This window comes from Chenopodium quinoa, unplaced genomic scaffold, assembly GCF_001683475.1.
Source record: "Chenopodium quinoa cultivar QQ74 unplaced genomic scaffold, ASM168347v1, whole genome shotgun sequence".
NCBI lineage: Eukaryota > Viridiplantae > Streptophyta > Magnoliopsida > Caryophyllales > Amaranthaceae > Chenopodium > Chenopodium quinoa.
The window spans coordinates 4,161,239-4,226,906 of NW_018745617.1; the positions used below are offsets into that span (position 1 = coordinate 4,161,239).

The 65,668-nt window shown below is 38.7% G+C and overlaps 1 protein-coding gene and 1 pseudogene across 2 annotated transcripts; one reads left to right on the plus strand and one right to left on the minus strand.

The window, feature by feature from the left end:
* Window positions 1-2,733: 2,733 nt before the first annotated feature.
* On the minus strand, window positions 2,734-6,435 carry LOC110716633 (mitochondrial proton/calcium exchanger protein-like). 2 transcript variants are annotated; one of them, XM_021895279.1, is made up of 6 exons: window positions 6,131-6,435; window positions 5,797-5,867; window positions 4,075-4,193; window positions 3,734-3,798; window positions 3,422-3,596; window positions 2,734-2,955 (listed from the first exon to the last, which is right to left on the minus strand). In XM_021895279.1, the coding sequence occupies exons 3-6, from the start codon at window positions 4,180-4,182 to the stop codon at window positions 2,920-2,922; spliced, it is 384 nt and encodes a 127-aa protein (XP_021750971.1). In that variant the 5' UTR covers window positions 4,183-4,193; window positions 5,797-5,867; window positions 6,131-6,435; the 3' UTR covers window positions 2,734-2,919. The 2 variants fall into 2 exon arrangements, with proteins under 2 accessions (XP_021750971.1, XP_021750970.1); XM_021895278.1 differs by having other exon boundaries at window positions 4,075-4,201.
* Window positions 6,436-46,846: 40,411 nt separating this feature from the next.
* LOC110716755 lies at window positions 46,847-48,473 on the plus strand (annotated as a pseudogene).
* Window positions 48,474-65,668: the final 17,195 nt, after the last annotated feature.

Consider the following 65,668-nt stretch of genomic DNA (forward strand, 5'->3'; position numbering starts at 1 on the left):
ACCTACTCTAGTAACAGTGTTGGTACTTTCTACCTTAATGAGATCTTAGCCATGGATAATCGAGGATTTAGAAAGCAACAAAAAAAGGATTTTACCCCTATTGAAATTAGCTACGATGATGCTTTCGATCGACTCCATGCCAAGGGACTCATTACTCCTATTGAACCTCTTCAAGATCCCCCGCTTGAGAAGAGATTGCCTAGTTGGAATCCAAACGTGCGCTGCAAGTATCATCAAGGTAGGGGTCACGCTACTGAGAGTTGTTGGAAGCTAAAGGAGGCTATCCAACATTTGATTGATAATAACAAGCTTCCCATACCTCCAGCTAACAAGAAGAGCGAGTGATGATAAAGCAAACAACACAGGACAAGAGGCGAGCTTCAACGATGAGATTTCATAACATCTTTTTTTTCTTTTTCTTTATTTACCCTTTCCCCAATAAGTCTAGCATAGGCACCTTTCTTTTCCCTTAGATTAATTTTGTAGATTCTTTCTTTTCCCCTTTTTAATAAAATGAGCACTTATTTTCTTGCATATGATCATTTCATCACACAAAAAAAAAAAAAAAAAAAAAAAAAAAAAAAAAAAAATCCATGTCAAACTAAACACAAGGTATACCAATGATTCAAGGCACCCCTTGTAGCCACATCATATTGCCTTTTACCTTTCTAATTTACAATCCTTTCTTCATAAACCACTTTGAGCCTCGTCTAACGATAGACCTTTCTTTCTTCAACCTACATCTACCTAACCTTGGGATGGGATGGTGTGCAACTTATGCAATTTTCGATTTCATAAAAAGTTTGAGTGACTTCAAAAGATAAAATAGCAAAAAAAAATAAGCAAAAAAAATAAAATAATAAAAGTGTACAAAAGGGCAAGTGTTCCAATGTCTTTGACATGAACGTGTCTTTGATATAAATACGTCTCAGATTGCGTCTCTTATCGAGTGCTCGGTACCGTGCCTGAGAAACATGAATGCCAAGTGAGTGATAGACCGTATGATCGGGATTGCCCACACTTATAATAAATGCTAAAGAAAAAAAAAAAAAAAGAGAAAAGAGAGCTAAAAAAAAAAGAGTAGAAAGCCTCAAGCATAAAAATACAAAGATTCAAAAGCAAGGTTTCACACCTTGGGGGCTTATCTAGGGTCTTGAGCCTTTTATCCCCATCTTCTTCAACCTTTAGCCTAACAACGTTACAACCCTTAAAAAGACCTTTTTGAGGTATACACAAACTTGTGCGAGGTTCGGCTAGAGCTACTACGTTCGGCCTGATTCCTAACGGATACGTAGGCAACCTCAGATCGGAGGGCGTCCGTAATATAAATGCATTCATATTTACACTCATAATTGATCATATATAGGGATCTACTATGCTCATCCCTATCTACTTAGATCTAGACTTGGGGGCTTGATCCCTATATCACTAGCTTACCTAGCCTAAGAGTCACCATCATTTAACTCCTCTTAAAATAATATTTTCCCACACACTTTGCCCTTGCAGCCTAACTTTAGTGTCACTATCACACACATCATAGATACATGACCAATACTTCCCTTAGGAACCCTTTGTCATGGAATCTTAACACAACGTTGAAGCATGCCTTGTCATATCAACATCAGTCATCAATCATAATTGTCATTGCATCACGAAGTATGAAATGCTTAGCCTCCGTGCCTAAGTTACCCAAATACTTTCATCATTGAGTCAACCATTGAGATAGCCTAGGATGGATTTATCCTTGCACCTTGAGAGATAGTATAAAACAACATTTGACTAAGCTCATTCAACATGCATTCGAAAACTTCGATTCTTTTTTTGCGTCTTTCTTTTTCGGGAGAAAGTCGGTACCCTCCACAAAATGACGGAAAATTTTTATATATGAGAAAGTCGGTACCCTCCACAAAAAATTGTCATATCACCTTGATTTGAGTCTAACACACGTGTCATTTCACTTCGAGTCGAGTCAACCTTGAGTCAATCACAGCGAGTCAAGTTTATACCTTGAGTCGTGTCAATGTAAATGAGTCAAGCGACATTAAATCTTAGCACTAGTGGAAAAATCCTCATCCGTAACGGGCAAAAAGAGGCCATTCGTAACGGGCAGCGTCTGTTACGTATGCGGCCGTTACGGATGGCCATTGTTATTCGTAACGGGCACTGTCCGTTACGAATAATGAGTTATTCGTAACGGACATTTGAAATGTCCGTTACGAATAACTCATTATTCGTAACTGACATTTAAGATGTCCGTTACGAATAACCCATTATTCGTAACTGGCATTTTAGATGTCCGTTACGAATAACCCATTATTCGTAACGGACATTTTAAATGTTGGTTACGAATAAGGGGTTATTCGTAACGGACATCTGAAATGTCAGTTACGAATAAATTTTTTTTGTATTAAAATAAGTCCTTATTCGTAACGGGCACATAAAACGCCCGTTACGAATAAGTGATTATTCGTAACTGACATCTTAAATGTCCGTTACGAATAGAGTTTTATGGTATATAATTTAACACTTATTTGTAACGGGCAACAAAAGTGCCCGTTACGAATAACTGGTTATTTGTAACTGACAATTTTGCTGCCCGTTAGAAATAATTATTAAATTAAATTTTCATTTTATTTAATTTCGACAGCATGTATTTATATATAATTAATATATATTAATTAAAACCTGTAATAATATACCTGTTCCTGTAAAAAGCAATTATACCGAACAATCTTTCGTAAAAATTAATACGACGTAATATAAAAACTGAAGTAGTAACATATACAACAACACTAAAAATATTATGTTGTTCTACCTAAGCTAATAGTTAAGCATTCAATAAATATTTACTTCTAAAGTGGATAAATCTTGAATCTATTCATCTTTCAGATTCAGCTTCCTCACCATGCTTCTGACTGCCTAGCCTAACAATGTCTTCAACAAGTATCTTCCCCTCTGATAAAAACAATCACACAAAATCAGTAATGCAAAAGAACTGGGTCAGACCAACTTAAAGATGTCTTCTAGTACAATAAATGTTAGTGCCAAATTAATAGAGATCTAAGAGCACTCATACATGACAACTAATAACACTTTCATGCTAGGAAAGAAAATCGATCCCTACTCCTAGCTTATACGAAGTATATGTTAAAAATATCACACTTCATTCTAAATAATAGGGGCTGCAATTGATTTTAGGCTATTTAAAAACTTAGAAGTAAATATACTACAGCTAGCCTTCATTATAAAAAATTTCAAAATATACAACATAATAATATAGAAGAACGGTATAGGATAATTTAGGTAGGTTTAAAAATTACACTCTCATTTTAGAAAGTGATATACTACGTACTATTCAGATAGTTTGAAACAGATATGTAGTTTTAAAACCTAATACGTTCGGAGTAAAAGGGACTAAAACCTTGATCATTTCTTCCTGCATTTCAAGGAACTCTAACTTTCTCCTCCTTTCTGAAACTGCATCCTCAGAAGGCAAAGATGTTGCTCCAATGGTATCAACAACCTCATCTGGCAAAGAGGAAATAGCAAACTCCACGGCTTCCTCAGGCTTGATTGTTCCAGACACATTGAAGGCTCTGCCAAAAGAAGTGTAGATCAGCGCACAAAGTTGGGAACTAGCGCTAATAAGCTTTATTTTAATATATAATAAACAAACATCAAGTGATGAAATTCCTTATAAACCAGAAGAATTTCCAAGAAAAACACTGCCTACCTGGAAAGAATAAGAAGAGATGACGGAACAGAGTGATTGAGAGATAAGTCCAACCAATCACGCAGCTGCACATACATGAAAACTTGAATGAATGAACATTGACCAGAATCAGGTACTATAGATAGCCGAGAACCACCATGGTAATATTAGTTGACAAGCACAAATTATTCTAAATCATAAGATTAGCATTTTGTAAGGGTTCAAAATTACATCATTTCACTCAGGAAGGCACAAATCTACTGCAACCATAAATAATGGTTAGATTAAAACAAAGATCAACACAAGTAGTGCATCATCCACTTAAAATCAAAAATAAATTTGGTAGAGCACTGTGAGCAAACCTGTTGACGCATCTCTTCAACAGAAAGCAAACCAAGTAAACCTCTATCTCTACATGCTTGACGAAGCTCTGCCTCTGAAAGTGACTCAACACCCTCGGCTTGTATCATCTTATCATCCTCTTTAATCCTTCCAAAAGAAAATAGTTAGTGTCCACTATCATAGTGCAAAACTCAATAATGAAACACCAACATTATTTAATCATTTAAAATGGACAATGAATTTAAACATACACAACCAACTAAAAAATTCATGGAAGCATTTAGCCCAAGTTAGTCAAGTCCATGAATTCACTTAAATGAGACAAATTCAGAAAACAAAAATCTAAGAGCCAAATGAGTACATGTTATGAACTGGAAATTTCTGCAGAAATTCTGAAGAATTTTGATAGAAATTTGCATTAAAAGCTAAAAATAAAGAGTAATACAAGCTTTCGAGATGCTTCTTCTCTCCCAAACTGTATAAAAAGAACAAAAAAAAACTTTAAATAGTATTCTTTATAACAATCTCTCCCTATTATTCTCTTATTCATAGCATTAATCCTCTAATTCACTCACTAACATATATATATATATATTGCATTATCTAATACGCTTTTCCAAAAATGCTAATTCATAGCAGTACAAATCAGAAAATAGATTCGGAATGTGACACTAAGCAAGACATAAGCTAATGACAGCAGGGCACAAAAGGTTCAACCAACCAAAATATTAAAAAATAATAATAATAATTATTGTTGGAATTTATAGGGAATTTCATGTTTTTTAAACAAAAGCACTTGAGGGCATCCCTCAATCTCTTATGTCCTCTATTTGTTCATTTCAATGTGGAAGTGAAAAGACTGAAAACATGGATAACCATAGGTTGACTACTTGAGCTACAAGCAAACTTAAATCTATACTAATTTTGCCAGTTGTATTGTACTAGTCAAATAAGCCAACCTTCCATATAAAACAATAAACATGAAATCTAGTGAATCTACATTACATTCCTAATCTAAAATCAGTTGAATAAACAAAATAATTAGCAATTTTATAAAGAAAATCCCTCCTTAGATGCCAAATCTTTTGCAAGACATATTCAAAAAAATACCAGTACATTTCAACCTCACTTTAGACAATCCACCAAACAGTCAAAAATAATGCACGTAGAAGTTCCTAGTGCAGGGAGAAGTATTGCATTATTTTAACTAATGGTATTCCATTCAACTGATAAGTGGTATTAAAAATGACTTAGTCAGCAATAAACTTGGAGCAGCTTCTATGAGGACTTTGTTAGAATGTACAATAAACATTAGGTTCAGAAAACTATAATTTAGAGCTAAATAAAACAACTGAACACTTAACCTAGAAAACAAGCTAAATATACAATAGTTTTCAGCACACAGCTTATAAAAGGCCGACATGCCGAATGCACAAAAACATACGTAGTATCCAATATACTACATGCAAGTATCACTTAAAGTTGAAGCGGAAAATAAAATCTGAGAAAGAAAATAAGATCACTAATCTGTGAAAGGCAATCATAGCGTATCCACACTAAAGTGAATCCACAAGTTGTGCTCATCTGCTCACAAATTCTTGCAGCCATTACAAGCAAGGGATAACAGTGAGGAAAATGTAATGAACTAACAATGAGAAATAGGAACAGCAAGCAATCACGCTATACAATTGCAGAGAGAGACCAAGGCCGCAATTTAATTAGACCACAAAATATACAACTACCTCTTGATCAAAGCGAGAATCTTTTTGGGCCCAGTGGTAATCACATCCAAAGCTTATCATGCGCAGGGCAACTGCAAATAAACGGATTCACGATGTAAGGGGGGATCCAGAAAGATAGTAATAATTTGGGGAAAAAAATCAATCAATTAATTCATACTTAGCTCAAAATTCAAAGGCTTTTAAACTAAAACATAATAAAACCTAAAACAAATGGAAAATAATAAAATCAATCAATTAATTTGGGGAAAAAAAAATAAAACCTATAATTAAGTAATTGCAATTAAGCAAACTGAAACAAGGGTTACGAAATTGGGGGAGGATAGAGAAAGAGTACGCTTTAATGGAGAGCTATGAGCGCTTCAATGGAGAACTCAGACAGCGCTTCAATGGAGAACTCATACAGCGCTTCTATGGAGAACTCAGAGTGCGCTTCACTAATGGAGAACTCGGAGTGCGCTTCAATGGAGAACTCGGAGTGCGCTTCAATGGAGAACTCGGAGTGCGCTTCAATAATGGAGAACTCAAAGTGCGCTTCAATGGAGGAGAAGAGTGAGAATGAGAGGAGCAAAACGCGCGGGAGCTGCTTCAATATTGGAGAGAGAAGAATTTTTTTGACAAGAGGGAGTGAGAAAGGGGAAAGTAAAAATTTAGGGCTTACTTTAAAACTTTATTCATAATGGACACCCTATGTTAGTTACAAATAACAAGGTCAAAATTCTGTTGACTTTTCTATTTGTAACGGGCAATATTTGTTGGTTACGATTAGTTACTTAATCGTAACGGGCAGAATAATGCATGTTACAAATAACAACTTATTCGTAACGGGTACCAATATGTCCGTTACGAATAATAACTTTTTCGTAACGGGCACCAATTTGTCCGTTACGAATAACCCTTTTCCTGCCCATTTCACAACTTTTTTGTAACGGACATTGAATTTGCCCGTTACGAATGACTTAATTGTAACGGAAAATCATATGTCCGTTACGAATAGCTTGTTACAAATAAGATTTTTTCCACTAGTGTAGGTCAACCCTAAAATAATTAAAGAGATAAGCAAAGTCCTATAGTAAAAAATAAATACAGGTGCAGCAGAATAGTGAAGACCCTACTCCAGCGCCAGACGAAAACATCTAGCGTCTAGCAATAGTTTTTAGCGCCTGGCGCTAGATCCCAGCGTCTGGTGACAGAGTCAATTCTTGGCGCCAAAGATATTTCAGCGGCGACAGAGCTCAAAGCTCATACAACAATTTCGGGTTCCTTGGTACGCCAGTTAGCCCCTATAAGCAATTTGACATGATCAAGTAGTCAGTTTTATTACAATCGCAATAGGTGATCGACCTGATGAAAGATCGTTTCACTTGGCTTAAAGCGCCTAAGCGTTGGCTCATCACGGAGACAGCGACATAATGGTTCTCAAGCAGCAAACCGCCGACGTACTGGCATAACGGAAGCAAAGTTCAAGCGAGCTTTAGAGATCGGCAAGCGTTGGTCTTCGAAAATTTTTCTTCAGAATATTATCATCGAAGCTCTTTTGTTCAGAAACGCGTGGACATTTCTTTCAAGCTCTTTTGCTCAGAGACGCGTGGTCATCCTATTTTCAAGCTCTTTTGTTCAGAGACGCGTGGACATTTCTTTCAAGCTCTTTTTCTCTAGAGACGCGTGGGCATATCATCAAAGCTCTTTTGTTCAGAGACGCGAGGACATTTCTTTCAAACTCTTTTGCTCAGAGACGCGTGGGCATCCTATTATCAAGCTCTTTGTTCATAGACGCGTGGACACATCATTCAGAAGTTCATATTAAAAAAATAAGCTCTATTGTTCATAGACACGTGGACATATTAAAAAAAAGAAGCTCTTTCTTCAGAGGCGCGTGAACATATCCAAAAGAAGCTCTTTGTTCAGAGACGAGTGAACATCGAAACAACAAGATGGCGTTCCCTAGATTGTGGAGAGTTGTCACAAACAACTGAAGGTAATTTCAAGTGAAGTTGTCTTCGATCGTGTTCCCTAAGATGTGGAGGATGGTCATAAAGCGGAAGAGGATCGTTTCAAGCGAAGCAATCTTCGATAGTGTTCCCTGGCTTGCGGAAGATTATCAAGGTGGAAATTAGAGGCAGTTGCAAGCGTAGCAGTCTTCAATCGGGATGGCATTCTCTGACTTGCAGGAAGTCATCAAAACAGAAAAAGCAGCAACAAATCGGTTACTTTCAGAGACGTGTGCTCGACTGTGCAAGATACGCGTTTCTTAACTCTCTTATCTGTTTAACTAACGATAGTTTGCAGGTATCGGCGTTACAGGAATGATTTAGGATCGCAGAACGCTCTGAATCATTCTCCGTCCCTATCGCTACTTTGACTCTTGTTTTTGAAACTTGCGTTTCTCCAAACTCAGTCAAAGTGGGGGCTTCTGTAGACACCCATTTGTGTCTCCCCAAAACCAAACCCAGTGATGAGTACCTTTCACGTCGAATCATAATCGAATGAAGTGAAAGTGTGGAAAGTTTAGTGTTGTGGAAAGTTTTAATTTCTTTTCTCTTCTCTCTGTTTTTGAAAACCTATTTTAAGAAAACAACCAATTCAGTTTGGTTGGTCCATGATATGGGTCCAATAGTAGTGTAGTTGGATAGGCTTGAAAAGAGATTTTCAACGATCTATTATAAGCCCAATTCCGATGAATATTGAGGAAGTTATGGCCAATTTACTGAACTAGGCCCGGTTTGAGCCTTATATGCGGCCTAATGATCTAGAGGAGGGCCTAATATGGGTTTATCATTCCTAATGCAATTAGGAATGGTTTTAGTCTTATAAACATTAAAATTGGACAAAATTAATCAAGTTAGTTTGTCTTTTAGTCTTCCGTGCTATTTGGTCATTAGGTCCTTTGTTTTTCACAACGTCCTCATATCTAGCCATGCGATCATACCATGAGTCTTAATAAACTTACCTAATACACATGTTGAGTCATTGCACACACTTTGTCTTCGAGTAATGTACTATATTTTTTATGATTGTATACTAGGACCATGCATGCATCGCTTTCCGTCGTAATAAGAATGAGTGGAGTATTTCCCATAAGTTTTCAAAATTGTTTCATACACTCTTCCTTTCCAACCCGAGTATTGAGTTAATGAATAATATGAGTTCGTCATTACACAGTACTTGTGTCTAAAATCACTAGGCAATAGTTAGAAGAATAAGGGGAACGTCACTCCTTCCTTCTTTCCTTCCAATCAAAGCATCAACAACAACAAACTTTTTTCCTCACCAGCGGCAAGAAGTAACTCATAAAAAGCCATGAAGACAAAGCACGATGCAAGCTTCTCATCAAGATTTTATGCTTTTTTCTTCTTTCGTTTCAACCCTTTTTCCCTAATAAGTCTAGCATAGGTTCTCCTTATCCTTATATTTCTTAGCTTTTCCATCAATGAACATTTCTTTCCTTTGTATTCGATCATGTCATTCGCCAAAAAAAAAGAAAAAAAAAATCAATTGCCAAACTAAACACAAGGTACACCAATTACTTGAGGCACCTTTGCAACCCTGTCATTCCCTGTTAACCGTTCAATCACATTCCATTTCTTCATCAACCACTTTGAGCCTCGTCTAACGTTTGGCCTTCATTTCTTCAACCCACGTTCACTCAACCCTGGGATTGGAAGACGTGTAATTGTATAACTTTCAAAAAGCAAGTAAAAAAAAAGGGCAGCAAAGCAACAATAAAACAATGTCTAAAGGCAAGTGTTCCAATGTCTTTGATATGAACACGTCTCAAATTGCGTCTTTCATCGAGTGCTTGGTACCGTGCCTGAGAAACATGAATGCTAAGTGAGTGATGGACTGCATGATCTGAGATTGCCTACATTGATTCAAAAGAATAAAAAAAAAAAGAATGAAAATAAACTTGCAAAATTCAAAATTTTCAAATTCACAATTATACATCTTAGGGATTCTCTCAGGTCTTGAGCCTTTTACCCATTTCTTCCTTAAACCTTCAACTTAACCACATTACAACCCTTGAAAGACCTCTTTGAGCTGTACCCACACTTGTGCAAAGTTCGACTAGAGCTACGTTGGTCTGATTCCTAATGGATACGTAGGCAACCTCACATTGAGGTGCGGCCACATTCATATGCATGATCGAGTCAAAGAATATCCAATGCTTATTCCTATGACCCTATCCATCTAGAGATAGACTTGGGGGCTTGAACCCACATCATTTATCCCACCTAGCCTAAAGAGTCACCATCTCGACTCTTCTCACATCTATTTCCCTCACCATAGCCTTTGCAGCCTCACCTTAGTATCACTTACACACATACATAGCCATATCATCTTTCCCTTTAAGAACCCTTTTTCATGAAATCTTGTTTCAACACTATGCATGCTTCATCATATTTCAAGACAACAATCATTAAAAGAAACATTATACTTGCTTAGCTTCCTGACCTAAGCAATATTCATTGTTTCACGCATCGAATAATGTGTTGAACAACATTTAACATCAATGATTTTTTATCATACAAAGCATATCGTGCTTAGCTCCTTAACCTAAGCAACATTTATTATGCAATAATCACTTCATCTATATACGTGCTTAGCTTCTAAACCTAAGTGATGTTCAAGATCACTTCTTTACACATATATGATGCTTAGACACATGTCCTAAGTTCATTCATCTATCGTGTCACATGATGTAATTGTCCTTAGCCTTTTGGCCTAAGAACATGCATCATGCATAAATTATTTTCAAGACAAGCAATTTAATCCATGCGATTTATTTCGTCTTGCTCAACGAAGAAGTTCAAAACTTTTTCCCTTTCTCATAACTTTTCTTTTAGGGAAATTAAAAAAACGTTTTTAAAATTTTCTCATCGAGGGAAGTTCGAAAATAAAACTTTTATTTCACGTCTTTCTCAGGAGAGAGTCGATACCCTCCACTCATCTCGTGACAAAAATGACGGAATTTTTTTGCTTTTGCATTTTCGATTGCTTGTGTTTGTGCACACACACTCAAACTATGCACACACAATCACAAGTCATACTCATGTTATGTCATGTTGTGTCAAGTCAAACTTGGTCAAGTCAGTTGGTCAAGTCAATCATAGTTTATGCGAGTCCCTTGGAAAATTTTATTTTGCAGGTCTCAATTACAGCCCACGTCCGGGGAGAAGCGGACCATCTATAGCCCACGTCGGGGGACAAACGGACCATTTACAGCCCACGTTCGGGGACAAACAGACCATCTACAGCCCACGTCCGGGGACAAGCGGACCATCTACATCCCACATCCGGGGACAAGCGGACCATCTACAGCCCACGTTCGGGGACAAGCGAACCAATTACATCCCACGTTCGGGGATAAGCGAACCATTTATAGCCCACGTTCGGGGACAAGCGAACCATCTACAACCCACGTCCAGGGACAAGCAGACCATCTACAGCCCACGTTTGGGCACATGCGAACCATTTACAGCCCACGTTAAGGGACAATCGAACCACCATCGTTTCATGGCGCAAGGTTCTCGATACACAGAGACTTGAAATCTCATCATCAGACAAGTCTTTCCTCAAGCATGGAAAGTATTATCGATGGGTTTCTTTAAGCATAGAAAAACACCAAATTCATATGTCGACTTTCCTCAAGCATGGAAAGTATCATCCGGTAGATTTCTTCAGGCTTAGAAAGCTACCACAGTCGACTTTCCTTAGGCATGGAAAGTATTTCAACAAAATGTCATTCGGTGGATTCCTTCAAGCATAGGAAGCTACCAAGCTCATTTTCCACCGATACACTGGTGTTAGATAAGCATTCTATCCCTTTACTCTTTTATCTGTAGAACTTACATTTTTCTGCAGGTATCGGCGTATGATTAAAACAAAAACCGCAAAAACTGCTGTCTATCGCAAGAGTTTTATCCGATTCGAATTCTTATCTTTTCTTGATTCTTCGACCCTCTTTTTTCCTTATACATAGAGGTCATATCTCCCCTTTTTCAATCATCAACAAGCTTGATCATCAAATTCATTCTCTTCTCTCTCTTTAGCCTAAACACTAGCCGCCCTATTCTCTCAAAATACTTCCCCTAAGCACTCCAATGAGTTCATACAATACCCAAAGTTTTATACTTTAACCAAGGCGTGACAGGTATAATTAACTGAGGGTTTGGACCAAATAAAATCTACATTTATTTAATTTAATTTCCGTTTGATTTATTTTTGTTGAAGTTACTAACGGTTTATTCATGATGTAGCAATTCAAGGAAACGCGGAAAGTGAGAAATTGATTCACTTAATTACTCTTATTTTTATTCTTGTTGCTAGTATCATGATTAGGGTTATTTTATATTTGATTTGACTAACGCTATTATTGTTAAATTGCTTCCAATTTAATGTTAATTCTATTGTTATTATTCATCACCATATTGCATGTTTAAAGGGAATATGTAATTGAAAATCACGCCTAATAAGATAATTTAGACAACCGGTTTATGATCCTTTTTAATCTTGTTGTTTAATCAAGTGATCACAAATATTTTAGAATTATATGTTGCATTAATATTAAACCAATTTAGCATAATAATAGCTTGGAGGAAATTAAATCTTTGTTTGCATGCTTTTGAGATCGCAGGAATCACTTTTCACTATAAGAATCGAGTAGAGGCCAATACAGGCGAATGTGACTCCATGACTCACTTCGTACCATCATCCCCGATCCTCCTTTCGTGGTTCCGAACCATATGGAGTTAGTAATCTCATGGATTATGAATGGGGTGTAACCTTCACGGGTCAATCGTTGTTGCCTTTGTTGTCCCTTTATTCGTGGTTACCTTTTATGGTCCGTGAACGGTTTACAAGTTCCATAAAATCTTGTTGGCGGCTCCCTACTTTCCTTGTCCCTAATTGTATTATGTCAATTCCCACTTCCTATGAGTGCCAAGCATATTCACCACATGTTTTAACGTAGGCGCACTTCGAACGACGCCTACATGTTGCGGTGCATTTTTTTGGGTTTTTATCTTTTTAGGGTTCCGTGTGTTCCCTCAGCACATTTTATTCTATAAATACCCCCTCATTTCTGATGTACGGGGCATCAATTAATTTTCTATTTTTATCTCCTCTATGCTATAGCCTAAACACTAGCCTTACACTTCTTCTTTCAAAATTCCTTCTTCAAGCACTCCAAGAAGTCCGTACTTTACTCGTGGTTCTGTCCTTAATCCAAGGCGCGAAAGGTAGAACTGTTTGAGGGTTTGGCCCCAAATTAACTCTATTTAATTTAATTTGATTATTGTTTTATTATTATTTCCTTGAAGTTACTAACTCGCTTATTATTTTATAGTTGCAAGCAAACAGAATCAAAGTAAGAATTATATTCCTTTTATTTCTATTATTTTTCTAACGATTTTATATTGTTGGATTTATTGTTAAATTGCTTCCAATATTAATGTTTAATCTATTATATTTTATTGATCACCATATTGCATGTTTAAAGGGAATATTTAATTGAAAATCACGCCTAATAAGATAATTTGGACGACCGGTTTAGGTTCCTTTTTAATCTTATTGTTTAATCAAGTGATCACAAATTTTATAGAATTATATGTTGCATTAATATTAAACCAATTTAGCATAATAATAGTCTGGAGCGAATTGAATATTCTGTTTGTATGCCTTTAAGATCGCAGGAAACATTTTTCACTATAAGAATCGAGTAGAGGCCAATACGGGCGAATGTGATTCCATGACTCACTTCGTACCATCATCCCCGATCCTCCTTTCGTGGTTTCAAACCATATGGAGTTAGTAATCTCATGGTTTATGAATGGGGTGTAACCTTCACGGGTCAATCATTGTTGCCTATCGTTGTCCCTTAATCGTGATTGCCTTTTTATGATCCGTGAACGGTTTAGAAGTTCCTTAAAAACTTGTTGGCAACTCTCTACTTTTCTTTGTATCTAATCATTGTCCCTAATAGTAATGTCAATTCCCACTTCCTATGAGTGCCAAGCATATTCACCACATGCTTTAACGTAGGCGCACTTTGAACGACGCCTACAGTAAGGTGTCTCAATAATTAGGAGAATCTCCCTATTTATAGGGTCCCAGAAAGGTGTGCCCCTGCCCTAGGGTTTGATGACCTAGGGATTTGGGCTGCGCCATTTTGCGACTATCTAGGAATTTGGGCCTTGAAGGAATCCATTTCCCCTCCAAATATCCGCCTGCCACGTGTCGTTCCCAGTTGATCCACTTTGGGCTCTCCTTAGGGTGACACGTGTTGGTCTCTCATAGGTACACGTGGACCAGTAGAAATCATTTGCCCTTCACAGGGAGGACATGGCATGCCACGTGGGACATGTGAAATTTGTCACACATGCATTGGAGCATGTTTTTACCGTTTATCTGGGGTTAAAATTAGGATTTTACCCTAGGTTTTCACCCTTCTATAAATAGTGGTTGACCCCTCATTCATTTTCACACGTTGGTGAAAAATCTTTGAGAGAGTCTTTGACTTTAAGTGTTTGTCATTTTTTGTGAAAGCATCCGCCGCTCGTCACCTAGTCCGCCTGTCAGTAGACGTCCAATACCTTTCAAGCGGCTCTCATACCTTCACTCGTAAGGTAACCGTCTATTTTCCTTTCTTTTACTTTATTTTTGTCTTATTTTCTTTTTAAAAATGGTTTCCCAAACACGCACGGCACGACTTAGGTTAACAATTTGCCGATCACCGTACCGGGGACGACTGAATCTAGAACTAGGAGTGCCGACTGCTCATTCTTGGACTCCCATTTGCGAGTTTCTCCGAATCTGACTGTATCTGTGTTTGTGCTGGACACCATGGCAAGAACAAGGCAGAAAAGTAGGAAGTATAATCCGGATGGTTCCTGGTACCATTCGAAAAGCTCTACAGTTTATTCAGACGGCTCCATTAGGGTGACTGTTGATGAAATTTTTAACCATCTATCTAAGTCTCCTAGTACCCCGAGCTCTTCGATTTTAGAGGAGTCTTAGGATGAGATTCAACGAACTGTCTCCAAGTTGATTGATCTAACATTGGATGAGGAGATGGGGGAGGACATTACTGGCCGTAGCCATCAGGACATTGACTCAGACTCGGAGTCTGAGAGTTTCGACGACGACTCTGAGTCGTCTAATTTTGATAGCGCCTCCAAAGATTCCGAGGAGGCACACTCTAAGCTAGATGCAGTAAGAGAGTCCTTGTCAGTTGACAGGGGCAAAGGCTGGGCCAAGCTATCTGCCTCACGCCAAATGGAGTTCGCCGCTTACTATCAGCATGTTCTCGAGGCAAACAGACGGTGATGAAAGATAACATTGGGAAATTTATCTTTGATCATGTCATGGGACATGGCTTTGTTCTCAGCATCTCGGACGCTATTGATACGGTGTTGTGGCCAGAAGGGTCTAGCTACCAAGACGAATGTTTTGGCTGCTCTGAGGCATCTATCCAAGTAGTTCTCAGATTCCCTCTCCATCGGTTGTGGAGAGGATCTTAGATGGATACCAACTAGGTGTGTGGCAACTTGCCCCAAACTCCTAGGTTAATATCCTGGGGTATGTTGCTGCCTGTGAAATTCTTGAGGTAAAGCCGAGCTTTGAGGCGTTTGCCTATACGCACTACCTCAGCCGAACCCCAAAATCAAGTGGGATAGGATGGTTCACCCTTACCAGCCATAAGGGTATATGATGACTATCGGGAAAGAGTCAAAATGGAAGGACTGAATGATGAATTTTTACATATGTACTTCCCCCGACCGACTGAAAAATAAAAATTACAATCGGTAAAACCGGAACCCTCCCCCTCTTAGCTGGTAAGGAGGCTTTATCGCTTGTCCCGAGGAAGGCGAGAGAGCAAATATTGGATCGAGTCCTATTCACGGTGGTTGTATGATCCATCAAAAGAATGGGGAGAAGAAGATTACCCTATAAAACTATATTCACTTCCATGAGTGGCTATCAGACGGGATGTATTTGGCCGCTTGCGGTCTAGCACTGATAGGTCGAGAGGTAACTGGTCGATTGTTCTTTTAATCTTGCTGGAATTTAATCTTTACTTATTTGTTTCTAACACTTATTTCCTTGTGTAGACAATGCCGTGGAAAAGCTCTCGACCTCTAAGAACTCAATTGCCCTCTCAACAGCGCACTACCGTTTGTCTGTTCTTTGAAAACGGAAGAATGAGGAGTCTAAGAAGGCAAAACTCCTAAGGTGAAAGGTTTTTCAACTTGAATAGAAGTTATATTGCCGCTTGCTTTCTAAATTTTCCTGTTTTGTGCAGGGCAGTTCGTCCAAATCTTCCCCCTCTACACAGCCAGACCCAAAGCTTCAAAAGAAGATGAGGGGTGATGTGTCTAGAAAGTCTAGAAAACACATCGCCCACAAGCCTAGGAAGAAGGCAGGAGACGACTCTCACCCTAAAACTGGTAGGACCCCAACAAAGCCGGACGCCCATGGAGTATCGAAGAGTGGCAAGCCACTCAACATTGTTGTTGGCCCAATAAGGAGTGGGAGCAAGGCTCCCCTTGAGAAGGTTGCAGAAGGTATAACCGTTTTTTACCCTTTACCCTATCCATGTAGAGTAAAGTTCAATAAATAGTCGTCTAGCACCTCAGAAGACACCCGATCATTTTGCCGGATTTATAACATCTACTTACAAAATGTTGAATGTGCAGATGCCTCTAAGAGGCCGGATGTCCATCACATGGCCAAGGCAATGCTGAGGGCGATTGCCCCGGAGGATAAAGCATCCGTCAAGGGGTCAGCTCCCTCAATCTTGACGCCATCTTGGCGCTTCTTTGCTTGGTACAATACTTGTAAAATATTTCTATCTTGCATAATGTGTGTGGTCGCTTGATACTAACGGTTCCCACTTTTTGCCGAATGTAGGCTATGTTGCGCATTAACGAGAATTCCAAAGAGGTAAAGGCTGCGAAAGCTTGGGCCACCTCCCCATTAGATACTTCCAGTTTTGAGATAGCTCAAAACGAGCTTCTGACACTTGGATGGGGCGAGGAGGCAGATAACCGAGCTTTAAGAGGAGGTCAAAGGCATCAAGGCCAAACTCGAGACCCTCGAGGAGGTGGATAAGAAGGTTGATAGGCTAAAGGAGCATGTGGACAAACTCAAGGGTCGGCTACAAAACTAAGAGACCTAGCTCAAGGCAAAATATAAGTCCTAGGCTGAGGAAGAGAAGGAATCCCTAGTTAAACAAATGATGAAGGATTACAACGCCATCATGCGGATGAATTAGGAGGCTATTCATCCGGGCTCTGACTACAAAACTTGCCAGGCCAAGTTTGATGAGGCCAACGATGAGTTCAACGCCCAACTCCGGAAGCAAGCTGAGGAAGAGGCAGCCAATGACGCTGAGGCGCCCGCCTCTACAGAGGACTCAAACTCCGGGGATGATGATCTGGAAGAAGAGGAGGAAAAGGAAAATGATGAGCAGCCGCCTAAGGGCAACAAGGAGGATGCGAATGCCAACATTGAAAACCCTACTCCTAATACTTAAGCTTTCTTCTATTTATCTGCGGCCAAATGGCCATTTTCAATCAATTCCGGCCTGTGTGCCATATAATTATGTATCTTTAACGACCAAGGGGTCGGGTTAATCAATAATTATCGTCGGTTATACTGGTTAACATTTGCAATCGTCCGCAGAAACGACTAGTTTAATTAATGAATCACCTGGTCATATAACCGGTTTTTATTATATTAATTTTTTTTTTTTTGCATTAAAATTTTAAAGCTTTCGAATTTTCTTGGTATGCATAGATTTAAGCTAAGTATTTAACTTGCCTGTATGCTATGCGATTGTTTGCAATACCAGATGTTTTTGCCCCTGGCCGGATGTTCGCTTGGTTTTAAGGGTGGATTGATTGACTTGGAAATTATTGACACTTAAAAGAGTATTACTGGTTTCTAAGTCAATTGATCACTATGGTGCTTGCCCCAAACCAAGCGGACAGTCGGTCATCTTGAGTAGACGGGTAAGTGTTAGGAATATCTGGCCATAGGCCTTAATGAGTTGTTTATAATGAAACTTTAAGCTGCCAAGTCTTCGGACTTGACTTATAATTATTTAAGAACAATCTGTCCGCCTACATTGCCCCAGAGAAATAAAAGGCGGTGACGTATATATGTTAGAGCCTCTAAAATTAAATAGTGGTCGTTTCCCGCCTGAATTAGATTAGTTGAGAAGCTAAGCTTTTGTAGGTGTCAAATTATATTAAGTCAAATAGTTGTGAGCGTTATTGTAGACATCCATTTGTGTCTCCCTAAAACCAAACCCGATGATGATTACCTTTCGCGTCGAATCATAGTCGAATGAAGTGAAAGTGTGGAAAGCCTAGTGTTGCGGATGTTTTTATTAAAAATCCTTCTTTCTGTTTTCGAAAACCCACCCTATTTCATGAAAATAGTCAATCCAGTTTAGTTTATTCCATAACAAGGGTCCAATAATGGTGTAGTTGGATTGGGCTCGAAAAAACCTTCCAACGATATATTATAAGCCCAATTCCGATGAATAATGAGGAAGTTATGGTCAAATTACTAAACTGGATTCCAAATGCAATCAGGATTGATTATAGTTTTCTAGAATCTTCAAGAAGGTTCTTTTGAATCCTAATGAGATTAGGATTTATAATTAAGGTTTATGAGTTTTATTTGGAATAAACGAAGTGTTTTTTATGAAATTACGATTTTACCCCTCGTACGGACTTTTACGATTTAATTTTATTAAAAAATAGAAAACGTGAGGAAAATTCTCCTGCAACGCCGAACGCCGGGTAGTCACCTAGCGACAGACTCTTTCGCCTCGTGACAAACCCTGTCGCACGGCGACAACGCCGTGTTTTTTTTTTCTTTTCGAACTCTGATTCGTTTTTATCATATCCGGACTATTTTCACTATAAATAGCGTCCTTAGACCTCCATTTTTTATCATCAATTATCATCAACTCTCAACCAGAATTCTCTAATTCTTCTATCTCTCTAAGCTAAAGCTTATTCTCTCTCTCTCTCTCTTTCTAAACCAACTTTTCACAAACAAAATTCCGCATTCACAAGATCTAGACACATCTAGCCCAATTCAAAGTTGCCTTCGCCCTAGACGTGAAAGGTTTGGTATTTCTGAGGGTTTGGTCCCAAATCTCTATTTCAATTATTTAATTTAATTATTTGTATTATATTTTCCTTAAAGTTACTAACGTATGTATTTTGTTATTAGAAAGAGGTACGAGGCATCCAAGTAAGTGCTTTAATTGCTTTATTGATATTAAGATATAGAAATCATGCTTAGATTATTATTTTGATTCCTAGTATCATGTTAGGATGTTTTATTGCTTCCTAGTATCATGTTTAGGGTAATAACTAAAAATTCCTAATATCAAGTATGATTAAAAGAATGATTCCTATTTTCTTTCTTAATTTCATGTTAGGGCTAAATCTTTAATGTTTAGTGACATGCTAGGGTTCGTTATTAATCTTGTTAGTATCATGCCTATGATCTTGCTATTAATATTATGCTTTAACATGATTGTTTTAATAATTATTGTTATAATTATTATTATGATGACGATTATAATTATTTGGATTATGATTATTGTTTCGGGGTTTTCTGATGTCCTGCGGGAGAGTTACAATTCCGAGACTGGAACCGGACGCCTGTACCTGCAAAATAACGGAGACTCCTGGGAGCTCCGCCTCCAACGGTCAAGTTAGTACTTGATTAAGGAGTAATTAATGCGGAAATTAAAGTGATTAGGTCTCTCTAGGTGAGAGTGATTAACGTAGGTAATCTGCTTTGTTAGCGAGATCAGCCGGTTATTACTGTGTGTAATTAATGTGTTTTTTCCGTAATGTTTCTGTGTTTTTTTTTTGTAATCCCCCTTAATGAGGATTAAGGGAAGTATTCATAACCTTGGGAAACGTGCCCATCCTAGGTTTAGGTAAACCTAGGGCCGATTGGGCTTCCCTCGGAAGTTGGGCCTGGGTGGCCGGTTTCTCCATTAGGCATGGAGTATGCCACATGTCTTGACATAACAGGTCCAAGGTGGACGAATAAGCGCGTGCCACGTGGGAAGCCCTGGCTGTTCCAACTGGGGGGCACTTGGCAGGACCTGATTGGTCCACGTGGCGCATTCCGATTGGTGGGAGCAAAATCCCCTAATCATTTGCCCCTCACAGGTGGCACGTGATTGGTCACGTGTTACCTGTGACAGGTGTCGCACTGTAACAGGCGACGGCCTGCTACAGGTGTCAGTCGGCGAAAGGACGAGAGATTTTCCCGCCCAAATTTTGAATTCTGAAAGTGACCCTTCGCCTTCTCACTTCGCCTATATAAGGGAGAGTTGTCTTGAGTCATTTTCACACTTTGAGAAATTTTTGAGAACATTCGGACCCCTGAACTTGCTCTGACATTTTGGACCTTTTCTGCCTACCGCCTGTTTTGACAAGCCGACTGCACCGGATTTCCAGAACTTCATCAACCGTCACTCGTTCAGGTAACTCAGTTCTCTTACTCTTAATTTTCTTTTTATTTTCTGAAATGGCACCACGGAAGCACACGACACGACCTAGGTTAGTGATCAGCCGGTCACCGGGGACGGCTGAATCTAGGACTAGGAGTGCCGCCTGCCCTTTTCCGGACCCATCTTTGCCCTTTATACAAAGTCCGACTGTATCTGTGTCTATGCAGAGCAGGATGGCCAGAACGAAAAAGACAGCTAGGATCTCAAATTCAGACGGCTCCTCCCACAGGGTGCCGCTTAGTGAAACATCTGACTAGGCGCCAGATGTGGAAGTGAAACAAGGCGGCCTGGATGCCGGCAATTCTGTGGGGGGGAGTCATAGTGACCCCTTCCCATTTAACAGTTAACAAATCTGCTCCTTTTCAAAGAGAGGAGGCGGGCCCCTCCGGGAGAGGGGAGGAGTCGTCCTCTTCAGACTCGTCGGAGGACGATTCCGAGTCAAGCTCTTCTGGCCATGCTTCTTTGGGTACAGAAGAGAAAAACAGCCGCCTGCAGGAGGCGAGACTTTCTCACGCAGTTGAGAAGGGGGACAATTGGGCGGAACCATCCGCCTCTTACCGAGAGCTAAATACCCCCTACTACTGCACGGTACCTCGGGGCCGAATCACAGCCATGCAAGAGAAAGTGGAGAGCTTTATTGCAAACCACACCATGGGCCCCGACTTTCTAGTGTTTGTGCCGGATCCAGAAGACACAGTCGTCTGGCCGGCTGGTTCCAGTTATGAAAGCGCCTGCTTTGGCTGCTACGAGGCGGCCATCAAGGCAGGGCTTCGCTTTCCATTACATCCGGCTGTTCAGCGGATTTTGGATGGGTATGAGTTGGGGTTATGGCAGTTAGCCCCAAACTCCTGGGTCAACGTACTCGGCTATGTGGCCGGGTGCGAACTGCACGGGGTGGAGCCGAGCTTCGAGGCTTTCGCCCATATGAACTATCTCAGCCGGACCCCTAAGACAGGCGGTACCGGCTGGTATCAATTAACAAGCCACAGGGGCTACCTCATGACAAGAGGTAAAGCAAACAAGTGGAAGGACTGGCGGAGCACCTTCCTCATCATTGAGAGTTCAGACATTGAGCAGAACAAGCGCTTCAATAGGTGGAACAAGAATCCGCCCCTTCTTGCAGGCAGCCGTAGCATGCCGCCTGTTCCCCCCAAGGCTAAGAAAGAGATCCTTGATAAAGGACTCTTTAAAGTAGAGTCGAGGGTCGACTCTACTTCAGGGGTACGAGAGTAAGTACCCCTGCACTGCGTCCCGAGCTTCAAGTGGCTCTACGACGAGTACTTTTTGGCCGCCTGTGGCCTCAGCAGTCGGTGCTCAAGAGGTAGTCGGCCTGTCGAATACTCTGTTGTTCCATACATTTCTTGTTATGACTTTTATTAACTTTGCTGTTTCTTTTTGCAGCTGACGCCATGAGCAAAATCACCGCCTCCAAGACTGCGGCGGCCATGTTGCGGGCCTCCATCATGCAACAAGCTTCAACCGACTCCCCCAAGAAGGGGGCACCCTTGGTGAGCTCCGAACCTTTCACCCTCTTTTTGAAGTGTTTATGCATATACTGACTTTTTTCTTCTTTTTTAGACGGGTGCTCCAAGAGCTTCATCTTCTTAACAGCCGGACCCCATGGCCCGGAAGACGACTGTTGGGAGCTCTCCTGGTTCTGCCAGGAAACAGGTGGCGGCTGAGAAACAGCCGGCCACTTCCTCTAAAACTCCAACTGGGCCGCCTAGAGGTATGAAGTTGTCCTTGTAAATTTTAGACTTGCTCCCTTTTTTACTAGGTCTAATCCGTTTGTTTATGCATGATGCAGCCGGCCCCCAGGAGCCTGACTTGGTAGAGATGGCCAAGTCTATGATCAGGGCAGTTCCTCCAGCTGAAAGGGAGGCGGTCAGGGGTGTCGGCACCCTTGACCTTGACGGGATTGCAGGGGTCCTTGCTGAGGTATACTTAGCATATTTTTGAGTATTTGAATTTCTGGACGCCTGTTTTCTTTTTTGTTTGGAAACTGACGCCTGTTTTTTTGTACTTAGGCCCTGCTCCGAGTTAACGGCCTTCGCAAGCCGCTTGATCGGAAGAACAAAGAGGTAAAGGCTGCAAAAGCTATGGTCGCCTCTGACTGTGATAAGGCAATGTTTCAAATTGCCCAAAATGAAGTACTGACCATTGATATTCTTTATTATCAGGCGCAGGCTACCGCCGCTGTTCGGGCTCAGTTAGAGGCGGCCCAGAAGAAGAATGACGAGCTGGAGGCGACCATCACAAATCTCAAGGCCGAGCTGAAACCTCTTCGCCTGAAAATGTACTCTTACGAAGCCATGTAGAAATCCTTGGCCAGCGTAAAGGAACGCCTGGTGACCCAGGAGAAGAGTCTTACCCAAGAGCTCTCGGAAAAGGACGAGCAAGAGAAGAAAGAGCTGGTCCGGAAGATGATGGAAGACTCCGCTCAAATCCAGCGCATGACCTGGGGCCGCCTCTTCCCCAGTGCCGACTTTGCCTCTTGGGAAAGAACGTACCGCCAGTGTTCGGATACATATAATCAAGAGATCCTGGCGGCTGCTGAAGAAGAGGCGTTGGGGGAAGCATTGGAGGAGGAGGAGCCGGTAGTGGCGCTTGTGCCGCTTGGGGGTAAGGCATCAAAAAAGGATGCAGCTGAAGCCGAGTCCAGCAAGAAGAGTGCTGACCAGGCGGCAGCTGCTAATTCTGAACTGCCCCCTTCTTAAGCTTTATGTATTCTTTCCACGGCCTGCGTGCCGTTTGCTTTGTATTTACCCGGCCAGGGGGCCGGGGCTTTGAATATTTTGCTGGTCTTTAATGACCGGCTTATTTTTAATGAATTTTTGTTTTGCTTCAAATTTGTCTAAGTATTCCATATCTAATATCCAATTGTTCACTAGACCGACTGTTTTACATGGCCGAACGTTGCAGACAGGTACGGATAGTTAGTACGCCGCCTATGCCCCTGGACGACTGGTTGTCTGTTTCCAGGATAGACGATCAGTCGACCATTTATCCAATCAGTATTCGAACTATTTTGTCTGGATCCTTTTTAGGCAGGCGGTCCTGTCATTTGTAAATTTAACCAAGTAGGAAAGTGGTCTGACCAAGTAAATAGAGTATTACCTAGTCGCCAAGGAACTAAGTAGTAGAGATAACAAGCGGCGGGTACCGGTTGTTTCCCTTTATTCGCCAATGTTGGCTTTTAACTCATAATTTGTTAACCTAGCAGGAGTAGTGGTTGAGAGCCCCTGTTTGTTAAAAACAGGCGGACGACTCATACCTTTTAGGCTCCATACTAAGTTTGAGGGAGTGACTATAAGTTAACATAGGAGTTACTTAGTCTCCGTCACACTCTAGATTGAGTAGTAGAGGTACCAGGCGGCGGAGGCCGGATGATCCCCTTGATTCGCCAATGTTTGTTGGCTATTAACTCAATAGGTTACCTAGTAGGAATAGTGGTTTGAGTGCCCCTGTTTGCCAAAAAACAGGCGGTCTACTCAAACCTTTTAGGTTCCATACCAAATTTGAGGGAGTGACTATGAGTTAACGTTGGAGTTACTCAGTCGCCGTCACTCTTGATTGAGTAGTAGAGGTACCAGGCGGCGGAGGCCGGCTAGACCCCTTGATTCGCCAATGTTTGTTGGCTATTAACTCAAGAGGTACCCCCTGCATTTATCCCAAGTAATACAGGCGGTCATCTGACTCAGATGTCAACTGCTACCACTGGTTTGGTTAGTGATAGAGTTATCATTGTCTCAAAAATGGCTACGTGGTTGCCCTTGCGGACAGTCGTATAGGTGCCGTGTAATTAGTTTATAGAGCAATGTTCCACCCAAAAGGGAGCTGCTCTCTGCGACGAATTTCATCCGGAGGGATGCCGCCGGACGCCTGCTATGATGTTGGGACAAGTCGTATTAGTTTTGTAGATTTGATCAGTTGGCTTGGCGCCTGGTCTGATCATTCGGCCTGTGGCCTTGGTAAGTTCTTGGTGAACGTAGGTGCTAAGTAAAAGGAGGATAGCCGCCTGTTAGGCACAGGGTCGACCAGGCCCTAATCTTTTTAGCTAAGTATTAGGGGGTGGCTATGTGTTTGGAACCAGTCGGCCATCTTCTTATGGAGAGTAGCCGACTATATGTCCAGACGACATGCCCCTATTTGCGAGTAAAATACTCAATGGAGAGTAGCCGACTGTAAAGGTACAGACGACATGCCCCTCTGAAGATAGAGTGAAAAACTCAATGGAGAGTAGCCGACTGTAAAGGTACAGATGGCATGCCCCTCTGAAAATAGAGTAAAATACTCAATGGAGAGTAGCCAACTGTAAAGGTACAGACGGCATGCCCCTCTTATGTAATAAAAATTAAACATGGAGAGTAGCCGACTATTTGTTAGTAGGCGTGCCCCTCTTAGTACAAAATTGAATAGTTAGTGCACTTTTATTAAGTAGCTCTTGACTATTTACATCATTCAAAAGAAATATTTCTTAAGATTATCTACATTCCAAGTTCGGGGCAACGGTTGTCCGTCTGGTGTTTCCAGACGGTAGGTACCGTCCCTCACTTCCTCATAGATTCGGTAGGGTCCTTCCCAGTTGGGAGTTAGTTTGCCAGACTCATTAGCCCTACCAACTGCTTCCATTTTTCTAAGTACAAAGTCCCCTACTTTGAGTGGACGCCTGTGTACTTTTTTGTTGTATGATCTAGTCATTCTCAGGCGATATGCGCAAGACAGCATTGCCCCTCTTTTCAGGAAGTGAGTCTAATGCCAGGCGCATGGCTTCCCAGTTTGCCTCTTCGTCATATAGCATTACTCGAAGAGTTGGCTCGTAGTGTTCTATTGGAAGAACAGCTTCCGCACCATAAGTTAGGAGGAATGAAGTTTCTCCAGTCGCCCCTTTTTCAGTCGTCCTAATGGCCCAGAGAACATGTGGTAGTTCATCCGCCCATAGGCCGCCTGCTCGTTCAATCTTTTTCTTGAGACCGTCTGAGATGATTTTATTAAAGGCTTCTACCTGGCCGTTTGCTTGTGGACGGCCGACAGATGCAAAGTAGTGCGCAATTCCTTGGTCACCCAACCAGCTTTTGAGAACAGGCGTCTCAAATTGGGGACCATTATCAAAAACCATAGACATGGGAACCCCGAACCGAGTGATGACATTTTTCCAAATGAATGAAATTACATCTTTTGTCTTGATTCCCTTTACCGCCTCCGCCTCTACCCATTTAGTGAAGTAGTCAACGGCAACAAGTATGTACCTCCTGCCGCCTGTAGCAGGCGTATATGGACCCAGAATGTCCATGCCCCACTTAGCAAACGGTAGTGGGCTGTGAATGGTAGTGAGGTCAGTAGCCGGACGGTGAATTAGTTTGCCAAACCTTTGGCACTTGTCACATTTTTTCACCATCTCCATTGCATCTGCTTCCAAAGTAGGCCAAAAGTAGCCCTGCCGCCTTGCCCTTTGAGCAAGCATCCTACCACCTATATGAGAAGCACAATAACCAGAGTGAAGATCGTCTAGTATCTCTCGTCCCTTTTCTGGAGTAACACACTTTAAGAAGGGTTGAAGGTACCCCTTTTGTGAAGTTCTCCCTTTATCATTTCAAAACAGGTGGCTCGTTTTTTCAGTGTTGCCGCCTGTTGAGTATCATCCGGCAGTGTACCGTTTGTCAGATATGCCCTGATTGAATCCATCCAGGTTGAGCTTCTGTCTAGGATTCCAATAGGGTTTTCCTCGATGCTTCTCTTCTCCATTACTTCCCAAAAAACAGTTCGAGGAGTATCAGAGGAGGCGGATGATGCTAATTTTGACAGTGCATCCGCCTGGTTGTTTTCTGATCTCGGCACTTGGATCAGATGGAAATCCTCAAGGGAGCCGACTGCTTGTCGGACCGCCTGTAAATACTTGATCATGGCCGGATGGGTTGCTTCGTATTCGCCATTGTACTGACTCACTATCAATTGTGAATCGGAACAGGCGTCTATTTTTCTTGCCCCTGTCGCCTTGCACATGCGGATCCCAGCTAGTAAAGCTTCATATTCTGCCTCATTGTTTGAAGCCTGAAAACTGAAGCGTAGAGCATACTCGTACCTGTCGCCCTCTGGCGACTGACATATGACGCCTGCTCCACAACCATTTGAAGTAGAGCTTCCGTCCACATATACCTTCCATACTTGGTCTGGAACTTGAGAGTCAGGAGGACGAGTCATCTCTACTATAAAATCAGCAAAGGCTTGCCCCTTCACTGCTTTTCTAGGCTCGAATGTAACTTCGAGGCTCTGTATTTCTATGGCCCATTTGATCATTCGGCCTGACGACTCCATGATGGTCAGTGGCCGCTTGATAGGTTGGTCTGTATACACGACGACTGCATGTGCCAAAAAGTAGGGCTTCAATTTTTTAACAGCCATGAAGAGTGCAAGACCAAATTTCTCCACTAGGGGATACCTCAACTCGGCATTTTTCAGTACGTGACTGACAAAGTAGACCGGGAGCTGACAGCCGTCCCTTTCAGCAAGGAGAACAGCGCTTAACGCATGATCAGAGACGGCCAGGTACATGTAGAGAACCTCTTTGGGCAAAGGGCTGACCAGCCTCGGCAAGGAATGCAAGTGAACTTTTAATTTCTGGAAGGCGGCCTCAGCATCCGGCCCCCATTCAAACCTTGCCTTTTTCTTAATTGCCTGGAAAAAGTATAGGCATTTGTCGCCTGATCGGCTTAGAAATCTTCCCAAGGCCGCCAGACAACCTGTTAACTTCTGAACCTCTCGGATGGTACGACGCGACTGCATGTCAATGACCGCCTGCACCTTCTCAGGGTTCGCCTCTATTCCTCTCTGATTGATAAGGAATCCGAGAAATTTCCCAGACTCAACTCCAAATACACATTTCTTGGGATTGAGCATGACATGGTGCCGCCTGAGTGTGGCGAAAGTTTCTCGGAGGTCCGACAGATGATCTTTCTGAAGTTTAGTCTTGACAATCATATCATCAATGTATGCCTCGACGTTTCTCCCAATCTGATCAAAGAACACAGTGTTTATCATTCGTTGGAAGGTAGCCGGGGCATTCTTAAGACCAAACGGCATGACCGTGTAACAGTATAACCCCTGATCAGTGACGAAGGTCGTCTTCTCCTGATCTTTCTTCCATAAAGGAATTTGATGGAAACCAGAATAGGCGTCCATAAAACTCATCAAGAGTCGACCAGGTTATCAATTTTAGGCAGAGGGTAACTGTCTTTGGGGCACGCCTTGTTTAAGTCTGTGTAGTCTACACACATTCGCCAGGTGCCATTCGGCTTTTTAACAAGCACCACATTTCCAACCCAGTCTGGGAAGTAACATTGCCGAATGAACCCTGCATCAAGTAATTTTTTCACTTCGGCGGCTGCCGCCTGACTTTCTTTCTTCGCCATGGTTCCGTTTCTTCTGCCGTACCGGCTTCTTTTTTGGATCCACAGCCAGTTTATGTACCGCCAGATCAGGACTAATGCCTGGCATTTCATGGACTTCGAATGCAAAGATGTCCTTGTATTCTTTCAAGAGTTTGTGAAACTCGTCACCAAGGTTTCTCAGAGCAGTCGTCCCATTTTTGACTGTTCGGTCAGGACGTGAGTCGTCTAAGATAAGGTCCGCATGCTCACCAGCCGGCTGAGGGCGGAACTCATCCGACCGCTCCTCTGCCAATGATTGCTATTTTCTTTCTTTTCTTGCGGCCCCTGTCTGGGATGCCTTTCTCTTTTTGCCGCCTGCTTCTTGAATAGGCGCACTCTCCTTGACATTGTCAAGGTCTGTTTTTTCACCGCTTGACCCAGTGGCCATAACAGTGGGCTTGACATCCGAGAGATAGCACTCTCGGGCCATCCTCTGATCTCCCCTTAGGGAGCCGACTGTTCCATTATCCCTCTCAAACTTGAGCAACATAAGAGATGGGATTATAACAGCCTTGGAATTATTCAGGGTTGGTCGACCCAGAATCATGTTGTAGGCCGAGAGTTCCTCTACTACTAGGAACCGGACTACCATGTGTCGTCCTTCCCCTTTTTCGCCCAGGCGGATGGGTAAATCTACTCGTCCCAGTGGGTGGACGACTCCTCCTCCAAACCCTACTAAAGGGTGGGAGGCCGGATGTATGCAATCAGTCTGATATTTCAGTTTCGACAGACATTTGCTACTGATGAGATCTGAGGAGCTTCCGGTATCTATGAGGATTCGGCCAACTCTCTGGTTTGCAACTTTACATTCAATGACGATAGGGTCGTCATGCGACCCTCTTACCCCTCCTAGATCTTCTTCAGTGATGACAATCTCAGGAAATGAATATTTGGACGGCCGTTCTTGGTGAACGGAATTTACATCTAACCGCCTGATATTGTCTTTGTTGCCCCTAATAGTGGGGCCGCCTCCTGAGAAGCCGCCTGCAATGGTGTAGACGACTGCATCATCTGTATCGGAGCTGTCGGCCTGTTGATTCTTTTTGGCCGACTGCTTTTTTGAGGAAGTGTTCCCCGTAGATTTCTTGACATAAGTGGCAAGATCACCTTGCTCAGCCAGGCGGTCCAGATACCGCATGAGACTGATGCAGTCATTGGTGTGATGACCAACATCATCATGATAAGCACAGAATTTATCTTGGTTCCGGTTGTTTGCAGAACCCTTCATGGGGACCGGCTTCTCAATTGAGATCCGTCCCTTGATTTCTTTTAGGATAAACTGGTTATCCTTGTTAAACGCATACTTTGGGGAGTATGGTTTGAATTCTTTTTTCTTTTTCTGGGCCGGCTGTTTAGAGGAATCAGCCGCCCAGACCTCTTTTCTTTTCTTATCTTTGTTAGACGACTGTTTCTGTCGTCCTTCTCTTTTGTCGAACCTTTTCCCGTCCGACTGTTTTATCGTACAAAGATCAGTCGCCTGTATATAGGCTTCTGCTTCAATCAAGGCCTCTTGAAGAGTCGCCACCCTTTTTCGAACCAAATCAAATTTGAAGGTAGACCCGTCTTTGAGACCTCTGAAAAAGTCAGTATAAGCTACCTCATCCGGTAACCCTTGAATCTGTATTCTCATCAGGTTAAACCGCCTGATGTAAGAACGAAGCCCCTCCTTCTCGCCCTGCTGAATTGTTCCCAAATCAAGGGTCGTTTTCTTCGCAGGGATGTTCATGGCGAAGTTGGAGGCAAATAAGTAAGCAAGCGTCCTGAAGCTATTTACACAACCAGTCGGCAGGTTGCCGAACCATTGCTGTGCGATTCCTTTGAGAGTCGCTGGGAAACACTTGCACCAAGTGGGATCATCCAACCCTTGAAGGTACATCAGGTTGGTGAATGCCATCAGATGGTCTTCTGGGTTAGTAGTGCCGTCATAGGCGCATACTAGTACATTTTTCACTTTGGCCGGCTGAGCGGCTTCAGTAATTTCCTTGGAGAAGGCCGACGGTTGTTCACCAAGTCTAAGCAACCGTAGCTGCCAGTCCATAGGTTGGACGTTTTTTGCTGCAGGTCCACCAAACGGAGGTGGCTGCAAAAAATACTGTTGTTGCGGCACAAATGGTAAGTTTGGTACCGCCTGGTCGCTATGAAAGCCGGACTGACGGGAGGTGCCGCCTGACTGACTCTCATGATACGACTGAGTATGCCTCATCGAGGCATTTCGCAAACTGTCTTGAAAGTTTGAAGTAGAGTCCGACTCTGACAATCGGTCACTCTTCTTCTGCTCTAGCAGTAGCCAAGCATCTGTGAATGTTTGCTTCGACCCGTCCGCCTGAATATGACGAACAAGTTTCCTATTTCCTGTAGGATAACGGAATTTTGTGAAATCAAGGGCAGGTGGCTCCTGCTTCCTAGATTTAGGATGAGGAGTCGCCTCTCGCCCTTGAACTGGCTTCCTCTTCAGTGAAGTGGAGGGTTTCTTGGCCGACTGCTCCTTGACTGGAGCAGGCGGCTTCTTGTTGATCAACTCTTGAATCTCTCCCTTGAAGTCCCTCATGAAGGTCATGAGTTCGTTCCTTGTGATGGGAGCAGACCCATCAGTCGGCTGTTGCCGAACAGGCGGTGCGCCTGCTGGCTCGCTTCCTGTTTGAAGATGCTCCCGTTCCCTCCTTTCGGTATGACGGGTACGTCGGGCCCTTAGGGTCCCGTTTGAAGCTGTATGAGCTTCAACTTCAAATTCACTTTCGGTATCATGGTCCGACTAAACTTGAGGGTCGTCTAGGGGACGCCTCTCTTCAGGAGTCGGTACAGACTTGGATGCCATCTCAGAAGTACTCTCCCCACAGACGGCGCCAAATGTTTCGGGGTTTTCTGATGTCCTGCGGGAGAGTTACAATTCCGAGACTGGAACCGGACGCCTGTACCTGCAAAATAACGGAGACTCCTGGGAGCTCCGCCTCCAACGGTCAAGTTAGTACTTGATTAAGGAGTAATTATTGCGGAAATTAAAGTGATTAGGTCTCTCTAGGTGAGAGTGATTAACGTAGGTAATCTGCTTTGTTAGCGAGATCAGCCGGTTATTACTGTGTGTAATTAATGTGTTTTTTCCGTAATGTTTCTGTGTTTTTTTTGTAATCCCCCTTAATGAGGATTAAGGGAGGTATTTATAACCTTGGGAAATGTGCCCATCCTAGGTTTAGGTAAACCTAGGGCCGATTGGGCTTCCCTCGGAAGTTGGGCCTGGGTGGCCGGTTTCTCCATTAGGCATGGAGTATGCCACATGTCTTGACATAACAGGTCCAAGGTGGACAAATAAGCGCGTGCCACGTGGGAAGCCCTGGCTGTTCCAACTGGGGGACACTTGGCAGGACCTGATTGGTCCACGTGGCGCATTCCGATTGGTGGGAGCAAAATCCCCTAATCAATTATTATTAGGTTGCTTGATATTATTACATTTATTGCTTGACCACGCCTTTTATGCATGTTTAAAGGGAATTTGTACTTGTAGTCACGCTTAATAAGATAATTAATAATCTTATTTAGGGTTAATATGATTATGATTCAAGTGATTGTCAATAATAGATTTATTTGTGCATTAATATTCAACCAACATGGATAAACAGGTTTAGGGTAAACCTATTGATTACATGTTATTCAAAAAGTGCACATGAATACGCGAAGAATAAAGTAAGGACCTATTATTAGGGGGGAAGGTTCTTTCTTTTTTAGATTGGATTTGTACCTTCATCCACGAACACCAGTCATGTTCCAGACCTATTGGAGTTAACGATCTCCTGGATCGTTAAGGGGTGTAACCTTCACCCTGTGAACGGTTTACAAGTTCTTAAAACTTGTTGGCGACTCTTTTGCTCTAGCTTATTTCCCTTTGGACGCCACCATGTTTAAATGTATGATCATAGTGGGGTTCAAGTTTGGGGTAGTGCTTGAAATATTCCCTATAGTTTTTGGCGACTCCACTGGGGAGGATTTCTATTTTAATTCCTGAAATTTATTTCGGCAATGATTTAGAATGAGTGGATGAGACTCAAAAAGTTCTAAGTATTTCACATGAGTAATTTTGATTAACATTGTTGTCATATGCATAAAAAAGGTTCTCATTGGAAAGACCATCCGTAATGAGTCAAAAACATAGGATTTTTACACGTAGGAAATTTGGGGAATATCTTTCACAACTAAAATCGAAATAATACTGCGAAAACTGGAAAATTCAAAGAACACAGAAAGCTGCTAAGGCATGTAGGAACCAGCGTCTAGAAAACAGAGCTTGTCGCTGATGATATGGCTCTGTCGCCTGGAGAAAATTTTGTCGTCTGGCGATAGGGCTTATATCCTGGCGACAGACTCTGTTGTCTGGCGCTTCGTTCGTCCAATACCGAGACTGAAATCTTCCTTCTTGTTTCGACCAGATCTAGCACTGTTGGCTCGTTTATACTTCCTGATTGAGTTTTTCTCACTTTTCTAAAGCCCATATGTGCTCTACATATGGAGATAACCCTCTAGGAATTCATGCTCCATCTACCTGATTGAACGCTCTGAGAAACAAAGGGTACATCCGAGAATGTTGAATTCACCAAACCATTGAAGCGAGTTTAACTCGTGGGGTCCCATCCAGACGCGCCAACTCTTCCAAAGGTAAGGCTTCCGCACGGTACATCCGGACTCATAACCATGGACCCTCTTTGACTAACTCATATCCTGAACTTTAGAGAACTAGAGCCATTTTTAGGTTGCAAACTCAAGGCATCATATTGTGCCTACTTGACTATTTGTGCATTATTTGTTGTGCATACTCTATGTGTTTTTCCTAACTGTTTGTTTTACTTGTGTTTAAGCCTAAATAAACTGATTTATGACTAAAAGGACTTTGCCTAATTAATTAATTAATTAATTAATTTGAGTAGTTAAAGTTAATAAATTAATCAAAACTTATTTAGTACAACTTTAGGCCTGTCCTCGTAGAGTAAAAATACTAAAAGCAGTCCTAGATTAATGTTCCAGTAATGGCTCAAAAACCTGGGCTGCAGCGCCAAACGCTATTGTGCAACGCCGTGTGACAACTCTTTCGGCTAACGCTGCACTACAGTGTGCGGCAACAGTTCAGATTTTTGCTCGAGTCATCACGACGAGTCTAATTAAACAGTTTATTAATCAGTTTGGTTATTTTGTTGATGGCAGTAATAATATTTGGTCCTTAATTGAGTCTAGTCACATAGTCTAGCCACATGATCCTGACACAAGTCTTAACATGTCACCTACACTCACTAGTATTAGCACACACTTTGTATATGTCACCATGACCATGTCTTAGGTTCATGCATGAGTCGTTTTTTCCGTCATTTGAGTTGAGGGTCCACTCCATTTCTATTCTCTTACATATCCGCTTTCAATCTATTGCATGTTCAATTAAGCTTGAGCCAAAAATAATAAAAAAAAAACTTATCCCTAATTTCCCATTCCACAGTACTTGGTCAAGAAGAGAAGGGCAATTAATCAAGGACAACACCTTCGTTCAAGTTCAACTTTTTGATAAACCAGTCGGTCAAAAAAGAGAAGCTAAGAAGATAATGGCAAGTCAAGAAGAAGTCAATGAGCTTAAGAAGCAAATGGCTGACGTGACTAAGGTATTGAAGGATTTAACCCTTCAAATCAATGACCCTATGAAACAACAACAAATGAAGCTCATACAAGAAATCTTGAGCAAAACATCCAATGACTATAGGTTCCAGGGCATTAGCTCACAAGGGGTCTCGGTGGACAAGGAGCTTCTTCCGCAGAAGTTCAATGCCAATGACATCCCTAAATTCAAGGCAACATATAATCCTTTCTTCCACTCAAGGGCCTTTGAAACTATAATGAACATTAAGGGGATTGATAAGAATATTTTTCACTCTTTATTCTTAATATCTTTAGAAACCGTTTGTCAACATTGGTTCTTTTCTCTTGATAAAGAAAAAAACTCTACTTGGGATGGAATAAAAAAAACGCTTTCATTGAAAGATACAAGTGTAATATTCAAGTCAAAACTAACTATACACAACTTGAGATGCTAAGACAAAAAGAGAATGAAGGCTTTACTTCTTTCTTTAATAAGTGGAGGGAAACTTCCGCTAAGATGATTGAGGTGCCCTCCGAAAAAGAATATGTAAGGATGTTTATCAAGAATCTCCAAGAGAAGTATTTGAAGCATCTAAAATATTAACATAATTTGAATACTTTCAAGGCCGTCTATGACATTGGTATTGAAATCGAAGATGACCTCGCAAAGCAAAAAGCTACTAACAATAGTAATAACAGTGGCTAGAAATTAAAGGAAAGAAGAACGACAATCCTTCTTCTTCCGAAAACGCCCACTCTAGTAATAACGTTAGTACCTTTGACCATAACGGTTTCTTAGCTATGGATAATCAAGGATCTAAAAATAAACCCAAAAGAGAGTTCACACCCATTGGAAGGACCTATGATGTTGCTTTCTATCGTCTCTATGATCGAGGATTAATCAAACCTATTGGCCCTACTAAAGATCCAACACCAGAAAATTGATCTTCGAGATGGAATCCCAACTCTTATTGCAAGTACCATCAAGGAAATGGTCATACCACTAATGAATGCTATAAGTTTCAAATTCTCATTCAAGATCTCATAGAGGCAAACAAGATCCTATTGCCTCTAGCTAGCAAGAAGACTGGTTGATGATAAAGCAAACAACACAAGAAAAGAGGCGGGCTTCAATGACAAGATTTCGTGACTTCTTTTCTTATTTTTTCTTTTTCCTTTCCCCAATAAGTCTAGCATAGGCACCTTTTATTTTCCTTATATCTTATTTTGTAGGTTTTTCCTTTTTACCTTTTAATAAAATGAGCATTTATTTCCTTACATATGATCATTGCATTGCATAAAAAAAAAACGTCGAATTAAGCACCAAGTATACCAATGATTTGAGGCACCCCTTGTAGCCACATCATATCATCCTTTCAACTTTCAAATATACAATCCTTTTTTGATAAAACACTTTTAGCCTCGTCTAACGATATACCTTTAATTTTTTGATCCACATCTACCTAACCTTGGGATGGGATGGTGTGTAACTTATGCAATTTTCAAATAACAAAATCTTGAGTGATTTAAAAAAAATAAAAAAGCAATAAAAAATAAATAAAAGCGTACAAAAGGGCAAGTGTTCCAATGTCTTTGACATGAACATGTCTTTGATATGAACACGTCTCAGAGTGCGTCTCTTATCGAGTGCTCGGTACCGTGCCTGAGAAACATGAATGTCAAGTGAGTGATAGACCGCATGATCGGGATCGCCCACACTTATAGAAAATACTCAAATATGAAAAAATGCAAAAGTAAAAAAAGAGAGAGAGAGAGCAAAATGCAAAAGAAAGAGTTCAAAAGTGAGAAAACTCAAGCATAAAAAGATTCAAAAGCAAGGTTGCACACCTTGGGGGCTTATTGAGGTTCTTGAGCCTTTATCCCTTTCTTATTTAAACTTTAGCCTAACCACTTTACGACCCTCAAAAGACCTCTTTGAGATATACACACACTTGTGCGAGGTTCGGCTAGAGTTATGTTCGGCCTGATTCCTAACGAATACGTAGGCAACCTCACTTCAAGGTTCGGCCGTAATAAACATGCATTCATATTCACATTAACACACTCACACCATGATCATATCAAAGGATCTCCAATGCTCATCCCTATTCACTTAGAGCTAGACTTGGGGGCTTGATCCTTACATTATTAGCCTACCCAGCTTAAGAGTCACCATCATTTGACTCTTTTCAATATACTTTCCCACACACTTACCCTTACGGCCTAACTTTAGTGTCACTTTCACACACATCACAAATACATGACCAAATATACTTCCCTTAGGAACCCTTTGTCATGAAATCTTAACATAACGCTGAAGCATGCCTTGTCATATCAAGATCAATCATCATTGCATCACAAAGTATGAAGTACTTAGCCTCCGCGCCTAAGTTAACTAAATACTTTCATTATCGAGTTAACTAGGATAGTTAAGATGTTATAATCCTTGTACTGTGAGAGACAACGGTAATGGATAAAGTTCATTCAACATGCAACTTTAAAAACTTTGCTACTTTCTTTTTTTTTGCGTCTTTCTTTTTCGGGAGAAAGTCGGTACCCTCCACAAAAATGACGGAAATTTTTGTTTTTCTGCATTTCGAGTCATGTACACATTGAGTCATGTTGTGTTATCACATCGAGTTAAGTCTACGCACACACGAGTCACATGAAGTGAGTCGTCATACCTTGAGTCATGTCAAGTCAATGAGTCAAGCAACACTAAGTCTTAGGTCAACAATAAAGAAAGATAAGAAAAGTCCTATAGTCCAACATATAAATGCAGGTACATTCCAGCGAGCAAGAACATTCCCAGATTTTTTGAAAAATCGCAAATTAAAACCTGACTCCAGCGTCAGACGGCAAGGCTGTCGTCTGGCGACAGAATCTGTCGCTTGGTGACAGATCGAGGACGCGGCGACAGAGTCTTCCAGCAAGCGTTGGTGAAACGATGAGATACATGGCCCCATATGGGATTATGCGGACCTCATACAACAATTTCGGGTTCCTTGGTACGCCAATTAGCCCCTATAAGCAAATTGACATGATTAGTAGTTGGCTCGATTACAATCGCAGTAAGTGATTGACCTGACGACGATTGTCTCACTTAGCTTAAGCGCCTAAGCATTGGCTCATTACAAGCACCAACGCATCGGTTCAAAAGCAAGCACTTATACGAAAATTTTTCCAAGATTGGATTGTCATCCCCAACTGACAATATTTCCAAATGTGGATTGTTGCGCATCTTCTTCGAAGACAATTTTTCCGAGATTGGATTGTCACTTCTGGCAAAGTTTCCAAGTGTGGATTGTTGTGCTCCTTCTCTGTTTGGAAAAATTTTTCCATGTTTGGATTGTCATACATTCATCGATTCATTGGCAAGTTTTCTGAGATTGGATTGTCATACACTCAGTTCCCTATGGAAAAATTTCTCAAAGGATTGTCGTAGGTCTCTTCTCATCATAAATTTCGGCAAAAGTTCCTCACCATGGATCGTCATTCATTTCAGTAAGTGGCAAATTTTCCCAAAGATGATTGTCGGTCAACTCTGTTTTACAAATGTTCCAAGACGCGGATTGTCAATTGTGGCAATATTTTCCTAAAAGGATTGTCACATAGCATTAGAAAAATTCTAAGGTGGATTGCTTTCAAGAGTTATGCTCCAAGATGTGGATTATCAATAGTAGAAAAGTTCTTATGAAAGATTGTTACGAAGCATTGGCAACTTTTCCCAAAATTAGATTTTGGCAAATTTGTTTAGATACGGATTGTCGCTTCATCGTGGTAACATTTCTAAGGATGGATTGTTACGAAGCATTGACAACTTTCCCTAAATTGGATTGTCATACATCATACAAGAGTTGTGTTGACAACTGTTCCTGAAGAAAAGAGCATTGTCATCACCCAAAGCATCAACAACAAAATTCAAGTAGCATTAACGATCGACGAGCGTTGATCTTCAGTAATTTTCTTTAGAAAATTATCGCAAAAACTGAGGATGGCTTCAGGCGGAGCAATCTTCAATCATGTTCCCTGGATTGCGGAAGATGGTCATAAGGCGGTAGAAGATCGTTTCAAGCGAAGCAATCTTCGATAGTGTTCTCTAGCTTGCAGAAGACTATCACATCGGAAATTGGAGGCAGTTACAACCGTAACAGTCTTCAGGCGGTATCGCCTAGCTTGAGGAAGATCGTCAAAGCTCTTTGTTTAGAGACGCGTGGACATATAAAAAAAGCTCCATTGTTCAGAGATGAGTGAACATCAAAACAACAAGATGGTGTTCCCTAGCTTGTGGAGGGTTGTCACAACAACAAATGCAACACAATCGATTACCTCAAGAAACGTGTGCTCGAAGGTTGAAGATACGCGTTTCTTAACTCTTTTATCTGTTTTAACTAATGCTAGTTTGCAGGTATCGGTGTTACAAGAATGATTTGGGATCGCAGAACGTTCTGAATCATTCTCCGTCTCTATCGATACTTTGACTTTTGTTTTCGAAACTTGCGTTTCTCCAAACTCAGTCAAAGTGGGGGCTTCTGTAGACACCCATTTGTGTCTCCCCAAAACCAAGCCCGGTGATGAATACCTTTCGCGTCGAATCATAATCGAATGAAGTGAAAGTGTGGAAAGTCTAGTGTTGCGGTTAGTTTTTATTAAAATTCTCTCCTTTCTGTTTTCAAAAACCTATTTTATACAAATATCCAATCCAGTTTAGTTTGATCCATGATAAGGGTCCAATAATGAGGTAGTTAGATTAGGATCAAAAAGAGCTTTCCAACAATATATTATAAGCCCAATTCCGATGAATAATGAGGAAGTTATGGCTAAATTACGAAACTGGGCCCGGTTTAATCTTTATATGTCGCCTAACGATCAAGAGGAGGGCCTATTATGAATTATCATTCCTAATGCAATTGGGATTGATTATAGTCTTCTAGAATCTTCTAGAAAGTTCTTTTGAATCCTAATGGGATTATGATTGATAATTGAGTTTTATGAGCTTTATTTGGAATAAAAGAAGAGTTTTACATGAAATTACAATTTTACCCCTCGTACGGACTTTTACGATTTAATTTTATTAAAAATAGAAAACGTGTGGAAAAATCTCCTACAGCGCCGAACGTCAAGTTATCGCTTAGCGACAAACCCTGTCGCGCGGCGACAGGGGATGTTGTGGCGACAGAGGCGTGTTTTATTCCTCTTCAAACTCCAATTCTTTTTTTTTTATCAAATCCAGACTGTTTTAATTATAAATAGCGTCCTTAGACCTCCGTTTTTAATCATCAATTCTTCTCATCAATTCTCACTAACTCTCATCAAGAAATTCTTCATATTCTCTCTCTCTCTCTTTCTAAACCAACTTTTCACAAACAAAATTCCGCATTCACAAGATCTAGATACACCTAGCCCAATTCAAAATTGCCTTCGCCCTAGACGTGAAAGGTTTGGTATTTTTGAGGGTTTGGTCCCAAATCTCTATTTCAATTATTTAATTTAATTGTTTGTATTATGTTTTCCTTGAAGTTACTAACGTGTGTATTTTGTTATTAGAAAGAGGTACGAGGCATCCAAGTAAGTGCTTTAATTGCTTTATTGATATTATGATATATAAATCATGCTTAGATTATTATTTTGATTCCTAGTATCATGTTAGGATGTTTTATTGCTTCCTAGTATCATGTTTAGGGTAATAACTAAAAAATCCTAATATCAAGTATGATTAAAAGAATGCTTCCTATTTTCTTTCTTAATTTCATGTTAGTATCATGTTAAGTGTATGGAATATTTCAAGCCTTAATCCCACTAGCTTGAACCCCACTGTGATCATACACTAAAATACGGTGGCGTCCAAATGGAAAGAAGATAGAGCAAAAGAGTCGCCAACAAGTTTTAGGAACTTGTAAACCGTTCACGAGGTGAAGGTTACACCCCTTAACGATCCAAGAGATCGTCAAATCAATAAGGTCATGAACCAAATAAGGGTTCGGGGATGAAGGTACAAATCCAACCTAAAAGAGATTGAACCTGCCCTAATAATAGGCCTCTACTTTATTCTGATCGTATTCATGTGCGCTTTCTGATTAACATGCAATCAATAGGATTAACCCTAAACCTGTTTATCTATGTTGGTTGAATATTAATGCACAAATAAACTATTATTGGCGATCACGTGAAATTATAATCACAATTAGCCCTAACAAGATTATTAAATATCTTATTAAGCGTGGTTACAAGTACAAATTCCCTTTAAACATGCAATAAAGGTGTGATCAAGCAATAAAAATAAATAACATATCAAGCAACATAATAAATAAAATAATAAATAAATAATAATCATCATTATAAGTTTATAATCATAATCAAAACAATAATAATCATAAATAAAATAATCATCATCAAAATAATAATAATAATAATATTCATAATCATCCTAAATTATAACAATTATAATCATAATCATGTCCATGTTAATATTAAAGCATAATAATAATTGCAAGATCCTAGGCATGATACTAACAAGATTAATAACAAACCCTAGCATGTCACTAAGCAATAAAAATCAAGCCTTTAACCCTAACATGATACTAACAATCATAAATATTAGGAAGAACATAGGAGGCATCGTAAAAATCATATTTAATATTAAAATTACCCTAGACATGATACTAGGAATATCATAATAACAATGTAAACATGATTTCTACATCACAATATCAATAAATCAATTAAAGTACTTACTTTGTTGCCTCGTACCTCTTTCTAATAAAAAAATACACACGTTAGTAACTTCAAGGAAAATAATAAAACAAACAATTAAGTTAAATAATTGAAATAGAGATTTGGGACCAAACCCTCAGAAATTAAACCTTTCACGTCTAGGGCGAAGGCAACTTCGAATATGGCTAGGTGTTTCTAGATCTTGCAAATGCGGAATTTTGTATGTGAAAACAAAGTTTGAATTAAGGAAAGAGTGAGAGAGAGAGAATAATCAAGAAAATCTTGATGAGAGTTCGTGAGAATTGGTGAATGAAAACGGAGTTTTTAATACGTTATTTATAGAGAAATCAGCCAAAAAGATAAAATATCAAAACAGAGCACTTGGCGCACACAAAACAAGGTTGGCGCACCTAAAACAGAGCTAGAGCCAGCACCAGCAAATTGGCGCCAAGCTCCAATGTCTAGCTCCAGGCGCCAGGCCTGGTTCCAGGCGTTGATTTCAGAAATTCACGCGTTTTTGTTTTTATCATATCTTTTTATCCGGAAGTCCAAATAATACATATAATATGTCGTTGGAAAGCTCTTGAAGTCTTCTTTCCAACCATATAGAATCAGATTAAAATATTTTGTAGATAAAAAGATATGACAAAAATAGTGGAAGGGTGTCAGTTTTGGATAAAGTTTCATGTCTCATTCATATCTTTTTCGTTATAACTCGGATTTAATATTATAATATATCATTGGAAAGATAATTTCAAGATCTATCCAACCATATAAAATTTGGATAAATATTATTAGTCACGAAAATAAAATCTGAATATATTCTACTTCGTACAAAACAAGGATTCTTAAAAGGAGTAGTTTTATTCAATTTCAAACTCTTTAAAACATAATTATCAATCCTAACTCCATTAGGATTTAAAAGAACCTTCTAGAGTATTCTAAAAGACTATAATCAATCCTAATAGCTTTAGGAATGATAATTAATAATAGGCCCTCCTCTAGATCATTGGGCCGCATATAAAAACCAAATCGGGCCCAGTTTAGTATTTTGGCCATATATAACTTCCTCGATATTCATCGGAATTGGGCTTATAAAATATCGTTGGAAAGGTCTTTTCAAACCCCATCCAACTACATTATTATTGGACCCATATCATGGACCAACCAAACTGGATTGGCTGTTTTCTTAAAATAAGTTTTCAAAAACAGAGAGAAGAGAAAAGAATTAAAACTATCCGCAACACTAGACTTTCCACACTTTCACTTCATTCGATTATGATTCGACGTGAAATGTACTCATCACTGGGTTTAGTTTTGGGGAGACACAAATAAGTGTCTACATTAAGGCTAAATCTTTAATGTTTAGTGACATGCTAGGGTTCGTTATTAATCTTGTTAGTATCATGTCTAGGATCTTGCTATTAATATTATGCTTTAACATGATTGTTTTAATTATGATTGTTATGATTATTATTATGATGACGATTATAATTAATTGGGTTAGATTATTATTATGTTGCTTGATATTATTATTTTTATTGCTTTATCACGCCTTTTATGCATGTTTACAGGGAATTTGTACTTGTAGTCACGCTTAATAAGATAATTAATAATCCAGTTTAGGATTAATATGATTATGATTCAAGTGATCGCCAATAATAGATTTATTTGTGCATTAATATTCAACCAAGATAGATAAACAGGTTTAGGGTAAACCTATTGATTGCATGTTAGTCAGAAAGCGCACATGAATACGAGCAGAATAAAGTAGAGGCCTATTATTAGAGCAGGTTCTTTCTCTTTTAGATTGGATTTGTACCTTCATCCCCGAACACCAGTCATGGTTCCAAACTTATTAGAGTTAACGATCTCCTGGATCGTTAGGGGGTGTAACCTTCATCCTATGAACGGTTTACAAGTTCCTAAAACTTGTTGGCGACTCTTTTGATCTAGCTTCTTTCCCTTTGGACGCCACCACAAGTGTATGATCACAATGGGGTTCAAGTTTTGGGTAATGCTTGAAATATTCCCTACAGTTATCTTAATCCAGATGGTCGGTAGGTCCATTTGTTTTTTGGTTTATAGAGCAATATACCACCCAAATAGGAGGTGCTCTCTTCGACGAATTCACCCGAAAGGGTATCGCTGGTTGTCATACTCATGTTAAATCAGACAGTCATACTCATGTTGGAGCAGACGATTGATTGTCTTTAGATTATATTCGGCCATTCGTCTCATTAACTCGTTTTTGGAACGAGGGTTTAGCCGTTGAGTTTTTGAACTCAGCCTGTATTAGTTAAGTTAATGCAGGCCATCTACACATTGTGCATGCGGTACTCATATATAATAAATAAGCAGGATTAAAAATAAAAAGTAACTTTTTCATTGATTAAGTTTTTCAATAAAAAATTTACAAAATTTCAAAAGTAGTACTTTTTCAAGTTATCTACATTCCAAGTTCTGGCTAGCTGTCTGCCGTCTGGTGTTTTCAAACGGTATGTACCGCCTTTTACTTCTTCATAGATTTTGTAGGGGCCTTCCTAATTAGGGATTATATTTCCTTGCTCATTCGCCCTACCGACTGCCTCCATTTTTCGTAACACAAAGTCCCCTACTTTTAAAGGCCGCTTGTGTACTCTTTTGTTGTAGGCTCTAGTCATTCTCAGACGGTAGATCTCATGCCGCAGGGCAGCGTTTCCCCTGCGCTCGGGAAAGGAGTCCAATGCTAGTCGCATGGCCTTTCAATTTTCCTCTTCTTCATATAGCATGACTCGAAGAGTCGGCTCAAGTGTTCAATGGGAAAAACTGCCTCTACGCCGCAAACCATGAGAAATGGGGTCTCTCTAGTTGCCCCTTTTGCTGTTGTTCTGATGGCCAATAGGACGTGAGGTAACTCATCCGCCCATAGGACGCCAACTCTTTTAATTTTCTTTTTTATACTGTCTGAGATTAGCTTATTGAAGGCTTCGACCTGACCGTTTGATTAGAATCGGCTTATTGATGGAAAACAGTGTGAGATCCCTTGATCCTCCAACCAAGTCTTGAGTTGAGGTGTCTCAAACTAAGGACCATTGTAAAAAACCATAGGCACCCCAAACCGGGTGATGATGTTCTTCCAAATGAAGGAGATGACGTCCTTTGTCTTGATATTTTTTACCGCCTCTACCTCCACCCATTTGGTGAAATAATCCACGGCAACAAGGATGTACTGTCGTCCACCTGATGCCGGAGTATACTGCCCAAGAATGTCCATGCCCCATTTGGCGAATGGTACTGGGCTATGTATGGCCATTAGATCCGTGGTCGGACGTTGTATAAGTTTGCTAAATTTCGAGCACTTATCACATTTCTTTACCAAAGCCATGGCATCCTCCTCAAGGGTGGGCCAGAAGTAGCCCTGCCCCCTGGCCCTTTCTGCTATAGACTTGCCGCCTATATGTGAGGCACAGATTCTCGCATGCAAATCCTCCAAAATGTCCTTCCCCTTATTTGGGTGGTGCATTTCAAGAAAGGTTGTAGAAACCCTTTCTTAAAAAGCTTTCCTTTATGAATCTCAAAGTTGGCCGCATGCTTTTTCAGTGCGGTTGCTTCTAGAGCCGAGTCTGGCAGTGTGCCGTCTATCAGATATGCCCAGATGTTATCCATCCAGGTAGATGTTCGGTCGAGTACTCCAATGGGATCTTCTTCAATGCTTCGATTTTCCATAACTTCCCAGTAGACTGACCGAGGTGTATCGCATGAGGCGAATGATGCCAGCTTAGAGAGAGCATCTGCCTGATTGTTTTCGGAACGGGGCATTTGACTTAGATTGAATTCTTCGAGTGTCCCGACCTCAGCTTTGACCGCCTGCAAATATTTGATCATAGCTAGGGATGTCAACTGGGCGGGGCGGGGCGGGTTTTGGTATTCACATCCCCATCCCCGCCTCCCATTTACATCCCCATCCCTATCCCGCATCCCCACGGTGTCTGGAATTTGTCCTCATCCCCGCCTCGACGGGTCTTACTTCAAAACCACCCCCGCCCCATCCCCATGTGGATATCCATCCCCGTTTCAGCCCCACTTAATCCCTACCCCATCCCCATAAAGTCCCCACCTGAGGTCCACCATAAAAAATATATTTAAATCTATTCCAAAAAAATATATGTACTACAGTCAGGCATACAACTTAAATTAAAATAAAGTAGTACATACTAAACATTTTGAAGAAAAAAAATCAAAATTGTCCAAACACACTAGTATAAAAACACATTTTGGCACCGAGTTATTGGCACCGGTTCTTAAAAAGCGGTTGGAAAAAAAATTAGGCGGGGCTTAGTATAATAGAATTGGCACCGGTTCAAACCAAAACGGTGCCAAATTAGTGAAATTCCACCGGTTTGAAGTTTAACCGGTGGGAATTCCAAAAAAAAAAGCCCTGTATACTCTTGCGTGACTTGCGTTCTCTCTCTCTCCTCAAATCCCCTCCTCTCTCGTCTCTTCAGTCACTTGTCTCCTCTTTCTCTTTCTTTCTCACAAATCTCTCTCTAATTCTCTGCTGCACCACTCCACATCCACCGCCGCCTCACACTCTCTTTCATTCTTCTCTCTCCTTATTCCCTTATATTCTTTCTTTCACTCTCTCTCTTCGCAGCAGTGGGAATTAAGGGTGACAGCAGTGGTGAATGGTGTCGTCACCATCGTAATTGATGGTCTATTTATTTATTAGTGCTAGATCTTAGCAGATGTGGTGGATTTCTTCATGAAGGTATGTTGTTCTTTGATTTGAAATCTAGGGTTTATGATTTTTATCCATTCAAGTGTCTATTTTTGTCTTTAAATACAAAATTGAATCCTACAGCTAGTTAATTGAGCTAGATGTTCGACATTGTTCACATGCATATGTGTTGGTGACAAATTAACAATTCAGGCAAACCCTAAATTATTCTTCAGTTTCGTAGGTGGTCCAGCACGGCGGTTGAGGGAAGCGATAACAGCTTGTATCCATCAGTTTTGTGTTTTTTGCAATTTAGCCAAACCCTAAATTTTATGAGGTGTCCTCTCAAGTCTCAACAGGTCAGCTATGGTTTTTTTTTTTTATATCTTGTAATAATAAATAAAAATTCATTCTTTTAATCATTATATGCTTTCGAATTTTTCAATTTAAATCTGTGATGTTATTGGTTTTTATTAATTTTCTTGATTTTGTTCGTTGTGATTGATATAATAAGAACATTAGATGACAAATTTGTACAAAAAATCTATAAGGGTTCATAAATTGATGATTTTGGTGTTTTAAATCAAAGGGTAGTTAAGTATAAGCTTTGTTATTTCCGTTCATATGTTAGGGATAATAATCCCTTATTTACAGTTATCTTTGTCTGGTTATGATAGCCTATGTATGTCTAATTAATTAATTTAGTTTGATTTGTTCTATGAGCTTTGTTTCATCGGCTAAAAATGTTCATTTAGTAGAACTAAAAATGCTCATTGATGTATCAATTGAAGCTGGTGAAATTTGGTGCACTTTGTTTTTAGAAGTTGGTTAATTTGATGGATTGTGGAATATGTTTTTTATTGTGTAAAATATTTTTTATTTATCGACGCTGAAATATTTGGAAATTTGTTATTTTTACCTCTTGAGTCTGATGAGTAATTGTTTGAACAAAAAGGCAAATAAGGAGTATAAAACTTGGCCTTTCATTCAAATTACCATGTAAAAGAAATTGTAATTATAAACTCATCATTGCTTTGCAAAATTAAGCTTTTATACTCCCTAAAAAATAATTAAAACAAACCCCTTGATTTATCCCCACTCAAAGAACAAATTATATTAATGTTTTAATCACCAAAAATGAAATATGACGGCATTAGTTATGGACTATGTCTAAAAATGAAATGTATAAGGACTTTTATCAATGGTTGTGGAATAGGGATAATAGGCATTAATTGCTTTTTCAAAAAATGGGAAAAATAAGGTAATGAACGGGAATTTGAACTGCAAATTTTTGTTATGTACTTCGTATCTTAAAGCACTAAACCATTGTGCTACATTTATGCTTTGTTTTGATAGAAAACAAGGAAAGGAAGGGGAGGGATAAAAGAGGAAGGGAAGAGAGAAGAAAGGGAGGGGAGGGGGAGGGGAAGGGGGAGGGGGAAGGGAGCTTCATTTTCCCTCCAAATCTCTCCAAATTTGGAGGGATTATGCTTATAAAAGAGAGAGGGAAAATGAATCCCTCCCTCTTCTTTCCCTTCCTTCCCCCAATCCTTTACCCAAATAAGAGAGTGTGTCTCCCTACCTTTCTTTTCCTATCTTTTCCTTTTATTTCCTTATATTCAAACAAGGTGTTAGTATATATGTCTATTGATTGCAGTATATATATTATTTATATTTTTCTACTGATTGAAGCCCCAATCAAATTTGGGCCCCTTGTGCTGCACTGGCTAAGGGCCAACCTTGTTAATATCATCATTTATTTGCCAAAAAATGGGCTATTTTATAGTATAACTTGTAGGTCCTTTACTCTTAAGGTCTTTTTCTAAATTACAATTGGTTTGTGATTTTATTAATATAGTTGATGATTTTAAAACTACTTTTATTCGTCCCATTTCTAAATTAATAGAAGACCAACCTTGATTATTTATATTTCTACTGTGGCTTTAGAAATTTATGGAAGAAAACATATAATGTGACACACTTTAGTCATCCATAGGATCTGATTTGTGATTCCATTCATGCAGATGAAGTCTTTTGTTTGGTCACAAACTGCTGATGGATAAACAGCAAGTTGAGGAAGAAGTTGCTATGTTTTGCCTTGCTATATACCGAGAAATACTTCAAAAAGGCATGGGATACTCCAAATTAAATGCTATTGTACTTCCAGAACGGGTAAATCCAACAACCCTGGGTTTAATTCTGGATTATTGTGGAAGAATATTCTGGATTTCAGCAAGTGCCTGGCCACTCTATGAAGGTGCTTTATTGTGAAAGAATATTGTGTTAAGTTGCTAAGTAGATTTCATTTTATTTGTTTCATTAAATTTTATTGATCGGGGATTGAAAACATCGTATGTCTTGTACTAAAGGCTATGTGACTCATTTTCTTCCTTTCTTTGTTTGCTTTTGGAGCGGAAGGCATTTGATGATAGGTTTATCATATTAGATACCAAAAATTATGCGAGTTAGCATCTGCTGCTGATAGCCTTCAATTAAAATCTTTGGTTGATCTTACAAGCCGCACACTTGCTCGAATAATTGAAGGAAAGACTCCGGAGGAGATACGTGAGATATTCAATTTACCTGATGATCTTACAGAGGTTAATTTTTGTTGTTAGAAAGACAAATATGTATACATCATGTGGCTTATGTCGTGTTAACATATAGTTCATTGTGTATCACAGGAAGAGAAGTTGGAGCCTTTAAAAAATGTGACTGATGATCCCCGCATTTGACTACTGAATCGATTGTATGCTAGAAAGAGGAAGGAATTGAAAGAAAGAGAACAGAAGAAGGTGTGCTATTCTAGTGTCCGCGTCTTTATTTTTCTACTATATTTATGATTTTAAAAGTACTAGCTGTGGTTAAGGAAGTTGGATTTAGGAACAATGATATTAAAAATTTTCTTTAAGGGATGTAATACACCTATGGTCTCTCACTTGCTCCTGCCTATATGGGGTACACAATTTCATCGGGATTTTCAGATGTACTGCAATATAATATTATAATACCATCATCCCTAATTCGTCACACCGGTTTTTGTTGAAAACCATTTGAAATGTAGAGACTATGTGTTTAATTTTGTATAAGATAATACTTCGTAGTATTCGTATTTGTTTACAGCTTCCTCAGCGTTACTGGAGTTGATTCATGTTTATCATGCCTGGTAGGACAATTCTATTTCACTAGGCTCTAGAGCATACTGGTAATTGTTACATACAAATGGCAGTATGATGCTCATTAATACCAAAATTTGGATGCATGGGTCACCACCTTTAATTAATGATCAGAATCTTGTTTTATAAAGCTATTAAAGTTATGACATGTGTATCTTAATGTCTGGTAATAATTTTAGTGTTGACATGCTGAGCATTAATATATATTGTGTGTTTTGTCATGTATTTCAGATTGAAGTTGAAGAAGAGCATGTTTATAAACGCTCTGTTTTTGATCTTTTGTCATTTATAAATGGTGGAGAGAATGGTAAAATTGAAATTTATATTTATTTATAGTTTAACGCATGCTTATTAATTGGTGTGATGAAGTCTCTAAGGAAACTGAGTGCACAATTTGTGGTCTACCTTAAACTATTTGGTGTTGTCATGTGTGAGAGGCATCCTCTAAGAATTTTGAGCTGCAATTAAATTTGTTGCCTCTCTTTGTTGGTTCTTACTTTCTTTAAAATTTGTTTATAAATGGGTGGTAAGACCGTAAGAGTGACTTGATGTGGGATTTTGGTGAGTTTCTTACTTTCTTTGGTAACTGTAAGTCTTGCTCAATTTCTTTTGGTGGGGGATAAGAGTTGCATATTGGGTAACTGAGAGATCCTTGTTCATATTGAACGGATGAACAAGAGTCTATCCAACCTTTCTAGGTGATTTTATGTGTAAATGAGGTTTGACTTAAACATATTCTTTTTGTTTGAGTACCCGCGTATGATAAAATTTGGTTGTTTTCTCAATACTGCATTTGATAAACATTGTCAGTTTAGTACTATGAAAATGTATTACTACTGTAATGAAATAGAAGATATGCAATAATGTTTTATTAAGTAGTAATAAAATATTAAGTCATTACATATACATTAAAATCATACAATGTATACACTATTCAATCAGTAATAATCAGTTTATTAGTAACAATCTTTTTTAATAAAGAGAGTTAAAGCAAGACCTTTTCTGATAATTTGTTGGCATGTCCCTCATTTGGTGCTCACTTGTCTTTCATTAGAGAGGCCAAAAAAACTTTAGTGGTCTTGGTGTGAACATAAATCCAATGGAAGATGATGTTGAGGTTTGTAAAGAAGTGAAGCCAGAACCGATTGATTTCTGCGATTCTCCATTCGTTTCTGCCAGCAGGATTATATGCTTGGTAGTTGGTACCACCAGACAATGAATCTTTCCTTGTATGTTGGATCTTCCTATAACCTTTATTTGCATAGCCTTGCAGCTGCTTGCCTCATACCTGCCAGCAGAATGTTTAGTACCTGCCAGCAAAATGTCGTGTAGAGTGCATGATTAATATGCATGTTGCTGCATATGTTGCTTTGTATGTAACTTGTATTTTATTTTATTTTATTGGACCAAAATTGTAATATTACGCCTTTTTAAATTGAAAATATGTAAGTTTATATATATGTTAGTGTTTATATATATCAATTTAAGTAAAAAAATGCAAAATGAAAAAAAAAGGTATTTTTTTGGGCCATTTTTGGCACCGGTTTTGAACTAGAGCCGTGCCAAAAACCCTTTTTTGCCACCGGTTCTGAACCGGTGCAAAAAATCCCACTTTTTGGCATCCCTCAAATATTCAACGGTTCAAAATCGGTGCCATAGGGGGGTTTTGAACCGGTGTCATTCTACATTTTTCTACTAGTGAAAGTCCAAATATTAAAAATACTACAAGTCTACAAATAATAAATTAAAATACATTATAAGAAATCCATTAGTGTAGGCATCCAAATGTGTCTCTCCAAAACCAAACCCTGTGATGAATATCTTTTATGTCATTTTATTATCGAACAAAGTGAAAGTGTGAAAAGTCTAGTGATGAGGATGTTTTTATTAAAATATCTCTTCTTTCTGTTTTTGAAAATATTTATTTTCTTACCCTATTTATGAAAAACGTGAATTTCAGCTTAGTTTGGTCTATGATATGAGTCCAATAATAATGTAGTTGATGGGGCTTGAAAAAACATTTCCAACGATATATTATAAGCCAAATTTCGATGAATAATGAGAAAGTTATGGCCAAAATACTAAACTAGGCTCAAACCGGATTTACCTACGGCCCAATTATCATGTGGAGGGTCCAAAGGTTTAATCCTATTCCTAAACTAATTAGGATTTATTAGAAGATTCTATGAGTTTCTAAAAGATCTTAATTATCCTTTTTGAAAAGATAAAATCAAAGAGTTTGAAATTGAATAAAACTTTCCTTTTTAAAATCCTAATTCTATTTGAACTTAAAGATGTTCAAAGACAGTCAGATATTATTTTGTGCCTCATAATCTTTATCAAAATCTTATATGGTTGGATAGATCATGGAATTATCTTTCCAATGATATATTATAATATTAATTCCGAGCTATAATGAAAAAGATATGAATGGAATACAAAACTCTATCCAAAACTGACACCCTTCCACTATCTCGGCCATATCTTTTTACCTACAAAAGATTTTAATCTGATTCTAATTGGGTTGGAAATTAGACTTCAATAGATTTCCAACGACATATTATATGACTTATTTGGACTTCTAGATCAAAAGATATGATAAAAACAAAATCCGCAAAAAATTTGTCCCAACGCCAAACAGCAGGTCTGTCGCTTGGCGACAAGCTTGTCGTCTGGTGCTAACTCCTGTTGTTGGCGACAGGAGGACTTTTATTCCAAATAGGACTCGAACTCTTTTCTATCGTTTCCGTGCTATTTTCTCTATAAATAGGGGTCGTATCTCCCTTTTTTAATCAGTAACAACAATCATCTCTCTCTCTAAAAGCTAGACGTGAAAGGTTGATAATTTCTGAGGGTTTGGTCCCAAATCTATATTTCAATTATTTAATTTAATTGTTTATTATTTTCCTTGAAGTTACTAACGTATGTATTTTGTTATTAGAAAGAGAAACGAGGCATTGAAGTAAGTTCTTTAATTGTACTATTGATCTTTTGATATAGAAATCATGCTTAGATTATTTTGTTGATTCCTAGTATAATGTTAGGATGTTTTATTGCCTCCTAGTATCATGTTTAGGGTAATAACTAAGATTTCTAATATCATGTATGTTTCTATGATGCTTCCTATTCTTTCCTTATATCATGTTAGGGCTAAAACTTTAACCTTTATTGTTTAGTGACATGCTAGGGTTTGTTATTAATCATGTTAGTATCATGCCTAGATCTTGCTATTAATATTATGTTCTATTGAAATTATTATTTTTATGATGATGATTAATATTATGTTGCTTGATATGATATATTATTGTTATTGCTTGATTACACCTTTTATACATGTTTAAAGGGAATTTGTACTTGTAATCACGCTTAATAAGATAATTAATAATCTTGTTTAGGGTTAATTTGATTATAATTCAAGTGATCGCCAATAATAGTTTATTTGTGCATTAATATTCAACCAACATAGATAAACAGGTTTAAGGTAAACCTATTGATTGCATGTTAGTCAGAAAGCGCACATGAATACGATCAGAATAAAGTAGAGGCCTATTATTAGGGCAGGTTCAATCTCTTTTAGGTTGGATTTGTACTTTCATCCCCGAACTACCAGCCATGGTTCCAGACCTATTGGAGTTGACGATCTCCTGGATCGTTAAGGGGTGTAACCTTCACCCCGTGAACGGTTTACAAGTTCCTAAAACTTGTTGGCGACTCTTTTGCTCTATCTTCCTTCCCTTTGGACGCCACCGTACTTTAGTGTATGATCACAGTGGGGTTCAAGTGTGGGATGACTTGAAATATTCCCTATAATTAGGCCTTAAATTATTCGGTGCAAACTCCACTTGTTCTGGAATCGATATCCCATGTTTCAAATACAATGTAACTATTAATTAATCTATGTAACAAATATTAATGCACAAAAAAAATCTATTATTATTATTATTATTTTTTTAATTAAGTTACATTGTATTTATTATTTAATTAATAATAATTAAAAACCACTAACTTAGCATATTCATCATCCTTGAATTCTCCACAATCTGCAAATAAAATGTAACTTAATTAATAATAATAATAATAATAATAATAATAATAATAATAATAATAATAATAATAATATTATTAATTAAATAAAATGTTATTTTAGCTATCTACCTTTAAGAGTAGCCCATATCCAATTTTGAGCACACATCAAAGCTTCGACTGCTTCCGGTAAAATCCGACTACGATAAGGATTAAGAACCCGACTACTTGTGCTAAATGCGAACTCCGATGCAACAGTAGAAACAGGAATGCTCAATATATCTCGTGCTAATTTGCTAAAGAATGGGATATGTGCCTCTATTTTTTCCACCAATTAAGAATATCAAAATTTTGCACTAGAGGCACATTAGCAGCATCTAAATACTTATCCAATTCAGAAATTTCATGACTTGGGTCCTTATCTTGTTGCAAAAATTCTGCAAATTCTTGCATAAAGGCCTCTTCATTGGCTTTGCTACTACTACCCAAATCAAAAGGCTGTTGGCTACTACTACCTTGGGTTTTACCAATCTTAGACCCATATTCTTCAACCAATGTTCGTAAAAGATCACTAATTCTACCAACCTTAGTTTCAAAGTCATGCTCATCAAAATTTTGCAAAATAAAACCGAATAAGAGCCATTTTGCACCTAGGATCTAGTATTGTTGCCACTCCCGTTAAACCATTATTATTCGTTATATTTTTGTAACATAATGTCAGCCATTTTAGCCAACCAGAAATTGCAATTCTCAAAGCACAAATTTTAGGAAAATAAAGATTGGTCGTAGGGTAATTTGTTCCTGAAAAGTTAAGGGTAGTTTTACTAAACACTTCTAAATGTTCACATATTTTCTCAACTTTTTCCCAATCTTCAGGGGTCGGTGGATTCTTATATCAATTATTTCGAGGACTTAAAACAACAAAAACTTCTCAATAATAAATAGCAATAGAAAGCATTTCATAAGTAGAATTCCACCGAGTTTTGTAATCAAGTGCTAACGTTCTAGTACACTCAGGAGCTATTTTCTTAGCCACTTGTTCAAACTTTTGTACTCTCTTATCAGAAGCAGTCCAAAACACAACACTTTCCCTAATTCTTTGAACACCATTTGATACCATAACACTTAAACCATCTTGAACAATCAAATTTAATATGTGAGCACGCACAACAACGCATATGAAAAAAATCACCTCGTAATAAAAAGTGAGCTATATGGGAAACACTCCTTTCAAAATTTCCATTATTGCATCATTAGTCGAACAATTATCCACAATTATAGAAGACAACCTAAGATCAAGATTTCATGATTAAATGCTTTCTTTCAATGCATCAGCAAGAACCTCAGCAGTATGAGGAGCAGGGACATATAAAAACCTATCAAAACCAATGAAATTGACATATAAAAATCTATCATCATCACTTGTAATTACTATGTTATTTTTCATGGATCAACAATATAAAGGTATTTTTTCATTTTAAATCTCACTCAAAAAACTATAACAATACAAAGGCAACCAAAAAATTAAGCAAGTTTTAAGTAACTAGAAAACGATACCTTATGATCAAACTTTGCTACATCCATGTATTATCAATAAAATGTGAGGTGACTGCCATATAACCTTTTCTCTAGTTTTCAGCAATCCACATGTCAATAGTTATGGCTATCTTATCCTTTGCTTTCCTCAACAAGGTTGCAACATTCTCCTTCTCAAGCTCATATCTTTTCATAATATCTTTTCTAGTTGTGTTGCGAGATGGCACTTTAAATCCAGGTTGGAGTGTCTTGCTATAATTTCTAAAACCCATATGCTCAACTATGCTAATTGGATACTCATGAAAAATAATCATCATCTCCGCCAAGTTTCTTCTTCCATCTTCTTGGTAGAATTCATAAGGAGCCAATGTCATTGTGTCATTCTTATCATTCAAGTTTTTTTGTACCGAACAATCTTGTTTGTTGAATATCTTGACATACTCTTTTGGACATATGTTTAAATGATCTTTCAAATGAGTAGTTTCTACTTTTGACCCACCAGCAAGTAGCTTGGAGCAATGGTTGCACTCAGCTTTTACCAGATCACCAACCATGTTTCTCTTAAAGTCAGTCCACACTGCTGAAGTATGCCTACTAGTTATTGGTAGGACAGAAGGATTGGAATTAGTCTCCACAAGACTTTCGTCATCATCCAATATAATGTAGTTAGAGTATTACTAGCTGAAGTGGGAACACTAGTATTATTGTCATTCTTTGATATCATTCTCCTCAAAAACAATTGTAGTAATGAATTGCTCAATGCATGAACAAACTATTACTTTCAACAAGTCATCACATAATCCTTTAGTGTACTACACGTTACTTTAATATTACTAGCTAAAGTGATAACCTATCATTTTTTTAAGGACGTTCCCAGAGAAACAACTACACATTACTTAACAAAACATCCCTACCAGCAAGGTTACAAATAAAATCAGTAGTCAGTCCAAACTTTTCTATCTAATTCCCCAATAGGCCATACACTCCTCAAGTAATGACATATAACGAATACAAATACAAATTATTGTAGCATCTGACCCTTAATTCCTTGAACCTCCCAATTTCCCATACACTCCTCAAGTTAACAATAGACAAAACAGAACGAATACAAATAAAAATTATTCAGTTGGGATTTTCTTCACAAAATCAAATACAAATAAACATGAAATGTAATTTTCTAAATGTTGCAGCTTATCTACACTTTTAGAGCTGATCATTTATATCAATATTAATTATATCATGCAACTGAAATAAAAAAAAAAAAAGTAATTAAACAACATAGCAAAATATTTAGTTGATTAGTCAAATTATTTTTCATCAAAAAAACAAGTAATTAAACTCATACAAAATCAAAGTTGTAGTTTTAAGCATCCAAAATCTAAATGGCTTCTTAATTTCTTGGTTGATTAGTCAACTTATTTTTCATCAAAATAATTAGGGTCAAAAACAAAGATAGAGTTAGAGAGACTGAGAGAGTACTGAATAGGAAGAAGTGCCTATCGGATTTTTGGTCGGAGAGTTGACCAGCGCACAACTGATCAGCGGCGAGATTCAGAGGTGGTGATTTATTAGATCTTGAAAGGAAGTAAGGTAAGAGGAGAGAGGGGAGAGTAGTGTCGGGTAGGGCCTAGGGTTGAGATTGATTGAATAAGTGTGGTTTTTTTTTTTTTTTTTTTTTCTCAGGAGGTCTAAAAACTTCGTTAGTTAAGTCAGTAACTCTTTTTTTTGTTGTATATATATATGTATATGTATATATATATATGTATATGTATACATATATGTATATATATACATATATATGTATATACATATATACATATATTATATATATATATATATATATGTATGTATATATATATATGTATATGTATATACATATATATATATATATACATATATATATATATACATATATATATATATATGTATATACAAAGTATGTTATTATGTACATATGGGTCGGGTATAATGCAGGTATGGGTCGGGCGGGGCGGGGCGAGTCGGGCAAGGCAGGGCGGGTATTACTTAAAATCCACCCTCCCCCCATCACCCATGGCGGGTATGGATTTTAGACCCATCCCCGCCCTACGACACGCCAAAGCTAGACCCATGGATAGGACGGGTCTCCTACTAGACCCGCCCCATTAACATCCCTAATCATAGCCAGATGGGTGGCCTCATAATCACCATGGTATTGGATAACGACCAATTGAGAATCAAAGCAGGCGTCAATTTTAGTTGTCTCTGCCGTGTTGCACATACGGATACCGGCTAGCAAGGCTTCGTATTCTGCCTCATTATTTGAGGCCTTAAACTTGAACCGTAGTGTATACTCGTACTTGTCTCCTTTAGGAGACTGATATATAAGCCTATACCACAGCCGTCGATAGTGGAGCTCCCATCCACATACACTTTCCAAACCTGATCGGTGTTTTCCGGCGCAGACGGCCTTGTCATTTCGACAATCAAGTCGGCAAATGCTTAACCCTTTATCGCCTTTCTTGGTTCGTAAGTGATTTCCAGACTTTGTATTTCAATAACCCATTTGATCATTCGGCCTGAGAGTTTTTCTGAGAACATGGATGATGAAATAGACCGGGAGTTGGGTGTCGTCTCTTTTAGCAAGGAGAACATCACTAAGAGCATGATTTGAGATAGCCAAGTACATGAGCATCTCTTTGGCCTGGGCAGAGGGCTAACAAGCCTTGGAAAAGAGTGAAAATGTTGCTTTAACTTTTGGAAGGTCGCCTCAACATCATTCCCCCATTCAAACATAGCCTTCTTCCTGGTTGCTTGGAAGAAGTAAAGGCACTTGTCGCCTGAGCGGCTGAGGAATCTCCCAAGGCCTCCATGTAACCTATTAATTTCTGCACTTCTTTGATAGTGCGGGTTAACTTCATGTCAATGACCGCCTTTATTTTCTCGAGGTTGACCCCTATCCCCCAATAGTCAATCAGGAATCCGAGAAACTTTCCAGACTCAACAGCAAAGACACACTTCTTAGGATTGAGCATGCTCTTATGCCGCCTGAGTGTGGTGAATGTTTCTTAGAGGTCAACAAGGTGATCCACCTATTTCTTAGATTTGACTATCTTGTCATCGATTTACACCTCTACATTCCTCGCAATTTGATTAATGAAGACTGTATTAATCATTGATTGGAAAGTAGCAAGCAGATTCTTCAATTTAAACGGCATCACAGTACAACAGAATAACCCCTTATCAGTTACTAATACCGTCTTCTCTTGATCCTTTTTCCACAAGGGAATCTGATGAAAGCATGAATAGGCATCCATGAAACTCATCAAGCATGTCCGGCTATAGAGTTGACCAGACTCTCAATCTTTGGAAGTGGATAAATGTCCTTCGGACATGCTCCATATAAGTTAGTGTAATCAACACACATGCGTCAGGTTCCATTCAGCGTCTTTACAAGCACAACATTTGTAACCTAGTCAGGGAAGTTACATGGCCAAATAAACCCAACGTCTAACAGCTTTTTAACCTCGGCAGTTGCCGCCTGATTTTTTTCTTTGCCGTGATTTCTTTTCTTTTGTTGGATGGGCTTCTTTTTTGGATCCATAGCGAGTTTGTGGACAGCAAGATCTGGGCAAATGCCTGGCATCTCTTACACTTCAAAGGCAAAAATTTCTTTGAATTCCTTCAGCACAAGGTGCAATTTTGCACCCAACTTCGCAAAAGCAACTGTCCCCACCTTTACGGTATGCTTTATACGACTGTTGTCCAGGGCGATATCAATGTGTTCGCCAGCCAGCTGGGAACGGAGGTTGTCTAACTATTCCCTGGTCAGTGATTGTTATTGCTTTTCCTTTTTAACCACCACCAGCTGGTCAGATTTTCTTTTCTTTGCGGCTCGTAGGGCTGGATCAGGATCCTTGACATCGTCAAGGTCTATTGGCTCCTTCCCCTGTCCGGCTGATGTGACCGTGGATTTGACATTTGAGTCGTCTTCTGATCCCGTTTAAGGAGCCTACAGAGCCATCATCCCTTTCATATTTCAGCAACATGAGAGTTAAAATGATGACGGCCTTGCACTTGTTTAGAGTGGGGCAGCCTAAAATTAGGTCATAGGCGGTTAGTTCTTCAACCACCAAAAACCAGATGACCATATGGCGTCCTTATTTATAGGGTCCTAGAAAGGTGTGCCCCTTCCCTAGGGTTTGATGACCTAGGTATTTGGGTTGCGCCGTTTTGCGGCTACCTAGGGATTTGGGTCTTGAAGGCCGCCATTTCCCCTCAAAATATGCCACGTGTTGTTCCCCAGTTGGTCCACTTTGGGATTTCCCTAGGGTGCATGTGTCGGGCTCTCATAGGTCCACGTGGACGAGTAGAAATACCAAAATTAAAGAAGATAAGACCTTTTTGTATAAGAGCATCAGCATTCACAAGGATTATAATCCTTTTAGGTGTCATTTTCCTTCCTTTTCAACTTCTATATTGATGTCAACATTGCTAAAAGGATCCTGTTAGCAATAGTATACCAGCGTTTCCTTTCCGTGGAAAGGAAATCACTCCTCGTCCCACAAGCCAAAAAATGAACAAGAAAAAAAAAAGAAAAGTGGCATCATTGGCGGAAAATGCCAAATCAACGAAAACAATTTGGATTAAATACTGACACATGTCACAAGGTTAATGGTGACATAATTTTTGTGGCTTAAATATCTAAAACGGCTAAAATTTGTTAACAGTAACTTATTTCAAAAAACCAAAAGCACCCACGGTCATAAAACAATTTTCTCTATATTTGAGTATAATTTTGCCATATTTTCACACACTCTCATTTTTCCCCATTAATCTCATATAAGTGGAAAAAATCTCATATCACTCAAGCAATTTTTTTTTTCTTCATTTCACTTCCAATTTCAAATGCCCTTCAATATGGATCGTAATAATTCAAATTACAAGTAAAATATGAATTTTCCAAATAATCCAAACTTTCAATTTAATCAAAATAATCCTCCTTTTGATCAAAATTTATTGAGTAATCCTCATTTTCATGCTGCTTTGCAATGGTTTAGTAGTCAATCAAGACCAATAAATGTCAATAATATTCCACAATGTCAATCTTCTTTCCCTTTTCCTCAAAGTAGCTCGTTATCTCAACAATCTCTTGGTAATATGTCGATTTTTCCCATTTCTGAACATTTCACTTAGAACATGGATTAATCACCGGGAGGTTTTGGTGGTAGCAATGCAACTCCAGCAGAGGAGAGTGGTGATGAACATGTGGAACAATTAGTGGGGGTGCAACATCTAGAAGAAATTACCGATGTTGATGTCAAAATTGTTCCCGAACAAAATGTCAACACCACAGGGCAAAGGAAAAACCTATCATGGAGCATAGCTGAAGACAAAGCACTTGTATTGGCCTACATAAACACAGGAAGTGACGTAGTGAGAGGAACCAAGATAAAAAGAAGTGGGTTATGGGTTGGAATCTATAGCCGTTAGACCATCATTACTCATGGTATAAAAATTTATACCATCCTTCTCTCTCTACCACTTTCTCATTCCTCCACATCATTTATACCACAATACAATATACATTTTCCAAAAATCACCCCACCCATGGTATAAAAAAAGTTTACCTCCACACTTTCTCTCACATACATGTATTAATTATACAATTAATTTAATTATAATTATATTTTATTTTATTATATTGGAAATAACAAATTAATGTTTGTAAAGTTAATTAAATAAAATAAGCAATTTAGGTAGTAAAAAGCAAATTCGAAAAAATACATAAAACTATATCAATATGGGTGTCTATGTGTAGGTCTTGAAAAATTATGAACAATGGTAATTTTTTCATAATTATTTACTTTATAATTTTTTCTTAAAATGAAATTGAATTTTTTTTTAAAAGATACATGATAGTCAGACCACATGGCGTGACCTCATTGGTTTATGTTACACGGGGACCAAAGCAAATGTTTACCATGGGATGGTATATACCATTCCATGGTATACTTTTACACCACCATTGTAGTAAAAATTATCATATTTTAGATGAATATTTACACCGTGGTATAAAATTATACCACGAGTGTTAATGCTCTTACGAACGTTCTAAAATAGAAAACCCTGATGAAATAAAGGTAAGAAACATTAAATCGATGCAAAATCGATGAGATTTTATCAATTTACATTGTAGTAAATGGGTAGATGCATATGGGTATCGCTATCAAACCAAGGGTAGTGGTGAGTCCGAGCAAAATTTGGATAAATTTGCTCACAAAGATTATTACGCAACTAACAACAAGATGTTTTGTTTGTTGCACTGTTTTGACGAATTGAGAAAATATCCGATATGGGAACCTTCTTTGGCCAAAGATCAATCTAATATGTTACCCGGTGGCCAACAAATGTCAACTGAAAGTGAGGGAAGTGGTAAAAGATCACAACCTGATTCACCATCCGAGGTTAGAAGAAGAGGTAAAAGACCTGGTGGCATAAAACAAACAAAGATGAAAGGTAAAGCATCTTGTAGGGAATAATTCAAGCATTATCCCTAGCTTGAACCCCACTGTGATCATACACTAAAGTAGGTGGCGTCCAAAGGGAAAGAAGATAGAGCAAAAGAGTCGCCAACAAGTTTTAGGAACTTGTAAACCGTTCACAGGGTGAAGGTTACACCCCTTAACGATCTAAGATATCGTCAACTCCAATAGGTCTGGAACCATGACTGGTAGTTCGGAGATGAAGGTACAAATCCAACCTAAAAGAGATTGAACCTGCCTTAATAATAGGCCTTTACTTTATTCTGATCGTATTCATGTGCGCTTTCTGACTAACATGCAATCAATAGATATAACCCTAAACCTGTTTATCTATGTTGGTTGAATATTAATGCAAAAATAAATCTATTATTGGCGATCACTTGAATTATAATCAAATTAACCCTAAACAAGATTATTAATTATTTTATTAAGCGTGATTACAAGTACAAATTCCCTTTAAACATGCATAAAAGGCGTGATCAAGCAATAACAATAAATATAATCAAGCAACATAATAATAATCACAATAATTAAAATAATTATCATAATAAAATTAATCATGTTAAAGCATAATAATAGTAAGATCCTAGGCATGATACTAACAAGATTAATAACAAACCCTAGCATGTCACTAAGCAATAAAGATCAAAGCTTTAACCCAAACATGGTACTAACATCAATAAATATTAGGAAGAACATAAAAGGCATCATACTTCTAATCATACTTGATATTAAAGTTACCCTAGCCATGATACTAGGAAGATCAAAACACCCTAACATTACATTAGGAATCATAATAACAACCTAAGCATGATTTCTACATCATAATATCAATAAAAACCATTAAAGTACTTACTTGGATGCCTCGTACCTCTTTCTAATAACAAAATACACGCGTTAGTAACTTCAAGGAAAATAATAATCAAAATAATTAAATTAAATAATTGAAATAGAGATTTGGGACCAAACCCTCAGAAATTAAAACCTTTCACGTCTAGGGCGAAGGCAACTTCGAACAATGCTAGGTGTATCTAGGTCTTGTGAATGCGGAATTTTGTATGCAAAAGGGTTGGTTTAGATAAAAGAGAGAGAGAAGCTTTAGCTTATAGAGAGAAAGAATTAGAAAACTAGAGAGTTGATGATTGTAGATAGATAAAAACGGAGTTTTTAGGAGACTATTTATAGAGAAAATCTGCCAAAAAGATAGAAAAAACAAATCAGAGTTCTGACGCAACTAAAACTTGATTAGCGCCGACGTTGGCAATTGGCGCCAGACGCTAACATTAGCGCCAGGCGCCAGGCTTAGCGCCAAGCGCTAATGTCTGGCGTTAGGCGCTAATCCCGTTTTTGACGCGTTTTCTAAAATCAGATAGAATTTAATCGTACAGGAGGATAGAATCGTATTTTCCTCAAAAACACTCTTTTATTCTGATTAAAACTCTAAAAAGTCAACAAAAGTCAATTTATCAATGCTTATTGAATTAGGAATTAAAAGAACCTTCTAGAAGAATCTAGAAGACTAAAACCATTCATAATTGCATTAGGAATGACAAATCCATATTAGGCCCTCCTCTAGATCATTGGGCCGCATATAAGGCTCAAGCCGGGCCCATTTTAGTAATTTGGCCATAACTTCCTCAATGTTCATCGGAATTGGGCTTATAATATATTGTTGGAAAGCTCTTTTCAAGCCCTATCAAACTATACTACTATTGGACCCATATCATGGACCAACCAGACTGGATTGAATGTTTTCTTAAAATAGGTTTTCAAAAACAGAGAGAAGAAAAAAAAATTAAAATTATCCGCAACACTAGACTTTCCACACTTTGACTTCATTCGATTATGATTCGACGTGAAAGGCACTCATCACCGGGTTTGGTTTTGGGGAGACACAAATGGGTGTCTACACATCTACTACTTCATCTTCAAGTATAAATCTTGAAGTGTTAAACACAAATTTTAACTAATTTGGTTATAAGTTGAATGATTTAGGTGGGCGACTTCTAGATCAGTTGAAGGAAAGAGATGAAGTTAAAAAAGCACAAGTTGAAGAAAAGAAAAGGCAAAAGGACGAGGCCATGAAGTTTAGAATGTTAGAAAGGTTAATGCAAAAGCCCGTTTTTGATGAAGTTGAATTAGAGATGTATGTGTAAGAAACTTAGAGATGAATTCAGTAGTAGATTTTCGATTTGATTTAATTTAATTTACTTGATTGTACCGAGTTATCATGATTTGTTATTACAATTATGTGTTGTATGTTATATTATTATTGTAATTTTACATAATTATTATCAATGTACCATTTTAATATGAGTATAATTTCTATGTATTAATATGAACTTTAGTTGTACTAAATTGAGTTAAAGTCTGTTAATGTTACTTTATACTATTGTGATAATTTATAAGATTGCTGCCCATGAAATTGCATCTAACCAAAATCTTATCTTCTGACATCCTTTGTTTTATAACAACATATCATTATCATAAATCTTATCTTCTGACTAACCTTATCATTTTTTTGTCAAGATAGTTTATCGGATTGCTCCCAATAACATTTCATCCAACCAAAATCCTATCTTCTAACATCCTTTATTGTAAGACCACATATCCTTATTAGAAATCTTATCTTCTGACTAACCTTATCCTATTATCTATAAAATTCATAATATTACTCCTAATAACATTACATCTATTAATATCAACCTTTTATTTCCCTTTAGCATTTAAAAAAAAAAACCCCAAAACCTTCTACTTCAAATATTGTTTGGTAATAAACATAATATGAATTTCAATTCAAACTCCTCAAGCTCTTCTTCTTCGTCTTCAAGTTCAACTGATGAAATCTATGTCAAATGGTCATGAATTTTATCAACAATAGTCATCGATTACAAGTAATGCAAAATGCATTACTTGTAGCTGTAAACAATTCAGTAATAAAATGAACAAAAACGTCAAAGAAAACAAAGAATAACTATGTCGATAAATCGTGAAGCGGCTCACAAAAATTTAGTTGCAGATTACTTTAGTGACCAATCGGTATACAATGAAACCGCATTTCGAAGCAAGTTTCGTATGTGAAGACCCCTTTTTCCTTCGCATTGTCAACACATTAAGTGAAACTAACTGTTTTTTCCAACAACACCCAAAAGCTACCGTGCGTCTTGGTGTTTCACCCCTTCAGAAATGCACAACATCCATACGTATGTTAGCTGATGGTTGTTCAGCTGATCAAGTAGATGAGTATGTGAAGCTCGGTGAAAGCATTGCTAGAGAATGTCTTGCACAGTTTGTTGACGGAGTAATTGCTCAATTTGTAACTAAGTACCTTTGCAAGCCAACATTGGAAGATATCTAACGCCTCTTTAGAGAAGGGGAGGACAGAGGGTTCCTTGGCATGTTCAGCAGCATTGATTGATAGCATTGGGTATGGAAAAATTGTCTAGATGGATGGAAAGGAATATATCAAGAAAGATCTAAAACGACGACTGTTATTTTAGAAGCGATTGCGTCCAGGGATTTATGGATTTGGCACGCCGGGATCCTGCAACGACATAATGTACTTCAACGTTCTCTGGTGTTTGATGATATAATAAATAATCGTGCTCCACAAGTTCTGTTCACTACTAACGGAAATAATTACAACAAAGGATATTATCTCACATATGGGATATATCCAAAATGGTCGTCATTCATAGATGCTATTGGAGCCCTACAAACTTTAAAGGATAAATTGTTCACTACACGTCAAGAGAGTACTAGAAAGAATGTTGAGTGTGCATTTGGTGTGTTACAAGCTCGGTTTGCAATAATTAGGAATCCTGCTTTGGCATGGAGTGTAGAGTTGATGTGGAAAATAATGGTGACTTGCATCATCATCCACAACATGATAGTTGAAGACGAGCGTGATACATATTTAAACTATAAAGATCCATTTGAATTCGCCCAAGAACAGCTTGAAAATATGCCAGGGTAGTCCTCAACCAGAAATGCAACAACATTTACCGTACCTCCCGGGCATTATGATCCTGATAATTTTAGTAGATTGATAGCTTTAAGAGGGGAGATTCATGATAGACAAGTTCATGAGGCATTAAAGAACGACTTGATTGAGCATTTATATATGGGCAAGGTCAAGGAGCTCGGTTGAAATTAGCATTTTAATAGTTTTAAATTATGTATTTTATTTTCGTTGCTTATTTTCATCCGTGTATTTTTTTTAATTCATGTGTTTTAATTCATGTATTTCATATTTTATAATTTTTTACATTAACATGTTAATGTGAAAAAGTATTAGTTGACGTATTTTTGTTCAATTAATAATAATAATAATAATAATAATAATAATAATAATAATAGTTAACAAACGTTAATAATAATTAAGTGTATAAATAAGTGAGAGAATATATGGTGGGGTACTCATTGAAGTTGGAAATATTTAAGAAAGAGGATAAGTACATAAAAGGATGGAGATAATGGAAAGTGATGTGAAAGAAAGAGGGTGTGATGTGTCAAGTGGAGGAAAGGAAAGAGAAATTAGGAAAGGACTGTAGCATCCTGACCAATATTGGTTCTCTAATAACTCGATAAAAGTTTGGGTTAGAAATTTTGCTTTGTTATCTTACCATGTATAAGTAATATTTTCAAAAATAATTTAAAGCTTGTTCGTGATAGTTTTTTTGTTTTCGTTATTCTGTTTTCTTTAGAAAAATTGTTTCCACTTTTCTATTGACAGTTTTCAAAATCATTATGATTTTAATAAATTTGACCAATTTTTAATTCATTATATATACGATTTTGAAATACAAAAAACCAAAAAATTAAAAACTAAGGGTCGGTTTGGTATCAATGTGCTTTTTTGTTTTTTGTTTTTTCTCTTCAAAATCATGTGATATATGTCATATTGTGAGGAGGATAGCCCGTCGTTGGGAATCCCATTTCTTCTATGCCCATGCCCCTTTAAAATCTTAGGACTTTACACCTTTTAGGGTGTGTTAAAATTGGTATTTTTGCCTTTAAGAAGGCCAGGGAACTTCAAGCATTGCACCCCCTCGGAGCAGGTTAGCGATTAACCACCGAGTGTTTTATCCATTGTGTTACAGGACGTACTCGAGAACTGGGAACTTGATGGGGCCAAAAATTGTTCTAGTTGATGGCTCGTGGAATAAGCACACTAGTTGATGGGTTCGGAGGTTGGGGAGTACAAGGAACATGGGGTGGCTAGGAGGGGCTTCTTGTGGGCTTGCTCAATCAGCTCTCCATGTAGAAATGAATGCATGTTTGGTAGGGTTACAATGGGCGCTCGCTCGGTCAGTTCGTGCGGTTACTATTTATATTATACTGATTCTACTACGGCCGTCCGGTGCCTTCGGGGTGCACAACATTAGGAAATTTCAATCCGGTGGACAGTTGCTCTCATTCGTTCACTTAGCAACCAGTTTTGATCGGTGTAGCACTCTCAAGGTGGATCGAGCAGTAGTGGAGAAAGCTCACTGTAGGGAATATTTCAAGAATTATCCCTAACTTGAACCCCACTGTGATCATACACTAAAGTACGGTGGCGTCCAAAGGGAAGGAAGATAGAGCAAAAGAGTCGCCAACAAGTTTTAGGAACTTGT

What these genes read in the sequence shown, in the direction of transcription:
- LOC110716633 (XM_021895279.1), bottom strand. Translation starts at nt 4,182, where the DNA reads ATGATACAAGCCGAGGGTGTTGAGTCACTTTCAGAGGCAGAGCTTCGT. An exon ending in TTGAAGAGATGCGTCAACAG is followed by an intron (nt 3,799 to 4,074) that starts GTTTGCTCACAG and finishes ATGTATGTGCAG; the next exon opens with CTGCGTGATTGGTTGGACTT. An exon ending in TGCAGGAAGAAATGATCAAG is followed by an intron (nt 2,956 to 3,421) that starts GTTTTAGTCCCT and finishes TGTTTTTATCAG; the next exon opens with AGGGGAAGATACTTGTTGAA.